Source organism: Benincasa hispida, chromosome 9 (assembly GCF_009727055.1).
Source record: "Benincasa hispida cultivar B227 chromosome 9, ASM972705v1, whole genome shotgun sequence".
Taxonomy (NCBI): Eukaryota; Viridiplantae; Streptophyta; class Magnoliopsida; order Cucurbitales; family Cucurbitaceae; genus Benincasa; species Benincasa hispida.
In genome coordinates, this window is record NC_052357.1 from 52,522,095 (window position 1) to 52,594,183 (window position 72,089).

The 72,089-nt window shown below is 38.0% G+C and overlaps 1 protein-coding gene across 5 annotated transcripts; it reads left to right on the forward strand.

Annotated features, from left to right (window-relative positions):
- Window positions 1-34,187: 34,187 nt before the first annotated feature.
- On the forward strand, window positions 34,188-40,680 carry LOC120086420 (heat shock 70 kDa protein 16). 5 transcript variants are annotated; one of them, XM_039043061.1, is made up of 11 exons: window positions 34,194-34,523; window positions 34,633-34,727; window positions 35,326-36,647; window positions 37,098-37,310; window positions 37,511-37,606; window positions 37,681-37,782; window positions 38,037-38,237; window positions 39,298-39,444; window positions 39,555-39,683; window positions 39,763-39,893; window positions 40,220-40,680. In XM_039043061.1, exons 3-11 carry the CDS (start codon window positions 35,478-35,480, stop codon window positions 40,317-40,319), a joined length of 2,289 nt encoding a protein of 762 aa, XP_038898989.1. In that variant the 5' UTR covers window positions 34,194-34,523; window positions 34,633-34,727; window positions 35,326-35,477; the 3' UTR covers window positions 40,320-40,680. The 5 variants fall into 5 exon arrangements, with proteins under 5 accessions (XP_038898991.1, XP_038898989.1, XP_038898990.1 ...); XM_039043062.1 differs by having other exon boundaries at window positions 34,194-34,497; XM_039043058.1 differs by lacking the exon at window positions 34,633-34,727.
- The last annotated feature ends 31,409 nt before the right edge of the window (window positions 40,681-72,089 follow it).

Here is a 72,089-nt window from a genome sequence, read left to right on the forward strand (position 1 = left end):
TGCCAAGTTTTTTAAGGACATTGTTTCGAAAAAGAGAAGCACAGGAAAATTCGCCACGGTGGCATTGACACAAGAATCAAATACTATAATCCCACCAAAGATGCGTGACCCAGGCAGTTTCACAATATCCTACTCAATAGGAGGGATCTACATTGGTCAAGCATTATGTGATCTTAGGGCGAACAAAACCCAGAGAGGTCCCCCTACTAGCTTCTAACAGACTAGCTCTAGAATAGCGTGATAAGTTAATTTGAAACGTTCAAATTAAAATTAAGAGATTTAGTAATTATATGAGATATAATTATATGTTTAATTTTAGAATTAAACGGAATAGGAGAATTTATATATTTAAATATGATTTAAATATATAAAGATGGATATGTGTTAAAATTAATTTAATATTTGATATTAAATTAATTAAGTTTTATTTAATATAATTATGAAATTAATTAAATTTTCATTTTTAAAATCAAAATAGATTTTATAAAATCAAAATTTGATTTTTAGATAAAATTGGAAAATTGAAAAACTAAAAACACACAAAATGGAAAAAAATAGTTTTTCCATTATCCATCACCTAAGTAGCTCACACATGAAGCAATATCTTGGTCTTGTCTTCTCCAAGCATGAGCTGCAACTCATGCAACTCTTCTCTTTTCATGTTGATCTACAATATAATGAAGAGATTGGAGTGAAAATCAAGCATACAATCTATAGAGATTTTGAGAGAAAAATTGGTTTGAAGAAAGAGTTCTTCAACTGTTTTTCTGCAGTGAGCTTTTCTCCTTCTACCTTTGATTCAAGCTTGTTTTAAGTCCCACAACTCAAGCTAGAGCACCAAGAGAATAGTCGGGAAGATCTTGAGGTGGTCTACAATAAGATTTGGAGAAGATAGCAACTGGTGAAGGAGCTTTGAAGAAGTTCTACAAGAGGTATGTCTTGAAATCCATTTTTCTTGCAAAAGAATGCTTTATATTTTGTCAAAATTAGTGAATTTGAGTGTTTAGATGATCCTTGAGCTTTCGCTATTGTTGATACAATCCTTCATTGACTATGAAGAAACTTTCTCTCGTATTACAATGATGAAATTAATAAAAATACTCTTATTTATTGCCGCATATGACTATAATATATGGCAAATGGATGTCAAGACAGCTTTTTTGAATGGTCATCTTGATGAAAGTATTTTTATGTCTCAACTAGAAGGGTTCATTAAACAGAGTCAAGAACAAAAGGTTTGTAAGCTTAAGAGATCCATTTATGGGTTGATGCAAGATTCTAGATCCTGGAATATAAGATTTGACACTGCGATCAAAACTTATTGCTTTGAACAGAATGTTGATGAACCTTATGTATAGAAGAAGATAGTCAACAAAATTGTAGCATTCTTGGTCCTTTATGTTGATGATACCTTGCTCATTGGGAATGAGACAAGTTAACTTGCTGGCGTAAAGAGATGGTTAGCATCACAATTCCAAATGAAAGATTTGGGAAATGCTCAATATATTCTTGGAATTCAGATTTTTTGAAATCAAAAGAACATAACCTTAATACTATCTCAAGCATCTTATATTGACATATTGTTGTCCATATATAACATGCAAAATTTCAAAAAGGGTATTTTACCTTTTAGACATAGAATTCATCTGTCAAAGGAACAATGTCCTAAGACACCTCAAGAAGTTGAGGAAATGAAAAGAATTCCATATGCATCGGCAGTGGGGAGTCTAATGTATGCTATGTTGTGTACACGTCCTGACATATGCTTTGTAGTTGGAATCGTCAGCAAGTTTCAATCTAACCTGGGTCTCAGTCATTGGACGGCTGTAAAAAACATCCTCAAGTATCTCAGGAGAACAAGGAACTATACAGTTGTGTATGGACCTAAGGATTTAATTTTTACAGGATACACTGATTCTGATTTTCAGACTGATGTAGATTTTGGGAAATTTACTTCAGGATCAGTTTTCACTCTTACGGAGGAGCTATAGTGTGGAGAAGCATTAAACAAAGTTGTATAGCTGACTCCACGATGGAAGCAGAATATGTAGCTGCATGGGAAACAGTTAAAGAAGTAATGTGGCTACGCAAGTTCCTGATAGATTTGGAAGTCGTTCCAAATATACGTGCCCATTACTCTATATTGTGACAATAGTGGTGTAGTTGCTAATTCCAAGAAACCTCGAAGTTACAAACGTGGAAAATATATCGAAAGAAAGTACCATCTCATCAGAAAGATCATACACCGAGGAGATGTAATAGTCATGCAGATAGCCTCAGAAGACAACCTTGCCGATCCTTTTATGAAGGCCCTCTCGGCTAAAGTGTTCGAGGGCCACCTAGTTGGACTAGGACTACAAGCAACATAATCTAGGGCAAGTTGGAGAATGTCAAAGGGTATTTTGGATGCCCTAGTTTATTGTATTTTTCTTTCTTTATTTCTCAACATTGTAAACATTGTAAACATTATATATTTATANAACCTCGAAGTTACAAACGTGGAAAATATATCGAAAGAAAGTACCATCTCATCAGAAAGATCATACACCGAGGAGATGTAATAGTCATGCAGATAACCTTAGAAGACAACCTTGTTGATCCTTTTACGAAGGCCCTCTCGGCTAAAGTGTTCGAGGGCCGCCTGGTTGGACTAGGACTACAAGCAACATAATCTAGGGCAAGTTGGAGAATGTCAAAGGGTATTTTGGATGCCTTAGTTTATTGTATTTTTCTTTCTTTATTTCTCAACATTGTAAACATTGTAAACATTATATATTTATATGTTTATCTCACTGGAGTGTTAGTCTAAGTGGGAGATCGTTGGGAACGTCCAAAACTCATAGTTCATAAATGTTGTTAACATATTCTATTTATCAATAAAAATGTTGTTGAGTTTTTTATTCAATAATTACTATTGATATTGCATCCTTCTATGAAAATCCAATAAACGAATCCATGGCTATAATATGAATACTTTAACTTTATGTAGTGACATAAAAATGGATCAAGTTTTAATATGTAGTCAAAATGGTCTATAAGTATACGGATGAGATTGGGTACCTCATTTTGGTGACACTATTGGATGCGATCCATTTTGTATACTGATACCAATGATGTGATAAAAAAATCTTTTATGTAAAGACATATGAGTGAGGGCATCATGTGCAATGAGTTTGCATAAGACCGATCCTCGAAATAGTCACTTTTCTTTATAACAACCCTTTACTGTTAAAACTGACTATCTTAAACTCTATGACCTAGGGTAACTCGATCTTAATCCTGAACTAACTATGAACTCCTATTTATTCAGAATTATCCTTTAATTTGCATAGGTGAGAGTAGTCTAACAACACTGCTCAATAAGCCTCCCATTTTGGGGATAAGATTGGATAGATAGTTGGGGACATGGCTTTGCAATATGGAATTCACTCCTACCCGATTTAGGGTTAGTAGATTTATTGTTCTCTTAAGCGCTGATGCCTTGTCTTGAACAATGGGGTCCCGCCCTCTCATGGAAGAGAGGGTTATGATTTATAAGTTGGACTATAAATCAATTGTTCAATGGAGGATTGGTGGGAGCTTAAGAAGCAAGATGTCTTTATAGGGGTAAAACGGTAACCTTTGACCCAATTGTAAACACGAACAACTTATGAAGGATTGACTTACTGATTATGGTTAAAATGGACAAAAATATATCTACAATAAGGAGAGTGCAACTATCGAGTTATAGTGGAAAGTCTTGGTAGTTAACGAATAGTGATTAATTCAGTTTAAAGAGTTTAACCAATTAATTTCAAGTCGTTGGAGCTATGATCTATAGGTCCATAAGGTCCCTCTACTAGTTTGTAATTTGGATTAGTAAATTGAGTAATCTTGATAAGATTTGAAATTAGGGTTTAGAATTTGAAATGCTCAAATTCAATTAGGGTTTCTATTTATTGTATTCCATATAATTGAAATATTTAATTTTATTGAAGTTAAACGAAATTGGAGAAACGATTAATGTTTAAAAGATGATTTAAATATTAATTGTATAATATTAATTTCATTATGATGGAATTATTTTTTTATTAATTTAATATTAGATATTAAATCAAAAAAATTAATTAAAAGGTTTATCTAATTAGTTTTATTTAAAAATTAATTAATTGAATATATATATATATATATAACTAATAATACAAATAAAATAGTTTTATTTGTAAATTAGTTTGAGAAAACAATTTTGAAAAAACAAATTTGATAAAATTCAAAGTGAAGATTTCCAAAAGTTGGAAATCTCCACTATGGTGCAAGGTACCTTATTCACTCAATTCCATTTTCTCCATGAAGTATAAGTTGGCCTTCAAGCGAGCTTTGAATTTGCATGATGAAAGCTCTATAAATTGAAGTGCTAAGCTGAATAATTCATTCATGCTTACAAGAACTCTGCAGAAATCAATAACCCACCAAACCCTCTTCACATCTTCTATATATCCAGCTTAGTTTAGTGTTTCCATCACACAATCATTGCAAGAGAATAATAGAGAAGATTTCGTGGTAGTCTACTTGTAGATTGAAGCATTTTCACGTGGAACTCAACTGGTATTGAAGAGGATTTTTCAAAGGTATTGTGTTCAGCAAACCCTCTTTTGTAGTAGTTACTCTGAAGCATGTTTTAAACTCAAATTAAGTATAATTAGAGTGTTTATTGATTCTGGTTTTCTCCGCTGCATGTTAATATACTCTAACATATTGATATCTTGTTTCACAAGAGGAGAATTGACAAAATACTCTTAATCAATATTACCTATGTGAGAGTAGAAATAGGGTCGCTTCCATGAGAACTTTTCATATAGCTTATCTTCTCTAAAGCTCTCATGAATTCAGGAGTTTGTCCAGGACCAAAATAGACACGAACGTATAGAACTCAAAGATACAAGATGAGTTGTATGTGATGTCTATTGTCTCAATTCACCAATGAGAAGGATAGTTCCAAAGCTTAGTCTCACTATTTCTTCGGTAAATTTGATGGATATTCACTATGGAAGGTTCAAGTCTAGAAGCCACATCTCATGATGCAAAGCTTGTCACACTCCATCCCAGACTACTCTCTGAGCCTAGGAAAGGACATGATTGCAGTAGTTATCAACCATTTTGTTGACACTTACTACCTAATAACTCTAGCAGAAATAACTCTGATACCAACATGCAACTCATACACAGCGGATGACTCTTAGGCCAAATACATTAAGTTTAAACACACAACATATTTAGAGAGATTACATTACTAATTTCACAAGACTTGACGCCTAACACCTTAGTCCCTATCTGAACAACTGTAACATGTGTACAATATTTACAATAACTACCTAATAGACGGGTTACAATATCTTTGTCCTTTAGTGGCAGAGAAAATGCAGAGCTACCTCTTGAGGATTTGACCACTACTGGGGGAAAGGAAAACATTTGAAAACAGGGTGAGCTGGCTAGCCTAGTGAGTGACTTAAGAAAGAAAAATGATTGTCATGCAAAAGTCTTAAAAAAGAGATTAAACTAAAATATAAATTTCTACAGTAACCTTGTATGTAACCTTGTACTACAATATAAATATTTTCCAAGCATAAATCATATAAAGTTGTTTTCATCATAAAACATTAAACTGTTCCTTAGATGCGAATAACCCTACTATGGTTAAGTCCCAACGTCAACTGCTTGTCAAGAGAGAACTCTTTTGTTCAATCTCTGACTTTAACTACCTACGTGCACATGGCCATAACTAAGTACCGTCATACCTTAGGTACTTTTTGTCACACCCCCTCCCAAGCCTTAAACCCCAAGACCTGGAAGGGAGCATGAGAGTGACTATATAACCTTTTAAGACAATACCTATGCTCAATATGTCCCCCATGTCTCTATAAAATTTTAATAGGTTTACAACATTCCCCCTATCTATCTATACATATAATTAAATTTTCTTTCTATTCCTGGTCTGAGCCATGCCCCGAGAGTTTACCAAATTCTTAGCTGGTGGTGGTGGGTGATGGACTCTTCCTTGAACGCTCCGCTTTCCTACCTGGGGGGGAATTAAGAAAACATTTGGAAGAGTGTGAGCTACTAAACCCAGTGAGTGGTTCTTTTAAGATGAAATTCACTTTGAAAATCATCATTTTTGGGAAATCAATCACATGCCAACACTCGCATTATAACTCATGCACAGTCAAAGATATAATCAGGCAACCAGTAATCTTTATCCCAAAAGCTACACGTAGCATGCATATCATATCATCAATCAATACAATCATCTATGGAAACCTTTCTATGACCCCAATTCCCGCCAATGTGTACATCGACCATTTTATTTATCCTGCTAATCATGCTTAGGTACTTGACCATATTTCCCACCGGTCGTCACCGACTATTATTTCCTCCCGACTGAAGTCGACCATTATTTCCCGCCGACCGAAGCCGACCAATTTTTCCCGCCAAGCACCTTTTGTTAAGCATGCTAACCACATCCCGGGCATAATCGCAGTTTCCATAGTTACTACACAAACAATATCATGGAAATCATCATATTACCAACAACATATATTTTGTATTTACTTATGCCTATATTTCTATATCAAAGTATAGAGTTAAATAAATATTCATAATATACCACACTGTATATATACTCAGAATCTTCTTTTTATATCAAGGCTATATAATATAATGTTCACAATATGCTTCACACATACCAAATTTATAAATATTAAAACTATATCACATAGGCAGTACCTGTTATGCATGTCTTTAATTAAACTTCACAGCACGTAGCAAAGTCACAATAACACCCTAATATGCATTCAATTACTAAGACCTCATAGTATGTCAAAGCCATAATAACGTTCCTATCATGCATTTATATATATAAACATTCATAGTATGCCAAAACTATAATAACAATCATGATACTTCAAAGCTGTAACATTCACGATATATCGAAACTATAAAGCTATAACACTCACTGTTTTGCCAGTTTCCCCTTTCGTATTTTGTTCCCTGCCATTATCGTTGTTTGCAAGGAAAATTCCCAATTAATATTACTTCTTAAATATAATTAAAAATACTTCCTAAAGAACTACCAGCTTATCCTACTCAGACCAAATTGGAATTTGAGCAGCACCTCCTTTGAATTTCCTTCCTTCTAGACCAACGGCAGCCTATTCACTAAAAACTCACTCTCTCTATAGGATTTTTACTACTGGAATTTGTTTTGGAATGAGTTTAACTTTCAGCTGGGGCCTCCTATTTATAGCTATTCCCAGTTCCTTTCTGTGCGACAACTCACCATACAAATGGCTTCTCCTTAAGCTACCCACACTAACTTGGGCTAACCGAGCTTTGAGTTGTCTAATTCTAAGTTTGCCAACCAAAATTACCTTAATTTACATGTAATCTTACCCGTACACTACTTCCTTAAGTCTTCTTGCATGAAATCTCCCTTTGCCACATCAACCTCGTAATTTTTGAATTAATTATCCAAATTATTAATGAACGCATCTAGCCCCTTTAAAATGTATCCGTCTGTTCAATCTCACTCTCTCCACTCTCGTGGCTCTCGCTCTCTTTGACTTTCTCGCTGGTTCTACTCTCGTGGCTCTCGCTCTCTCTTACTTTCTTGCTAGCAGATCTCGCTCTCTCCACTCTCGCTCTCTCCTACTTTCTCGCTCAAACTCTCGCTCTTCTCCAATCTCGCTCTCTCCCATTTTCTCGCTCAAACTAATCTCGCTCTCTCCCATTCTCTTGCTCAAACCAATCTCACTCTCTCTCATTCTCTTGCTCAAATCAATCTCGCTCTCTCCCATTCTCTCGCTGCCTCCACTCTGCTGGTGTCGCTCTCTCCAATCTCGCTGGTGTCGCTCTCTCCCATTTTCTCTTCACTCTCGCTTGGCATCACGCGTAGGACAATTGTTTGGTCCAACGTTTCCATCACCGCATGCCCTTTGCAGCATGTAGACAATACTTAAACCATTGCGTTATTTCATAATTCATTTATCTTGGTTTTCCCGCGTTTAAATTCCTCATAATTTAATTATATTTCTTATTTTTAATATCCTATTTCCTCATGCCTTCCAAATTAGGGTTAGGGTATTACATTTTTGCTCAGATACCTTCTCAAAACTTGTCCCTCAGTATCAAGCTACTCGGATACCTTCTCAAATGTCCCTCAGTATTGAGTTTCAAGTAAAACTAGTCATACAATGACTTTCTCTTTAAAGCATGTAAAGTATAACGCATAGAAAACATGTCTTTAAAGATACTAACGCACGCTTTGTGCAATTAAACAGACATAAATAGTTTTTCAATAAACTTCCATACATGGCATGCATTTAAAACATTACTCATGGTTTTTTTGATAATTACTTTGTAAAACTAGCTAGCATGAGAATAATCTTTCTTTAAAACATGGTTTCTTTAAAACATTGTAAATATTTAGTCACTCACAACTTTTAGAACTATTCCTCAAGGATCGATATGCTTCTATTATTGATGTCAATCCTGTGGACATAAAAGCATATATTAGCTACTAGCATAAGTCTCCTTTTTTAGACTAACTGATAACTTGTAGAAATACAAGTTATTTATACCGTTTTATTTAGATTATGTGGCAAAAAGAAGGAAAAGTTGCATCGATAATATAGAAATTGGCTTAGAAATACGAAAATTGTAAAGTGTCATGAGCACACCCGCTAACCCCATTGCGATGGAAAAATGGAATGTCCAAGTCTTTGTTTTACAGAAAATAGGTCACCGGATGCGACAATCGCTCAAGGAAAAAAAGAACAACGCATTATCACAGCATGCGACAATCATTCAAGAATTGAAAGAACAACACAATTGCAGCGCATGCGATGATCGATCATGGACTCAAACAATCAACGCATTTCCACTGCATGCGGCAATCGATAGAAGATCAAAACAATTACACCGCATCGGCGATCGATCAAAGATGTGAAGAGCAACGCATTCGCAAGGACTTCTGACAATTGTACAACTTTTCTATTGTACGATTCTGATAAATTGATTGTGGAGCTGAGCGGACATTTCCACTATGCCACGATAAGAATTATAAGATTCTCAGAGCGGGACCACTAATATAGAAGAAGCCAAGGTCTATAAATTGCTTCATCGAATTCAATGTTAAGGAGGCTGGTTTGAAGAGACAATCCAGAGAAAATCCGAGAGAAAGACGAGACAAGACCGAGAGGTAAGTCTCCGAGCAAGCCATTATTTCCATTCCTGAAGAAGAAGCTTTGTGCGAAAGGTCATTTCTACCTGGAATTCAAGCCTAAAAGGGAAGCTTTCCACTCCATTTCTACCACATGCCAACAAGCACATCGTCTCCGATCGAGATCTGTGTCAAGACATTGACACTCTTTCCGTATTTATTCTTATTTTCCATTCATCTACTGTGTTCTTCTATCTTTAATCTATCAATCACTATCTGTAACAAATGCTGATCTCTAGATTTAAATATCATTAGCGTATTCATCATCATCTCTCTGTTCTTTTCCATACATTCATCATTCATTTTCTTCATCATGTGTAACTAATCCCCTGGGTAAAGGGGAAGGATTAAGCGAGTGAGTTAATCCTTGTTAAGGAAATCGGCTGAGTTTAGCTAAAGCATGCTCGACAACATCTTCACCTGTGAGAGCAGAAGTGAAGATGTCATTCTGCCTGTCGAAAGAAGGTTGGAAGAATGCGTTAACCAAAGCGAGAAGTATTTCCAGAGATGAAAACAACCTTGCGATCATCACGTTCATCCATGGTTCACCATAGACATATGGGAATGCGGCTGATCACTGGAAGGTGTAAGCCAAGGGAAAGTGGAACCTTAGTTACGTCCTCAACAAGATTGACGAACTTGTGATGTCCTTTCCCTCAACTCACTCTCTTTCTAACTCATTTCACAAGACTTGCCACCGCATTCATCGGATTCTTTTGCACAACTTCACAGCCAATCCTCAACCTGTATATTAATAGTTTATTCATTTACTTTATCACCGCAATTTACTTTATCGCAATTTATTTACCATCACATTTTATTCTTTACCGCAATTTACTCTTTATCGCATTTTACATTTCTGTAAACTCAATTCATTATTCTTTATGTTAAACCGGTCGCATATACCACAATAATATCGTATTAATTACAACAATCCCCGTGTTTAACCTCAGATCACTCTGAGAAACTTGCGTTGGAATTATACTTGGTTCCAGCGTAAGAAAACTTGTGACACGCACTACACAAATGCATACTATGAAGCATTTAAACATCATCGCATACATTTAGAACGTAGTATCGCATGTTATCATAAATCACAACGCATAAGGAACTTGAGTCATAGCACATCATGAATTTTTATTATTACAAGTTTTTGAAAATTGATTAGGGTTTTTCTTTCGCGAAGAGATGCAAATGAGCTCCTCGGTTGAAAGAGGTGTGATTTATAGGTTAGGCCTTGATAGGCCCAACGCAATCGCTGCTAAGTCATAATTCCCTCAGAAGCTGAAGCGCTTTGACTAACCTCTCCGAGAAGATTTTATCATTTATTTTTCATTTCATTTAATCGGACGGGTGCAATGTTAAGTGATCAACACAATGCATCCATTACCGCAAATGTATATTTGCGGAGGACGGGCACAACGTATGCATTAGCGCAACACGACCACGCAACGCATTTCTAGAGGACGGGTGCACAGTATTTCTACCAACGCAACACAACCATCGATATAATGCATATTTGCGGAGGACAGGCACAGTGTACATACACGCGCAACTCATCCATCAACACGATGCATTTTTGGAAGACGAGCGCAAAGTGTATCTATCAGCGCAAGATACACCCTGTCTCTTATACACATCTAGATGTGTATAAGAGACAGTGTTAGCTCCACTGCGCCATGGGGAAAGATAGTCTTGATGCGGAATGGCCCAGACCAGCAGGACTTCAACTTTCCTGGAAACAATCGCAAACGTGCGTTAAATAAAAGTACCTATTGACCCACGAAGAATGTCCTCTTGATTATGCGGTCGTCATGCTGTCTCTTATACACATCTAGATGTGTATAAGAGACAGGACTTCAACTTTCCTGGAAACAATCGCAAACATGCGTTAAATAAAAGTACCTATTGACCCACGAAGAATGTCCTATTGTTTATGCGGGCGTCATGCCAATTCTTGGTTCGCTCTTTATAAAGCTTGGCATTTTCATAGGCATTAATTCACCACTCGACCAGCTTGTTCAACTGCAACTTCCAGACTTCCCCCGCACTTGACAGATCAAAATTCAACTTTTTAATTGTCCACATTGCCTTGTGTTCCAGCTCGAGAGGCAGATGGCAAGCTTTTTCGAAGACCAGGGCATATGGGGACATACCGATTAGAGTTTTGAAGGCAATTATGTATGCCCATAGTGCTTCATTAAGCTTGGGTGACCAACCTTTCCTGAAGGTATTGACTACCTTCTCCAAGATTGTCTTGATTTCTCTGTTGGAGATTTTTGCATGCCCATTGGTTTATGAGTGATATGCAGTTGCAACTCTATGGCTGACATTAAATTTGATCAACAAGTTGGTGATGATGCGATTGATGAATTATGTGCCTTCATCGCTATTTAAGGAATGGGGCATTCCATATCGCGTGAATATATTTTTCTTGAGAAATTTTGCCACCGTGGCCGCATCGTTTTTAGCGCATGCAATGGCCTCAACCCACTTTGAAACATAATCAACCGCAACCAAAATATATTGATGACCCTCTGAAGGCGAAAATAGGCCCATGAAGTCGATTCCCCATACATCAAATAGTTCAATTTCTAAGATCGAAGTCAAAGGCATTTCATCTCGTCTGGACATGTTTCTTGTTCTCTAGCATCTGTCACATTGCACAACATGGGTGTGTGATGCGTTATTTTATGAATGGAAATATGGAGGATATGCATTGATGGATTGCGTTGTGCACTCAAGTTTCCCCAACGGAATTCAAGTGTAAATTCCTCTGAGTTTCCTGGTAAGTCCAGGGTTGAACACAGGGACTTGTGAAAATAGTTGCGGTAATGTTTATGAAAACTTTGTGGTAACCAAGTAAATAAATAAAGTGTGGGTGTGTTGTTGCGTTGATGAAAAAGAAGTAAATAAAGGCGATAGATTTGAGAAAGATAGTTGTGTTGATAGATGCAATGTGTATGCGATGAATAGGTTGAGAAGATCTTTAGCTAGCGTTACTCGGGAATGCGTCAAACTTTGCAATGCACAATAAGTCATTTCTCAATGTAAATGCGATGCTTCTAAGTCTAGGACGCATGAGTTGAATGAAAAATGTCCATAGAGCTTATCCCTAAGTCTCTACTCTTGTTCTATGCGTTAATGCAAACTGCATGAAAGCAAGGTGACTGCATACAATCATATCTTATTGCTAAGATGCATACGATGCATTAATAACAAATAGTGCTCATTCCTAAGCGTCTATCTCCCGTTTATGCGTTCTAATCTAGTTCTTCTAACCTAGATTCTGACCTGACCTTCCCAAGTCTAGATCCTATCTTTAGACTACCCACCCGAGTATCTCTAATAGACGAATGAAGCATCCATAAACAAGATAATCATAAAGATGAAGATTCCCTCATTATGCTAGCTAACTACTTCTTAACCCATTCAACTAATTTAGCTACTCATGCATAAATAACAGAGAGTGAACAGATATAAAGAAAGACATTCCATTCTTATAACTGAATTAAGTACAAAATGACAATGGAAAGTAAAGGTAGAGAGCCTGGTAGCAATTCCTGGCTGACCGAGGCACTAAATCTCTATTCTAATCTACAAATGTTCCCGCTTCCGCAGGCATCGGCCCTCTCTCTGTCTTGAAGCTTCCGGTGCATTCCTAAGCTTACCGGAACGATCTATCGGCACACCTTCTTCCTCGCGTCTGCCTTAAAATGAAAGATAACTATGGACAGAGGCGTGAACTTGTAAAGTGATGAAGTAATCAACTGCTTAACCCCTTCTCTGAAGAATGCACTTGGTATTTATAGAGTTTCCATGGTGAAAGGCGTCTTCTCTCTCTCAATTGTACAGATGGAACAACTTTAATTCCTGACTGATGCGCTGGATAATTGTCACCGATAAAGCTGAATGTATTTCTGACCATTATCAGCTGTCAACTTAATTTGGATCCGACTGCCGTCAGCTTTCTATCCCATCGCTCTTAATTATCCTTTCACGCGGATGCACCCACCATGTTGCGCTGACCAAGTTGCGATGATTCTTCTTGGGCAAATGTTTGCAAGCACGATCAATGCAAAGTCTTGCGGTGAAGTTGTGCTCGATCAATGTATTTCTATGATCATAATCTCTGCATTGCGTTAACGCATATTCTACATAAAAATGTAAAGATCAACTGCTCTAATACGTTGGACGCATGCAACCGCAATATTATAGAATTTATGCTTAATGGACGCAATTTAACATATTTCATCAACGCAATCCAACATTATTTAAGAACTTAGTACTATGATAACGTGCATTTCTGCCCGTTATCACACCCCCAAATTTAAACAATGCTTGTCCTCAAGCATCAGCTAAAGATTCCTTTAGCAAGTTAACCGCAAAGTTCTTTCCCTAGATTCCAGGGATACTTCTTTCAAATCCTATATGCTAGAATTTCCTTAAGTCTTATTCAAGTCTCTTCCTAAAATATTTCTAAGACTTAGGGATTGCAAGCTTAACTTTCAAAAGGACTTTACTAAATTCCGGAACATCGCATGATTTATTTCAAAAAGAAAATTTTCCTCTGGGGTGTCAAATGATTTATCCTTGCATAAAAATTTTCTTTATTGTTATTTTTTTCTGACCTTGCGCGATCCGAGTGCCTTGCCTTCGTTTTGGCTTGCCCCCACGGGTGTCATGCGGACATTCAACTACGAGCAATGCACTCTTTCTCAGACTAAACTCATACCGATTTGGCATTGGAGTTGCGGCCATTGATTTATGCGTTGATCCTAGTGACTTACTTTCGTTTTGGCTTGCCTCCACATGTGTCATGTGGACATCCAACTACGGGTAAATGCCTTTCACAACTTAACTCTTATCAACATGGGTTTCCCATTCTAAAAAAAAATATATTTTTTTTATATAGCAAGGTCGAAAATAAATACCTCACCCCCAAATTTAAAATGCGGCAATGTCCTCATTGACAAAAGAAATTAAAATAGGTCATGCGATGGTCATAGAATGCGTTGTAAAGAAAGTTTGAAAGAAAGCTAGCAAACCCCTAACTTCGGGAAATATTTCATGAGGTGACTATCTTAAGATTAAGTTGACTCTGATATATATGAAAGACATAGAAGCATATTTTTCATCATTGAAATCATACTTGGCAAAGAAACTACATGCGATAAACTACTAAATTTATCTACTGGTTAAATGATTGCGGCAATCAAGGAGGATGCGGTGATAAAACCTTGAAAAGTGAAATGCAATGTGATAGCGCAAATTTTGAAATAAGGATAAGGAAGAGGATACCCCCAAATTTGTGTTGTCGCCCGCATTGTGTATTGATGCATCCATCCTTGCGGCGATCTTTGCTTCTGCGGATTGCGGTGATGGAATGAGATCATTTGCTTCTTTGCAATCCTATGCCTTAATCCTTGTAACCAGACAAAGAGAGGGTTAAATGATTTTAAAACAAAACAACAAGTTTTTTTTTCCTAGAGAAAAATAAGTGAAATACAGATAATAGTAAAGTGATGAAGAGTTAAATGTTCAAGGGTTGAGTAAGGGATAGTCCGGGTTTTTCAACTTTGCAGAGACTGTTTCTGGCTGGAAATCTTCTCCGCAATATGCCTTTATCCGTTGTCCATTAACTTTAAATGTTCGACTAGTATCCTCGGTGATTAGTTCCACCGCACCATGTGAAAATATTGCTTTGATGATGAAGAGACCGGACCAGCGCGATTTTAGTTTTTCTAGGAAGAGCCGCAATCTTGAATTGAAGAGTAAGACCTTTTGCCCGACTTGGAGGTTTCTAGCGCATATGCGTTCATCATGCCAGCGCTTGGTACGCTCTTTATAAATCTTCACATTCTCATATGTGTTGACCCTCCATTCTTCTAGCTCGACCAGCTGCAATTTTCGCACTTCCCCTGCTTTCTTCAAATCAAAATTCAATTTCTTGACCACCCACAATGCTTTATACTCTAGCTCCAAAGGCAAATGACATGCCTTGCCAAAATACCAATGCATAGGGGGACATACCTATAGGTGTTTTAAATGTGGTCCGGTATGCCCACAACACATCATCAAGCTTCATCGCCCAATCTTTCCGCGAAGATTTTACCACCTTCTCAAGTATCAACTTAATTTCTCTATTGGACACTTCAGCCTGACCATTCGTTTGCGGATGGTATGCGGTGGCCACCTTGTGGAGGATATTGTATTTGGGTAGCGACTCCTTTATATTTTGATTGACAAAGTGTATTCCTTCATCAATTATGATGGCACGGGGAGTGCTAAAACGAGTGAAAATATTTTTCTTGAGGAACTGGGAAACTACCGCCGCATCACTTGCGGTGCATGCAATTGCCTCTACCCACTTGGAAACGTAATCGATGGCCAATAAGATATAATGCTTGCCATGCGAAGGAGGGAATGGTCCTATGAAATCAATCCCTCAGACGTTAAATAATTCCAGCTCCAAGATAGTGTTCATTGGCATTGCGTTCTTCCATGAAATGTTGCCGGTTCGTTGACACCAATCACATTTCATTGCGTAGTCAGTAGCATCCTTAAATAATGAAGGCTAAAAGAATTCACTTTGCAAAACTTTAGTTGCAGTGCGTTGCCCTTCATATAGCGAATTGTGGCACTGTGACAATATGCGTTGTTGAGCAGCATTTGGTACACATAATCGAATGCCTTGGTCTGCACCTCTTCTATACAGATTCGGCTCATGCCAATAATAGTGTTTGCATTCATGCTTGAGCTTCCTCTGTTGATGATAGGTGTAATCTTCAGGAAATTGTTCACAAACCAAATAATTAACGACGTCCACATACCAGAGCACTTCTTCTATGTGGAACAGCTGCTCATCCAGGAACATAACACTCACCTCAGATTCATTGCAGTTAACCTCAGGATTTTCCAATCTGGACAAGTGATCTGCAACTTAGTTCTTTGTCCCCTTCTGATCAATTATTTTAATATCGAATTCTTGAAGAAGAAGAACCCATCTGATCAATCTCAGCTTTGCGTCTTTTTTTGTTATTAAATATTTGATTGTCGAGTGATCAGTGTGAATGAGTACCTTTGTTCCCAACAGATATGCCCTGAATTTCTCCAACGCAAAAATCACAGCCAGGAGTTATTTTTCGGTGGTTGTATAATTTATTTGAGCAGGGTTTAGAGTTTTACTCGCATATGCGATGGGGTGCAAAATGGTTTTTCTTCTTTTGCGCTAATGCAGCCCCCATCACGTACCCGTTTGCGTCGCACATGATTTCAAATGGCGTTGTCCAATCCGGCGCAATTAGTACAGGCGCGATAATCAGCACATCTTTTAATACTCTGAATGTGTTAAAGCAATTGTTGTCAAACTCAAATTTCCTGTCCGCCTCTAACAACGCACTCAGTTGTCATGCTATCTTAGAAAAGTCCTTAACAAATCGTCTATAGAATCCAGCAGCTTCACACAGCCTTCACGTTGGTTAGAGGTGGGAGTTTTTCAATTGCTTTAATCTTTGATTTGTTCACCTCCAACCCTTCTCGGGAGACCTTGTGTCCCAACACTATACCATATTTCACCATGAAGTGACATTTTTTCCAATTNGGGAGACCTTGTGTCCCAACACTATACCATATTTCACCATGAAGTGACATTTTTTCCAATTGAGCACCAGGTTCGTCTCTTCACATCTTTTCAGAATTTTCTCCAAATTGGCCAGGCAGACTTCATAAGTGTTCCCATAAACGGAGAATTCATCCATAAATATTTCCACTGAGTTCTCGAGAAAATATGAAAAGATCGCCATCATGCACCTCTGGAACATGCTCGGTGCATTGCAAAGGCCAAACGGCATACGGTGAAAAGCGAATGTCCCATATGAGCAGGTGAATGTGGTCTTGTCTTGGTCTTCGGAGCTTTCATGATTTGATTGTACCCAGCATATCCATCCAAGAAGCATTAAAAATCATTCCCTACTAGTCTATCTAGCATTCGATCAATAAATGGTAGAGAGAAGTGATCTTTCTTTGTGGCCGCATTCAATTTGCGGTAGTCCATACATATGCGCCATCCAGTGATTGTTCTTTGCGGTATTAATTCATTGTTCTCATTTGAGACTACCGTCATTCTGTCCTTCTTCGGCACACATTGCACGGGGCTGACCCACGTGCTATTTACAATGGGATAGATAATGCCTTGCATTCAGCCATTTGATAATCTCCTTCTTGACGACCTCCTTCATCGTAGGGTTAAGTCTGCGTTGATTTTCAATAGTTGCTTTATGGTCGTCCTCAAGATGAATGTGGTGCATGAAGTACGCGGGGCTAATTCCTCTTATGCCAGCGAGCGTCTAGTCAATTGTTCGCACATGTTTCTTGAGAATGTTCATGAACGCATTCTCTTGATCTGCGTTGAGCGTAGAGGAAACTATCACTGGCAGCTTCTCATTCTGCCCCAGAAATGCATACTTCAAATGTGTTGGTAAGGTCTTCAGTTCAAGTGTCGGTGGTTCCACTAGGGAAGGTTGCGTTGTTTTTCTTTCTTCTTTTGGCTCTTTTTCTTGTGTTGTGATCATTTCTTCTTCTTTGTTTGTTTTTGCTATGATCGTATTCCAGGCAGCTACGGATGCGTTGGCATCCTCTTCTTCACACTCTTCATTAGACTTTTCTTCTTCAATCAAATTCAGATCATCGTCAGAATCTTGTAGGTCTTCCTCATCCTGGAATTTCATGGGATGAATTATGTTAAATTTGGGCTTCTGCCTGTTTATGCTCAAAGTGATTTCTCCCTTGTGCACATCAATTTGAGCACGACCCGTTGATAGGAAAGGTCGCCCCAAAATGATGGGCACATCTTTGTCGGCCTCATAGTCTAGGATGATGAAGTCAGCTGCCAAAATAAATTTATCAATCGTGATCAACACATCCTTCACCTTACCTTCTGGATGAACCAGAGACCTGTCAGCCAATTGGAGAGTCACTGATGTGGGCACAAGTTGCCCCACGTTTAATTGTCTAAAGATTGACAGCGGCATCAAATGTATGTTGGCCCCTAAGTCACACAAGGCTTTCCCAATATAGAGTCCTTCTATGGAGCAAGGAATAGTGAAGCTCCCAGGATCGCTCATCTTTAGTGGGATAATGGATTTGGAACTTTGTATTAATGCCACCATGGAAAATTTTCCAGTGCCTCTCTTTTTAGTTACCATGTCCTTCAGAAACTTGGCATAGGTAAGCATTTCCTCAATCGCTTCACTGAAAGAAATGTTAACATGTAATTGCTTTAACATAGATACGAAGCATTGGTATTGTACCTCTTCATTTTTCTTCTTTCTTAGCCTCTGAAGGAAAGGTGGTAACTGGACTTTCACGGTTCCCATTTCCTTTGACTTTGAGATTGACGCAACCTCAGGTTCTACTGCTTCATTTTCTCTTACTTCTTCTTGTGTTACCACAATCTTAGGCTCGGTTGCGATGGAGGTTGTTTTACTCAGATCCTTCTTTTCTCCCTCCACAATCTTTCCACTATGCAATTTCAAAACCTAACATTGCTCCTTACCTGATCCCCCTGGGTTTCGTGGAAGCTCGGTAGAACATGGCAACGCCCCTTGCGGTCTACTTTTCAGCTCATTCGCAATCTGGCCCATTTGCAATTCGAGGTTGCGGATGAACGTAGCCTGACTTTGAAGCACTGTCTCGTTTTTTTTCTATATATTGCTTCAATAGGCTCTCGAGAGAAGAAGATTGCATTGGTTGTTGTGAGCTACTTTCTTAGTTGCTTTGTTGACCGTTGTTGCATTGAAAGAATCCTGGTGGCCCTTCTTTTTGCGCCACAAATTGAAAATTTTGTTGTTGATTCTTCCAAGCAAAATTGGGGTGGTTTCTCCACCCGGGATTGTAAGTGTTTGAAAAGGGATTATTCTTTACAAAATATATAGACTGTGGATTTTGCGAGCAATCTTCCATCGCATGCCCATCACTGCAAGTTACACATCTTGCAGTGTTTTGACTTATTGTGTTAATTTGCCCACCTTGCGGTGTTAGGCTGTTGATCGCCATTCCTTGAATCAAACTCATCATTGTGGTCATTTGATTTTGTAATGAAACAATGGCACCGTTATTTGCGTTAGAATCTTTGAGTCTTAATCTCTGGTCACTCTCCCTCCAGTCTTCATGGTTCTTGGAGATGCAGTCCAGGATATTCTTCGCCTCGTCATAAGTTTTGTCAAGCAGAACACCAGCAGCTACCGGATTGGTAGCAGCCTGTAAGGCAGGATTCAAACCGTGATAGAAAATTTCCATTTGAAGGCAGTCTGGTAGCCCATTATGCAGACAATCCTGAACCAACCTTTTAAACCTCGCCCAAGCATCGCTGAACGATTCGTCCATATCTTGTTCAAAATTAGTAATAAGCTTTCTTCGTCTTGCATTCTCAGTAGGTGGGAAATATTTTTTCATGAATTTATCCACTACCTGCTCCCAAGAAGTAATCTCTCTTGGTTCGAGCAAATAAGCCTATTTCTTAGCCTGATCACAGAGAGAAAATGGGAACAATGTTTGTAGAACTTCTTCAGGAGAGATGTTCGGGAACACAAAAGTATTGGAGATTTCAATAAAACTTCGGAGGTGGGCGTGCGGGTCCTCGCCATGCCTTCCTTTGAATTGACCTGCAGTCTGGATCATCAGCAGCATCACCAGTTTCATCTCGAATCTGCTTCAATCGAGGGCAGGCCTCATGATTCCCGGAGAGAAATCATAGAGGTTTGGCGATGCATAATCCCTAATGGGCCTATTGCGATCGTTTGCCAATATAATTGGATTCGCCATGACATTATTATCATTTGGTGCTCCACTTCCAGGCTGCTCCGCCATCTCTTCTTTATCGGATTGTGGTTGCTATTGGCGGTCTCATAGTCTCCTTCAAAATGTTCTCTCAATCTCTAGGTCATAATTCGCCAAAGATTGAGAGTTCTGCAAAGAAATCACAAAAATTACCGTTAATAACTATTTTGTCGAAGTCCCCGGCAACGACGCCAAAAACTTGATGCGTTATTTTATGGATAGAAATATGGAGGATATGCATTGATGGATTGCATTGTGCACTCAAGTTTCCCCATCAGAATTCAAGTGTAAATTCCTCTAAGTTTCCTGGTAAGTCCAGGGTCGAATACAGAAACTTGTGAAAATAGTTGCGTTGGTAATGTTTATAAAAACTTTGTGGTAACCAAGTAAATAAATAAAGTGTGGGTGTGTTGTTGCGTTGATGAAAAAGAAGTAAATAAAGGCGACAGATTTGAGAAAGATAGTTGCATTGATAGATGCAATGAGTATGCGATGAACGGGTTGAGAAGATCTTTAGCTAGCGTTACTCGAGAATGCGTCAAACATTGCAATCATGTTACAACCATGCACAGGAAGTCATTTCCCAATGTAAATGCGATGCTCCTAAGTCTAAGACGCATGAGTTGAATGCAAAATGTCCATAGAGCTTATCCCTACGTCTCTACTCTTGTCCTATGCGTTAATGCAAAATGCATGAAAGCAAGGTGACCGCATACAATCATATCTTATTGCTAAGATGCATGCAATGCATTAATAACAAATAGTGCTCATTCCTAAGCGCCTATCTTCCGTTTATGCGTTCTAATCTGGTTCTTCCAACCTAGATTTTGACCTGACCTTCCCAAGTCTAGATCCTGTTTTTAGACTACCCATCCGAGTATCTCTAATAGACGAATGAAGCATCTATAAACAAGATAATCGTAAAGATGAAGATTCCCTCGTTATGCTAGCTAACTACTTCTCAACCCATTCAATAATTTAGCTACTCATGCATAAATAATAGAGAGTGAACAGATATAGAGAAAGACATTCCATTCTTATAACTGAATTGAGTACAAAATGACAATGAAAAGTAAAGGTAGAGAGCCTGGTAGCAATTCCTTGCTGACTGAGGCTTTTTACACTGAATCTCTATTCTGATCTACAAATGTTCCCACTTCCGCAAGCGTTGGCCCTCTCTCTGTCTTGGAGCTTTCGGTGCTTTCCCAAGCTTACCGGAACGATCTACCGGCACACCTTCTTCCTCGCGTTCGCCTTAAAATGAAAGAAAACTATGGATAGAGGCGTGAACTTGTAAAGTGATGTAGTAATCGACTACTTAACCCCTTCTCTGAAGAATGCACTTGGTATTTATAGAGTTTCCATGGTGAAAGGCGACTTCTCTCTCCCCATTGTACAGATGGGACAGTTTTAATTCCTGACTGATGCGCCGGATAATTGTCACCGATAAAGCTGAATGTACTTCATGACCGTTATTGACTATCAACTTAATTTGGATCCAACTACTGTCAGCTTTCTGTCCCATCACTCTTAATTATCCTTTCACCCAGATGCACCCACCATGTTGCACTGACCAAGTTGCGGTGATTCTTCTTGGGCAAATGTTTGCGAGCACGATCAACGGAAAGTCTTGCAGTGAAGTTGCGCTCGACCAATGTATTCCTATGATCGCAATCTCTGCATTGCGTTAAAGCATATTCTGCACAAAAATGTAAAGATCAACTGCTCTAATGCATTGGACGCATGCGACTGTAATATTATAGAATTTATGCTTAATGGTTGCAATTTAACATATTTCATCAACACAATCCAACATTGTTTAAGAACTTAGTTCTATGATAACGTGCATTTCTGCTCGTTATCAGAGTGGGCATCCTTGAATAGCATTGGCCAAAATAGCCGCTCTGTAGAACTTTTGTGGTGGTCCTCTGCCCCCAAAATGTACTCTATAAGGGGACTCATGACAAAGTTCCAAAATGTGCTTGGTTTCGTGCTCAGGAATGCATCGACAAAGATTATGATCGGGTCCGAGTCGATACAAGAATGGATCATCCCAAAAATAAAACTTGACTTTGTGTCTCAACTTCTTCTTTTGCCGGTATGAATAGTCTTGGGGTACTTGGCCGCAAACTATAAAGTTTACAATATCCTCATACCATGGGACATTAACGCATACCGTCATAAGTTGCTCATCAGGGAATCTCTCTTCAATCTCTTTCTCTTTCTTCTGAACCTCGCAATTTTCTTATTGTGATAAATGATCTGAGACTTGGTTCTCAGTACCCTTCCGGTCTTTGATTTCTAGGTTAAATTGTTGCAGAAGTAATACCCACCTAATCTGTCTTGGTTTTGCGTCCTTTTTCGTCATGAGGTACTTGATCGCAGAATGATTAGTATACACCACTACATTTGATCCAATTAGGTACTGCCAAAATTTCTCCAGGGCAAACACCACTGCGAGCATTTCTTTTTCTGTGGTTGTATAATTTTCTTGTGAATCATTCAACGTCTTACTGGCATAATAGATAGGATGCAAAATCTTGTCCTTTCGTTGGCTCAAGACTATGCCTACTGCATATCCACTTGCGTCACACATCAACGCAAACGGTTGCGTCCAATCGGGCGCAACCAGAATAGGTGCGGTGATGATCGCATTTTTTAGTGTGTGGAATGCTTCGATGCATGCATCATTAAAATCATATTCACGGTCAATCTCGAGGAGCGCACTTAGAGGTCTTGCGATCTGAGAAAAGTTGTGGATGAATCTTCGATAGAACCCCGCATGTCCCAGAAAACTCCTAAGTGTTTTCACATTGATTGGTGGTGGTAACTTGGATATTGCATCAATTTTGCTTGATCAACTTCCAAACCTGCCTTTGATATCTTGTGACCTAGCACTATTCCTTCTTCTACCATAAAATGGCATTTCTCCCAGTTCAGAACCAAATTTGTTTCAACACATCTCTTCAAAAGATTTGATAAACAAGTCATAGGTGTTGCCAAAAACCGAAAGTCATCCATGAACACCTGGACTGACTCCTCCAGGAAATCTAAGAAATTGGCCATCATACACCTTTGGAAGGTGCCTGGTGCGTTACAGATCCAAATGACATGCGACGGAATGCAAATGTGTCGAATGGGCACATGAAAGTTGTTTTGTCTTGGTCTTCTGGCGTAATCCCGATCTGGTTATACCCTGAATAGCCGTTAGAAAAGAAAAAGAATTCATTCCCTGCAAGCCGATACAACATTTGATCAATAAATGAGAGTGGAAAAATGATCTTCTTTGTGGCCAAATTAGCTTGAGAATAATCCATGCATATTCTCCACCCCGTAGTTGTTTTGGTAGGAATTAATTCATTTTTGCTGTTAGTGACGACTGTCATGCCCCCTTTATTTGGAACATACTGCACTGGGCTTATCCAACTGCTATCAGATATAGGGTAAATGACGCCTGCATAAAGCCACTTCACAATCTCTTTTTGACAACCTCCCTCATGGCAGGGTTCAGACGGCGCTACCTCTCTACAGATTCTGTTTTTCCCTCTTCAAGACGAATCTTGTGCATGCAATACGAGGAACTTTGATCCCTCGAATGTCCGCTAAGGTCCATCCCAAGGCTTTTGCGTATTTCTTGAGGATCTGAATAGGTGCTTCCTCCTTTTCTTTGCTAAGTGAGGCAGATATTATAATTGGTAGAGTGTTGTTGCCTCCTAAATAAACATATTTGAGGTGCACTGGTAGTGCCTTCAACTCCAACATGGGTGGTTCTTCCAAAGATGGCTTAGTTCACTGTATTGATCGTTCATATAACTTTATTGTTTCAAAATTTGGGTCAGTCTGTATTGTGGCACAATTCTCCTCCAACATTGCGCCAACCTCAAAGTCTTCTGCCTCCGATCCTTCTTGAAACACATTATTCTTCCTGTAGTTCTCCAATATACTGGCAGTTTTTTCATATCATCTGGGTATTTCAACGCATTGAGAACATTGAACTTTGCTTGCTGATTGTCGACTCTTATGGTGAGTTCTCCTTTTTGTACGTTGATCAGCGCTCGTCTTGTTGCGAGAAACGGGCGACCCAAGATGATTGGCACCTCAGTATCAGCTTTATAATCCAATATAATAAAGTCAACAGGAAAAATGAATTTATCCACTTGCACAAGTATGTCTTCTATCTTTCCCTCTGGATGCGTTATTGATCTATCAACTGATAACTTGTAGAAATACAAGTTATTTATACTGCTTTATTTAGATATTGCAGTTAAAAGAGAGGAAAGTTGCGTCAATTGTATGAAAATTGGCTAAGAAATGCAAGAATTATAAATGGTCGTCAATACACCCACTGACACCATCGCAATGGTAGAAAAGAATATTTCAAGTCTGTTTTGCAGGAAATCAAGTCACCGTATGCGTTCATGGCTCAAGAGAAAAAGATCAACACATCTACGTCGCATTGCGCCCATCATTCAGGACTGAATAGATGATCAATGCAATGACGGCGCATGCGACAATCGATCAAGAGCTTTGCGATCAACACCGCATGCGGGCAAATGATCGAAGATGCAAAAGAGCAACGGAATTGCAAAGGTTTCAAACACCTGTACAGCTGACCATTGTGCATTTCTGACGGGATTGATTGCATAACAGAAGGAATATTCATTCCACCATTTTCGGAGCTGTCATAACAATAAAGTGGGGTCCACACTGCAGAGAGTCAAAGCTGAGCCTATAAATAGCCTCTGAAATTCTATTGGAAAAGATACTTGATACGAGCATATTTTGATATTTGTATATTGAGAGAGAGACCGGTCTAAGTGTTGATCGGAGAAGATCTAGGAAGATTTAAGAGATAAGGCCGAGAGGTGAGTCTCAGGGCAAATCCTTTCAATCCCCGCCGTGAAGCTCTGTACCAAGGTCACTCCTATGCAAGCCTGAGAGGGAAGCTCTTCCTTCCATTCACTCCATTCGCCCGTAAGTAAATCCACCATCCAGATCTGTGTCAAGACGTTGGCACTCTTCTGTATTTGTTTCTATATCTTATCATCAATTGTATTCATCTTCTTAATTTCTATCATTCGCACCATGTATCATACGCTAAATATTAGTATTGAATGTCATGATCATTTTCATCTCCATCCTTCTGTCTATTTTCGTTCTTCCATAAATCGCTTTCTCCATGATGTTTTCTTAATCCCTTGATAATTAGTATGAATATAACAATTAAATTAATCTGTGCTAAAGAAATAAAGATGTTTAGCTAAAGCATGCTAGACGACATCTTCACTTGTGAGAGCAGAAGTGAAGATGCCATTCTGCCTGTCGAGAGAAGGTTAGAAGAATGTGTTAACTAAAGCGAGAAGTACTTTCAGAGATGGAAGCAACCTTGTGTTCATTATGTTCATCCCTGTTTCACCACAGAGATATGGGAACGCGGCCGATCACCGAGAGGTATACGTCAAGGGAAAGCGGAACCGTAGTTATATCTTTAACGCAATTAATGAACTTGCAATGTTTATATTAATTACCCTTTCTATTTCTATTTCTATTTCATACATAAATACTTGCCACCGCATAACATGACATTTTGTATAATCTTCACAGTCAGTCTCAAACTCAGTATCATGTATCAGTATCCTATATCTTGTATCATAATAGCTTAGGTTTACTTTTACCGCACTTTATTTTATTATTGCAAGTTTACTTTACCGCAATATTTTACTTTACCACAACTTTAAATACCAGTATAAACACAATTTTTATTAATTAAAAAACCCCCGGTCGCATATATCACGAACGTAACGTATTAACTACGCAATCCTTGTGTTCAACCTCGGATCACTCTAAGAAACTTGCAATGGAATTATACTTGGTTTCAACGCAAGGAAACTTGTGACAACGCATAGCATACTACAAGCATTTCATTAATAACGCATACATCTAGAAGTAGTATCGCATATCATCGCATCCCATTACAATATGCTCGTTACAAGTTTATGGCGCCGTTGCCAAGGATTGGTAACGGTTATTGTTGAGTATGCTTGTGATATTTTGCATGACAGATCTCTTTGTACTGGCTGTTCATCCCAAAGAGCAATGTGACAGTTTATGAGTACTAAGACCGAACTAGAATTCGAAGCTGACCCAGAGATCGAGCGTACATTTCGCGCACAGGCACATCAGAAGCGAGCGAGGCGAAAGAAGGCCAACATGGCAGATAATAATAATGACAATGTGGCTCCCGCAGGAAATCAAGGGATGGGACGGCCAGTGCAAGATCCAATTTTCCTTACCGCTGACCGCAAAATTCTGATGAGGAACTATGCGACGCCCAATATGTATGATTTTTTGCCTAGAATTTGAAGGTCGTTCATTGATGAGAACGCAAGATTCGAGATCAAATCGGTCATACTTCAAATGATCCAGAATGTGGGGCAGTTTTGGGGTTTGCAAGGTGAGGACCCACATGCCCACTTGACCAGTTCATCGAGATGTGCGACAACTTCTCAATACCTAGTGTTACCCCTGAAGGTATTAGATTATATCTCTTCCCTTACACCATGAGGGATAAGGCCAAGAGGTAGGCTCATTCACTAAAGCCGAATGAGATTACTTCATGGGATCAGCTGGTTGAGCGATTTATGAAGAAGTTCTTCCCTCCAGTTGTGAACGCAAGGCGATGGAAGGACATGTTGAACTTTGAACAAATGGATAACAAGACCCTGAGCACCGCCTGGGTGCGATTCAGAAGACTTGTGAAAAATTGTTCGCATATCGAGATACCCAATTGTATCCTGATGGAGACCTTTTATAATGGCCTGAACAGATCAACACAGGCTGTTGCTGATGCCTCTGTAGTAGGAGGTTTTATGAATAAGACATATACTGAGGCCAAGGTCATCCTTGACCGCATCTCACGGAATATGGATGACTGGGTAGACGATGGATATGGAGGAAGAAGCTCTGAAAGAAGAAGAAATGAAACTGCCATTGTCCCTGCATAGACAGTGACTACTTTGGCCATCCAGATGGCTGTAGTGACTTCTATCCTCCAATCGATGGTGCTTAATCAAGGTGCCCTCTCTCAAACAACAGCATAACCCAATGCGCCGGCACAAGTGGCCGCAATTAGTTGCGTTAATTGTAGAGGAAGCCATGCAGTGGAAATGTGCCCATCGAACATGTAGCAAGTATGTGCAATCCAGAACAACCCCTTCAGCAACACGTATAATCTTGTTTAGAGGAGTCACCCTAACTTTGGTTGGGGAGGGAATCAGAACCAAGGTGGGCTAAGTAATGATCAGAATGGCAATTCAGGGAATCGAGGAAACCCTCCACCTTTTCACCACAATCAGAATCAGGGTCAATAGAGACAATCGCACAATCAATAACCCTCAATTCATTGGAGGCTCTTCTTAAGCAATACATGGATAAAAATGATGTAGGTGTAAGCGTCTTCAATAAGAAATTTGGAGATTCAAGTGGGGTAGCTGGCATTCGAACTTCGAAATAGAACACCTGGAACGTTTCCCAGCATTTCTGAAGCCCCTGGATCTCATGGAAAGGAGCAATGTCCCTGAAGACATTGGGCAGGCAAGCTAGATCATTTGCAGAGGTGTGGATTGTGTCCATCAAAAGAAACTATCTTCCGGTCCATATCCCAATTCTATGTTTACATGCTTTCTTTTAAATTCCTATCTTTATTGATTTATGAACTTTGTCATTTACTACTTTATTCAATTTGTCTTTCAATGCTTTATGAATTTAAGATTCATTTAATTCTCTTGCATTTATTTCTGTACTCTCTTTAATTTCTTTAACTTTTCTGTCATAAATGCGTTATTCTTAAACTTGGTGAATGATTGTTGAATAAGAAAAAAATTATTACCGCAAGGTCTTTATGGGTTGCGTTGATGAAAATAAATAATAATAATTATAAAACAATCAACATCCGGTATGCTTTGCGATAATAGGTGCATCTTGTATCGCAAGATACACTTTGCGTTCATCCAACTCAAATGCATTGCATTGAGGAGTGTGTTGCGCTCGTATGGGTTCTTTGCCTGTCCTTAGCAAAAATGCACAATGTTGAGGTAGTGTTGCATTGGTAGAAATACCATGCGCCCGTCCTCCAGAAATGCGTTTAGTTAAGGGGTGTGTTGCGGGGATACATGCGTTGTTGCCCGTCCTCTATAAAGATGCATTTGCATGGATGAATTCATTGCGTTAATTCTTTACCTTGCGCCCATTCAAATAAAACTCCAAACAAAATTCTTTTTGCAAACTGAGAAGTCTAATCACTTCAGTTCCCAAGGACATGATGAATTTGCAGCTGAAAGGACGTACGACTCTGCAACTTCATAAATGTGAGGAGTGCAAACGGCAGGCTTTTTGAGTAGCTCGAGGCCTGCATCCGCAGACTTTGCATTGGGCCCATCAAGGCCCAACCTATAAAAATGGCTCTCTTCATCTCAGATCGTCTATTTACTTCATTTTTCAAATAAAAACCCTAAAATCGCCTCTGCATACCAAACCTTTCTTCCTTCCCAAAACTAACCCAGCTTACCATGAGAGAGGCTGCATTCCTTTATTTATACTGCTTTATTTAGATATTGCGGTTAAAAGAGATGAAAGTTGCGTCAATTGTATGGAAATTGACTAAGAAATGCAAGAATTATAAATTGTCGTCAATACACCCACTAACACCATCGCAATGGTAGAAAAGAATATTTCAAGTCTGTTTTGCAGGAAATCAAATCACCGTATGCGTTCTTGGCTCAAGAGAAAAAGATCAACACATCTACGTCGCATTGTGCCCATCATTCAGGAATGAATAGACAATCAACGCAATGACGGTGCATGCGACAATCGATCAAGAGCTTTACGATCAACGCAACTTCAATTGCATGCGGTAATAAAAAGCAAAACCGCATGCGGGCAAACGATCGAAGATGCAAAAGAGCAATGCAATTGCGGAGGTTTCAAACACGTGTACAGTTGACCGTTGTGCATTTCTGGCGGGATTGATTGCATAATAGAAGGAATATTCATTCCACCATTTCTGGAGCTGCCATAACAATAAAGTGGGGTCCACACTGCAGAGAGTCAAAGCTGAGCCTATAAATAGCCTCTAAAATTCTATTGGAAAAGATACTTGATACGAGCATATTTTGATATTTGTATATTGAGAGAGAGACTAGTCTGAGTGTTGATCGGAAAAGATTTGGAAAGATTTAAGAGACATGGCCGAGAGGTGAGTCTCAGGGCAAATCCTTTCAATCCCCGCCATGAAGCTCTGTACCAAGGTCACTCCTACTGGACGAGCAAGCCTGAGAGGGAAGCTCTTCCTTCCATTCACTCCATTTGCCCGTAAGTAAATCCACCGTCCAGATCTGTGTCAAGACATTGGCACTCTTCTGTATTTGTTTCTATATCTTATCATCAATTGTATTCCTGTCTCTTATACACATCTAGATGTGTATAAGAGACAGCATTCGCACCATGTATCAGACGCTAAATATTAGTATTGAATGTCATGATCATTTTCATCTCCATCTTTCTGTCTATTTTCGTTCTTCCATAAATCGCTTTCTCCATGATGTTTTCTTAATCCCTTGATAATTAGTATGAATATAACAATTAAATTAATCTGTGCTAAAGAAATAAAGATGTTTAGCTAAAGCATGCTAGACGACATCTTCACCTGTGAGAGCAGAAGTGAAGATGCCATTCTGCCTGTCGAGAGAAGGTTAGAAGAATGCGTTAACTAAAGCGAGAAGTACTTTCAGAGATGGAAGCAACCTTGCGTTCATTATGTTCATCCCTGTTTCACCACAGAGATATGGGAATGCGGCCGATCACCAAGAGGTATACGTCAAGGGAAAGCGGAACCGTAGTTATATCTTTAACGCAATTAATGAACTTGCGATGTTTATATTAATTACCCTTTCTATTTCTATTTCATACATAAAGACTTGCCACCGCATAACATGACCCTTTGTATAATTTTCACAGTCAGTCTCAAACTCAATATCATGTATCAGTATCCTGTATCTTGTATCATAATAGCTTAGGTTTACTTTTACTGCACTTTATTTTATTACTGCAACTTTACTTTACCATAATATTTTACTTTACCGCAACTTTAAATACCAGTATAAACACAATTTTTATTAATTGAAAAACCCCCGGTCGCATATATCACGAACGTAACGCATTAACTATGCAATCCTTGTGTTCAACCTCGGATCACTCTGAGAAACTTGCAGTGGAATTATACTTGGTTTCAATGCAAGAAAACTTGTGACAATGCATAGCATACTACAAGCATTTCATTAATAACGCATATATCTAAAAGTAGTATCGCATATCATCGCATTACACATTACATTACGAGCTTACATCAGCCTACTGCAATGTAACTGTGGTGGGTTTTGCGTTACCGATGTTTAACTTCTTGAAGATAGATAAGGACATCAGGTTTATACTTGCCCCTAAGTCACAGAGTGCATTTTCGACTTCTTTACCCCCTATTGAGCATGGAAATATGAAGCTCACTGGATCTTTCATTTTCTTGGGGATGTTGTTCTGGAAGAGCGCACTACACTCATACGTTAGTGCGACCGTTTCATTTTCCCCGATCTTCCTCTTGCTGGCGAGTATGTCCTTGAGGAACTTTACATAGCTAGGTATCTATTCTAGTGCTTTTACTAAGGGAATGTTGATATGTAGTAGTCGAAGAACATCCAGGAACCTCTTGAATTGTTTACTATCATCTTTCTTTTTCAGCCTAGACAGGAAAGGTGAAGGATCCCAACGTACTTCTTGATTGTTTGACTATTCATTGAGGTCCCTTGCTTGCTGTGTTTTTAGGGCTGGAGTTTGCGATGACTTTGATTCTTGGTTTTGTTGGGATTCATTCTTTGTAGAGGTAGTTGCTTCTAAACTGGTAGATCTGTTGTTTGTGATTGAGTGGTCATTGTTGGTGCTTGAGTCTTCTGACCGTTCTACTAATTTCGGTACTAGTGGCACAGGGACCGCCTTCCTACCGCTTCTCAATGTCACTGCTTGACATTGTTCCTTGTCGCTTGGTCCCGGTGCTTCTGAGTTGCTAGGCAGTGTACCAAGTGCTTTATTCTTAAGCTCGTTCACAAGCTATCCAACCTGCACCTCCAAATTTCTAATGTAGGAAGCTTGCGACTGCATGATTGCCTCGTTCTTTTTGATATACTGTTTCAGTAGTGCTTCCAAAGAGGAGGTACTAAATGAGGTGTTAGAAGAGGACAGTTGGTTATGTGGCTGTCTACTCTAAAAATTACCCTGGCTTTGATTCTAATGATGGAAAACCAGAGTATTACCTCAATTTCTGGAATGACTGTTCTGTTGATTCCTTTGGCCCCCCCTGGTCGTGATTCCCTCCCTAACTGAAGTTGGGGTGATTCCGCCAACCAGGGTTATAGGTGTTGTTAAACGAGTTATTGTGAATAGAGTATACGGATTGTGGATTTGACGGGCAGACTTCCACCGAGTGCCCCTTTCCGCATTGGATGTAGCTTACTGTTGCCACTTGTGTCAATGCATTGGCTTGTGCTGCACTTTGAGAGAGATGTCCTTAATTAATAGCCATAGTCTGGAGGAGTGAGGTAACTGCGGCCATCTGGGCAGCCAAGGTGGTCATTGTACTAACCCTTAAGTAAGCTTTGTGTTTAGCCTTCCTCTTGAAGACTTTCACAACAATGCACCTTGCTGTAGGTTTAGACACTCAAGAATTTCTTTGAGATTTGGCTTATGTAAAGCTTCCAACCGCTCTTCACAAATGCAATACCACTTATGCAACCAACACTTTTCTCTCTAAGTGTTCTTACAGCTGCATATGGTCGTCCTCAAGACTACTTATGCATCCAAGACTCCACTGCAAGCTCTCCTCGGCCTACACAACAGGTCCAATGCACGGAAAAACTCAGCCCTTAGTCTGTCCAAGTGTTTCCTTCGAGCTGCCAGCTTATTCAACTCAAGCAGTTGCCTACTTGTTCATGAAATTCCAGATTCATCTTACGAAATTAATAACTCGAATTCTAGAGCTTATCTCAAGAAATTTCCTTCTACAAACTTGTTAAGAATCAACTTCAGACTCTTTATGGTCTGTCCTAGAGACTCAATTCTTTTAATGATGGTCTGGATTCACCCGAGAATAGAACCTCTGGTCCTTTTTCTCTTTCTCCAACCTCAATCCGATGAGGAATTTTTCTGGTAGTGTCACCTCTGAAAGTAGACTCTCAGAGCTTTCCAACGACACCAAGAACTCTAAATTTTCACAGAGGAATTGATCATACTGATCGTTTGAATTTCAACCTCTCCTATTCATACTATTTTCCACCGCTTCTCATTAAATGTTAGCCCGACACCTTAAACTTTCATACAGTCAAATCTGGTGCTAAGGACATATGGTATTTTAATCGGTGATTAATGCCGATCAATACAAGTCCAATCGTTTAGCTCACCGCCCCATCGTTTAGATCATCATTTAGTGACTTCACGCTGATACTTGTCACCTGACGATCTCGCCCAACGCATAGCACACTGATGCCCATCGTGTAGCGCTGACGCACATCGTGTAGCGCTGATGCCCATCGTCTAGCGCCCACGCCCATTGCGTAGCGCCATCGTTTAGTGCTGATGCTGATCATGTAATTCCAATGACCCATCGCTTAACGTGCGCTATCGTTTAACGCGATCCTTCGCATCGTCTAGCGTCGCACATTGACGCACGATCACCTACCGCATCGCTTAGCTCCGTGCATTTGCTACACGATCGTCTAGTGCTCGCTTACCTGATCGCCTGCCTCATCGTGTAGCGCTGCTCATTTACTAGACGATCATCTACCTCATCGTGTAGCACTGCTCATTTGCTACACGGTCGTCCAGCGCCCCCTTATTGCTACACGATCGCCCAGCGCTCATGTCCATGCACACTTGGAGTTGCCGCATGCTTTGCTAACCTTTCAAGACATTGGCTGGCGCATGCTTTCCCACGCATAGCTTTTCTCTTGGCCACACTTTGGCTTCCTTCAATGCCCAAATAACCTCTAAAATGAGCAAGGCCCACGCATGGCACAAGACTTAGCCAATTTTCTAGCCTCCAATGCATGGGTTACACTTAGCCAATTTTTCAAGCTTTACCCAAGAGTCAAGCTTTCAAATTCAAACTTTTGTTCTAATTTTCAGCCTTTTCTCTACAATTACACATTAATTTCCATATCAACCTACTCACCAGAACACACTTCAGTAGAGAAATTAGGGCTGGTTCACAAAGCTTATCTATTTGCTCTCAACGGTTTTGTTTGATTTTTCTCACTTTCTTTCATGTGGGGGATTGTTGGATTTTTATAGTGAAAGAAAGTGAAGTATTTGAATCTTGTAACATAAACAAATGAATTTAATTATGTAGATTAAATTCAGTTAGAAACTTTCAAATTGGATTGAAACATCAAATTAAGGTGAAGTTTCATGTACAAATTTAACATGTATGAAAGTTAAATTTTTAGTATCTTCAATTTGAATGAGTTATGGTTGATTTTTTTTAATCAAGTAACAACTCAATTTAGTTAAATTTAATAAATGTTTTAACTTTTGTAATTATTTATTTTATTTTGTATTTTGAAGAGTTACTATATAAATAACAACTAGTTTCTTCATTTGTAGCAACTCATTCCAAATTGAATATCTCTCATTTCTTTCTCTTTTTTTTTTTTGTTCTTGAGTTGAGTTGAGAGTAAACATCAAAGAGTTCTGTTAGATCAAAGTAGTTCAAGATTGCAATTCTACCAGAGTTAGTTGTTGTATCCTACTGAGATGATCGTTGTAGGTTGCTTGCAGCTCGTGCAAAGCGAATAATTGCTTTAGGGCAACACTTAACAGAAGCGTGTCTTGACTATGTTTCGAGTCTCCAACGATTTTGAAGTTTTTTCAAGTCTTTTGGTTATTTACATGAAGTATATTGTCTCTAGTAATTGAAGTATAATGGGTTTGTTAGTGTATTTGGTTCATATATAACAGTGATGGACTCATTATGATTGCAACCCAAGAAAGGTGGTATTGGGTTGGGAGAGGCACTCTGAAAACGTAAGATGGGAAGAAAGTCATAGTCAAAGTTAAAGGGAAAAAAAGCCTGCTCTGCTGCGAAAGGCAATCTCGAAGCCTCGCTTTTGTACCGATATATAATTTCCCCAAAATTGTCGCCCAGCCGATGGAATTTGTAACAGAAGCCTCTCTTCCCTCCCTAGATTTTCCCCCTCCCCCTCTCTCTCCCGCTAACTTCTCTCTCTCTTTTTCTCTTTGATACCTTTGTCCATCTCGTTTCCGGTGCTGTTTCCGGCCGCCTTTAGCTTCTGAGAGGCTGTCCTCAGGTGGGTCTCCATGGGTTTCATCTTATGTGAGTTCTTCTTATCGTCATTTAGCAATTCTGATTCTCTTGGCACTCAATGCAATGCAACTTCATTTGCTGCATTTATTAGGAATTTAATGAATCCCCTATTTTGTAGAATTTTGTCGTGCTTCGCTAGGGCTGTGTAGAACAATAGCGCATTCGATGGCATTCGTAATTAATGACCAGGAATCTGATTGTTTTATCAAGGACGTAAGCATGCTAGTTACATTTTAATTGTTAGTTTCACCGTTATATTACAATTGTTCGTTAATTCCAAATTACTTGAAATTACCAATTTGGAGATTATTGGATGGTAGCACTACCTTGGATCTTTAAGATTGTTCAATTGTGTGATTTGATCCTAGAGTCCAGTGTGTTTTTTCCCTGACTTGGTGTTTCTTTTATTCTGAATATTCTGGTTAATCTCTGCCTCCATCTTTGACTCTTCCGTCTCTGTAAATGGAAAGGCCTTAAGAGGTGAAGACAGGGGATTCCAACTGCCCTGTCCTGCTCCATTGTCCATCCTATTTATGAAGTATAATTTATATTTAAAAAGAAATGGCGAGTGAAAGATATATTCGTTTACTAGAGAAGAGTACAGAAAGGTTAGAGCAAGCCTACCATCTAGCCCTAATTACTAAAAGCTATCTAACTGACTTTTGTATCACATAGTGCAGGGTCAAATAATTGCAGTTATAGGCCTTTTATCATTTCTTGTCATCTTTTCGTATTTTCTTAACATATCGCTTGTTTGGGTTCAAGTTGAATCGAGATCTGTTGCTGATTGGTTGATCTCATATTTATGCAGTTATATTAGGTGGCCATTGGTTTCTGAAGCATTATTTTGAAGAACTTTTAGTGGAGGAATAGCTCATGAATTTTTCTGTCTCATGATTGGGTTGAGAGTTAATTCTTTCAGTTTTTTATTTCTCTGAAAGCTAGTTAACCCAGCAAACAGAGATGAGCGTAGTAGGTTTTGATATTGGAAATGAAAATTGTGTTATTGCTGTGTCGAGGCAACGTGGTATCGATGTTGTGCTGAATGAGGAATCACAACGAGAAACCCCTGCAGTGATATGCTTTGGGGAAAAGCAGCGGTTTTTGGGTTCTGCAGGTGCTGCTTCTGCAACAATGAACCCAAGATCCACAATATCTCAGGTAAAGAGATTGATTGGACGTAACTTCAGTGAGCCAGATGTTCAAAAGGATCTCAAAATATTTCCTTTTAAAACATCTGAAGCCCTTGATGGCAGCATTTTGGTTCACGTGAAATACTTGGGGGAGACTCATACATTTACTCCAGTTCAGATCATGGCAATGCTCCTTGCACATTTGAAAGATGTAGCTGAGAAAAATTTGGGAGCACCATTTTCAGATTGTGTTATTGGTATTCCATCATATTTTACTGATTTGCAGAGACGTTTATATTGGAATGCTGCTGCTATTGCTGGTTTAAAGCCTCTGAGACTCATGCATGACTGTACTGCAACAGCACTTAGCTATGGAATTTATAAAACAGATTTCTCAAATACGGGTCCAATATATGTTGCATTTGTTGATATTGGTCATTGTGATACCCAGGTCTCTATTGTATCATTTGAGCCTGGACATATGAGGATCATGTCACATACCTATGATAGAGATTTAGGAGGTAGAGACTTTGATGATGTTCTATTCAGCCACTTTGTTGCAGAATTTAAGAAGAATTATGATATAGATGTAAATTCAAATGTCAAGGCTTCTATCAGATTGCGGGCAGCTTGTGAGAAGCTAAAGAAAGTTTTGAGTGCAAATTTGGAGGCACCTCTTAATATTGAATGCCTGATGGACGAGAAAGACGTTAAGGGATTTATCAAAAGAGAAGAATTTGAAAAGCTTGCTTCTAGTCTATTGGAGAGGATTTGCATTCCCTGTACCAGAGCATTAGCTGATGCAGGATTAGGTGTAGAAAAAATCCACTCTGTTGAGCTTGTTGGATCAGGGTCAAGGATCCCTGCGATAACTAGGTTATTGACTTCTGTATTTAAAAAAGAACCCAGTCGCAAACTTAATGCTAGTGAATGTGTAGCTCGTGGTTGTGCTCTACAGTGCGCCATGCTTAGTCCAGTTTTCCGGGTCAGAGAATATGAGGTGTGTACTTTCCCTGAGGTTTTATTACTTGCATTAGCTAGGCATTTATGGAGAGTTGAGAAAAGATTATATTTCTAGCATGAACTTGAAGCTTTCCTCGCACAATGACTGGACAAAACACAAAACTTCCGTGGTTCTGCTTTTTTCCCCTTTTTTCAAGCTTCCTTTTAAGGGTATCTGGATGTAACGTACTTAAACAAAGAAGGCTTCTTGAATCCTACTCTTTTTACCAGCATTAACCCATCCATGAGTTAGTTGACCTGAAGAGTAACTGTCCAATTATTTTCCTGTAAAAAGGTTGAAATATGATATTTCATGTTCTTGTGTATCATGATTTAGGTGATTTTTCAATATGTAATTATGTGTTTTCCTGATCTACTTTCTTGACATGTTTCTTTTTTTGGGGTTATTAGTTGCATGATTGCTAAATGGTATATTGACGTAATGTAGGTTCAGGATTCATCCCCCTTCTCCATTGGCTTCTCATCAGATGCAGGCCCAATTAGCTTAGGCTTAAATAATGTACTATTTCCCAAAGGCCAGCACATTCCAAGTACTAAAGTTCTATCATTCCAGCGCAACAGTTTATTCCACTTAGAAGCAGTCTATACTAATCTTGACGAACTACCTCCTGGCATGTCTTCAAAAATTGGTTGCTTTACAGTATGTTCAGTTTAATCTTTTTTAATTATTGTTTTTATTGTTATTGAAGTATTTGTTCTTCCGGTGCTGGAAGGCTTTTAAACTGCCCCAGTGTTCAGAAACTACTCTAGAGAGTGTTGACCTGTTTCTGCTTCTTTTTCTAATTTCTATTTATGATGGATTGGAATTGATTCTTAAATGTTGAGTCATTTGAGATGCAGATTGGTCCTGTCCAAGGTTCAAGCAACTCTAATTCAAGGGTTAAAGTCAGAGTTCAATTAAATATGAACGGCATTGTTAATGTTGAATCAACTACAGTAAGTAATATTTCCGTCAGACTTTCCACTATTTAAGGGTAATTTCTCTGTATTTATATGAATTGTGAATTTAGTTTGTAGAGGATAATGTAGATGAACAAATACCAAGGAGAGATGCTGCTCACTCAAACACAGAAAAAATGGAGACCGAGTTTGTTGATTCTTCCCATTCTGAGGTATTGAAGATAATCCCTTTCAGCACTCAAGAATCATATATATATATTTTTAAAATATATCTTCCGCTTTTGGAAATGCCTATATATATATATATTCTTTTGATAGGAGAAATGCCTATACTATCTAGAAAACCTCATCCTATGTTTCTTATCTCCCAACTTTTTCGCTTCCTGGAAAATTGTCTCTATCTTTTTGTTTGTACGTCACAGAGATTTGGTGTCTTTAAAGATATTGAATTATTGCATTTCTTCAGTCTGATGTTTCAAGAAAAGCTAGGAGCACAAGGAGGATTGACATACCAGTTAGTGAACATATATATGGTGGAATGACCAAGGCTGAGCTCTCAGAAGCCCAAGAAAGAGAACTCCAACTGGCCCAACAGGATAAAAATATGGAACAGGCCAAAAATAAGAAGAATGCTTTGGAGTCATATGTCTATGAGATGAGGAATAAGGTAAATATTATATTTTCCTGAGGCTTAAAGGATTTTCAATCTCCATTTTCTGATACGAATAGTGCATTTTGATTTGAGTGATGCGAAAAAGTTACTTAAAGCAAACTTTACATCTATATGCTTGGTTTAGTTTCGACCGATGTGTGAACCAAACATATAACTCAATCATGTAATGCTACTGCTAAATTCTTTTGACTACTTAGGGGGCGGTTATATGAATTTCAGTAGCTACCACACCACTTTTTAGATCAAATTATTGATTTTCATCACGCGAGCATGAGGCATTAGTTTCAATGGAAGTTTAAGTTGTGTGATTTCAGATCCATAAACTTTTCCCCTTAGATAAGGCTGACTTTTTAAGGAGGCGTTTGGTGTGTAAGTTTTGAATCCTAAGCTTAGGAATGTTAAGCTTAAACTGAGGAGTTTAGGTAGCTTGGGTTTAACAAATTGTGTTTTGGAATGCATGTTTAGAAAGCTTGGGAACAGACTGTTGATTTAGAAATCTTAAGTTTATGAAATATTCATTATATTTAATCAGTGGTTTGATCTTAGGTTAGCTTAAATTTGTCATCTTAATTATCTCGTAATAGTTAAGTTTAAAATAAAATATTTTTCATATTTTTCAAATATAACTAAATTCAAATTTAAAATTGTGTTTCTTATTATTGCTATTTTTTTAAAGAATTGACTAACTTAAATATGTAAAAACTGACAAATTTAAACAAAGTTCATTGGTTAGCTTTTTTAGAATGACTAATCGAAATTTAAATATTATTTTTATTACTAATTTTAGTTTATTATTTTGTAGTTCAAAATCAACTCAATTTCCACTACTTTTTCAAATAATTTAAAGAAAGATTTGTTTTTGTCAATTTTAAAATCGAGATTTGACTAAAATTAGATATTTATATTACTAAATGTTCATGATATCTTGAGGTAGACTTCTATTCTCATGCATACTGATCACTAACCTGAATCTTTACAGAAATCTAATGTTGCAGTTTGAATATTATTTATTATCATAAAAATAATGATGATTCTAGAAGTGGTTTTTTAATAGCTTTTCAACACATATCGGAGTTTCGCTAGTGATCAAGAGCGAGAAGGCATTTCTTCAAGCCTCCAGCAAACAGAGGAGTGGCTTTATGAGGATGGAGACGATGAGACAGAGAGTGCTTATTCTTCTAAGTTAGACGACCTTAAGAAGGTTGTTGCTATTTCTGTTGTATGATACAAAGTTGTATAACATTCTCTGAACCAGAGGTTTGCCAATTCAAGTTCTCTTCTCTTTCCTTACTAGTCTTCCACTGTTCTCAGTTGGTGGATCCTATAATTAACCGATACGAAGATGAAGAAGCTAGAGCACAAGCTAAAGCGCATCTGTTAAAGCGTATTTCTGATTATAGGAACTCTGGGGATTCACTTTCACCTCAAGCTCGAGCATTGGTAAATGGCTAATAACCTCTACTATTATGAGTCATAGTTGGGTTTGTTTGAATTCTCTCAAACTCTTCACTTTCTCCAGATCCTTGAGGAGTGCGACAGAGCAGAGCAGTGGCTAACAGAGAAAAACCAACAACAAGAGTTGTTACCAAAAAACACTGACCCTCTACTATGGTCAAGTGAGATCAGAACTCGGGAAGAGGATTTCGACAAGTATGATGCTTCTCTGTTTGATTTGTTGGAAATTTAAGAAGTTTCTGTAAGATTAGACACTTACTGTAGAGAAGTTCTCCTGACCTTGTTTTCATAGTAGTAGACTATTAACCTGGTGAACTAATCTTAATGGTCATTTAGGACACTAAGTTTAAGCTACGTTCTTTCTGGTTATGCCAACGTGTTATAAATAGATTAGAACCAGAAAAACCGTGACTTAACTCAGTTCTATATTTATTTTCAAAAAGCATGCTTGGTATCTGCACCCTTTTATTTATGATCCAGTGGCTTACTACCATTTGCTTAAACATTGAACTTCATTCCAGGACATGCCAGAGGATCTTGGGACCTGTGTCTTCCCATACACATTCAGGAGATTCCAAGGAAACAAACCATCACAATTCTTCCGATAACCACCATTCTTAAAATTCAGCATTGGTTCTTCTCAAGATTAATCAAAGATTTTGATTATTATTCTTCTGACAAAAGTGGATGATATCTCTTGCCACTGTTTCAAGTGTCCAGAATGAAGAGTAGTACAACTGCAGGTGATGACAGATAACCAATCAGCTCATGTTTTTTCTTTTTTGTTTTGGTCTCACATTCACTTCAAACCTTCATGAGTGTTGTATCATTCTAATGAGGGCTATCTCTCAGTTTTGCAACAATTTGAAGGCAACCCTTATTGAATTATTGCCTTTCCATTCTTTGTCTGTTTTCAGATGTTGATTTTGTAAAACTCATCATATCTGACACATATATATATACAGTCCATGGTTATCATGAATCACACAGGAAAAAGGATGATTTTAGCTTCATCAAGCCATTAACGTTTGATCCATTGCTTAAGACTTACATTTCCCTCGGATTCAAATGTGTTTTGGTATGTGGGCAAGTCCTGCATTAGTTTCTAAACATGTGAGCATTTTTTGTAGGACACCGAACACGAAACCTAAGTTGTAATCTAGATTTTCTACTTGCATGTATGTTTTTCTATCGATGTCAATTCGAGTGTAGTTTAGTGGATAAAATACTTATGGTTATTTAAGGGTAGGTAGTTCAATTTTTCGACTTTCTAATTGTTGAATTCAATGAAAAAAAGGGAGCATAGTTCAACAATAGTTGCTGATTATGATCTTAAAGTTTGATGGTAAAAAATATGTGACCAGAATAAGCTCTGAATACGGATAGAAAAAAAAAAAAAAAAGAACAAGTGGTGATCGTGTTGTTACACATGAGAAAAGTATAAGAGAACTTGATATAAACCATCAAGGACATTGAATTATTTGTCGTACTAGAAAAAAGAGATCAAATTATTGTTCATATTTTATTTACATTTTCTTGTTTTCAAAAATTTTATCTTTTTTTTTTCTATGATATATTTGTTGGGTTTTGTATCCCAAACTCGTGGTTTGTAATTTTGTAAATAATTTATTTATCAATAAAATAATTGTTATTTATCTTTTAGAATAATGTAACTTGAATTCAACAAACGAAAATAGAAGGTTATTCAATGAAACATGAATAGTATGTGCTTGACATATAAGTGGATCATATTGAAGTAATAATATAAAATGGATCATATTTAAGTAATAATCTAAAGAGTATAGTATATAGATAAGGTTGAGTGTTTTATTCTGATAATACTATGGATACAATCTACTTTGTAAAGGTTATAAGTGATGTAATCCAAATCGTTCATGTGGAGATATGCAAGTGAGATATCCTATACAAAGAGTTTGTAATTAATCTTTCTTTTTAACACTGTTGACTGAAAAAAAAAAAAAAAAGCAATATTTCACCATTGACTGAAAAGCTCTCAAATCTAAAGTTTTATCGAGAAGATTTTCTCTGCAAAATGAACCCTCTCTTCTTTCAACAAGGTTCTCCCAACCAATTTTTGCCAAAGATATAATGGGGAAGATCAAGTGGAGGTGTTCAACTTGTAGAGAAGGAGATTTCAATTCATTGTGAAGACTTGGAGAATACTGAAGTTCTTCAAAGGTAATATTTTTTTTACCCAAGTCTATACCTAGCTTAGTTTAATTTTATAGCATGTTGATGTACGTACACTTTTTTGCAAAGTTAATTTTAAAGTAAAATTGAAGAAAAAGCAATCACTCACTTCCACTGCGAGATTTGATCCCCTCGATATTAAAAAATATTTTTCTAATTTTCATATGACTGATGATGTGACATTAGGGTTTCTATACTATCTAATTTTGGCATTAGGTCATTTTTGTGAGTTTTTTATGATGACCAAAATTTGACCTTTGTACTTCTCCCATGTTTAGCCAAGAGCATGAGTTTTGCAATTTAGAGTCTTGCATGCTAGGAATATTCAAGTATGATTTGTCATCCTATCTTGTGAAGTACAAATCTTAGATTAAAGAATTTGTTCTTTAATTTCAAAACAATTCTCGCCTAACCTGATCCTTAGAGTTAAAATAAAAAAGATTTGAAGGTTTTAATAATCGATAATTATATGTTCTTATAGTCCCAACATAATAATTTCAATTTTCTATGGTTTTCATATAATTTGGTCTTGTAGCATTCTTTTATCATCACTTCTAACTTTTATTTTATTTTATTTTATTTTATTTTTTGTTAATAATGAATGCTTGTAAGAACTTTGATCCGTGAGACTATGATAAAATTTTAAATTTTAAGTAAAGAGTAATTATGTTTACTAAGGACATATTTAGTAGGCAATTTATATTATATTTTATGTATGCAGATTCACTAAGTTTAGGAATATTTAAATTTAGTTTTTAAATTTGTTTTCAAATTCTATGATCTACACAATGCAAATTTTAAAAACTATCGACTTTGAAACATGATCCATATTTTGAATTTGAAATATGTATTATATAATATACTAATATAATAATTATACAAAATTTTGACATAAACCAAGTTCATAAATGAATTAATAATATAATTAAAGGAATAACTTAATAATAGTTTATATTCAACTTATTGAGTGAGTAACTATAATTAGTTTTATGGTTTATAAATACGTTATCAACATACATTTTGAACAATTATTTGAAATAAAAATTTATTTTTGAATCTGCAATAAAACACACATCTAAAAATATGAAATACAACTCTATTTTCATTGAATCACTTGTTTTTCAAATTAATATTTTCAGATTGCCTACCAAAACCTACGTAGGTCAAGTTCTATGCAGTAACAACAATTAAATTCATATCACATTATTTAATATTAGGTTAAATTTCGATGGGCCTATATTGTTTTAAAAGTTCAAAATTAGTAGATAGATGGAGCTTAGTGACTTGGTTTAATTTCATAAATGGTCTCTACACAATCTTTTGTATCAATCAAAAGCCAACTTATTTGTTATTATTATTATTATTTGCAAAGATAATGGATTACTAAAAAGAGAGGGACTTTAGTTGAGGCCAAGATAAAAACAAAACACTACGGAAAAAAACAGGATAACGAATAAAGACAAAAACACACGCACACACACAAAACTCAAGGAAAAAGGTTCCTAGGAGAAAACTCTCATTGCTTCCCCCCGACTAGAGAAGTTCACGGTCACTAAAATAACATATAAAAATCTCAGATTGAGCATCTAAATTAATTGCCTAGGGATTATTGAAAGTGGCACCATGAGCACACATATTACACTCGCGCAAAACATGGTAAAGAATAGAACACTAAGCAACTCTCAAAACCTTACGCCTTAACCTATTCCTTTTATTAAATTGGAATCCAGTGAGCTCTATATCCCAATGCGATATCGTATGGAAACACCTTCCCAAAAAAAAAGCATATCTCCCTAGATAGCCTTACTAAAAGCACATTAAAAGAACAAATGATCCCTAAACTAATTCCACTAGTACAAATAACACAGTCACTAGAGATATCAAAACATCACCATCTAACATGATCACATATCTCTAAATGACTCCAAATAACGAGTCATTAAATGAAAGAATTTCTAGGTATATTCCCTCTAAAACAAAGGAGGCTAGCCCATGGTATCTTAATATGCCTAGGATAAAATGACTTTGATGCATTAGTAACTAAAAACATACCAAAACAACAAGGGAGCCAAGTTACACAATCCTCCCAACCAACCTTAACTATAATCAATTGTACCTGAATGGGAAGGTCAACTAGCTCCCTAGAGTTAGAAAGATAGTTCCAAGTCCCATTAGAGCACAAAAAATCACCCACATTTGCACGAAGGGAACTATTTGCATTGATAACTGCAGTACTAAGCTATTGAAGGATGGAGACCTTTTTTGACCCAGGATCACACTAAACCTTTTCTAAGCCACAATAACTTTTTGATAATAGTAACATTCCAATAAGGAATATGACGTATGGTAAGACCACCCTGACAACACAGAAGGCAAACATCCAATCAAGCAACCTTAACCCCCTCCTTTCCTCCCCCACCACTTTTTCCACATTCCTTTTCCAAAGAAAGGAGCTAAGCAAATGATCAAATTTATGAGTAACTTGAGTAGGAAAAACGAACACACTAGTCCAATAGACTTGAAAACTTTGCAAAATTGACTGAATAAGCTACAACCAACCAATATAACATAGATCCCTAGTAGACTAGCTCTTCACATGAGTAGTAAGTCTTTCCAATAGAGGAAAACAACCTGCATAGAATAGTCATTCATAAATAAAAGGAAAGCTAAGATAACAAATAGGGAGAGAAGCCAATCAGAATCTTAGGAATGTTGAAATCCCTGCCTCACCAAGAGACATACCAACACAAAACATTGAACGCTTAGCACCATTGGCAACAAGACTAGACAACACTTAGAACCTTCTTAAAATAGTCTTCACAAAAGCAAAACAACTGCAGTCCCCAACTAGATCATCAAATCATCAACAAAATTGTAAACCCTCGAAATTTCAATTTGAGTAAATTAGGTTAGAACTTGGATAATAAACATGTTTGAAGCGGGATAAAAGAGGAGGAAAATCCCTTAAGTGTTGAAACTAGATTTTAAGGGCTAAAACATAAATTGTAGGTAAGTGGAATAAAGAGGACAAAAATCTTGCAAGTGTGGGAACCATGCGTTGATGCCATGTGTTGGGTGAGGACTTGGAAAACAATGACTTGTTCATTGTGCGGTTAGGCGTTGACCTTGTCATTAGGGGAGTTAAGTTGTTGGTTAAGGGTGGAACAGGAAGGCGTGGAGGTTAGTGGATGCATGAGGTATACGACCAAGGTTCTTTGAGGTTATGTGGCCGAGCCCTTGCCAAGAACTAGAAATGGTAGGATGTGTGGGAGTCAAGTGATTTAAGGTTAGTTGAATGCATGGGTGGGCCTAGGCAAGTTCCTTGCGTTGAAGTCATGTGATGGCTAAGACATCTTGAGGTTGGGAAAGCCTCATGGACGCATGCAACAAGGATGACCTAGGCGAGAATACATGGCATTGGTTTGGGCTGGCATGCGATGGCCTAAGTGTGGACAATGAGCGCATGAGGGGGATGCGTTAGCCAAAGAGGGTATATGATAACTTGCAGAAATACAAGTTATTTATGCTGCCTTATCTAGATATTGCGGCCAAAAGAGAAGGAATATGCATCGATTGTATGAAAAGTAGCTCAAAATTACAATAATTATGAATTATCGAAATTACACCCACTAACATGTCAAGATGGTAGAAGATATTTTTACTCTGTTTTGGAGGAAACCAAGTCACCGCTTGCGATCAAGGTTCAACGAGAAATGAACAACGCATCTCTGTCACATTGCGCCCGTCAATCAACAATGAGGAGACGATTAACACAATGATGGCACAATGCGACAGTTGATCCCGAGCTGAATTTCAACCGCATGCGGTAATAAAAACAAACCGCATGCGAGCAACCGATCGAAAGATGTAGCTGAGCAACGTAAACACGGAGGATTGCGACACGTGTACAACTAATCTTTGTGAAGATTTGACGGTCTGATTGCATAACAGAAGGAATATTTATTCCTCCATCTTCGGAATTTCCATAACAAGAAGTGGGGTCCACAAGCCAAGAGTCAAAGCTTTTTCACCTATAAATACCCCTATAGAATTTAGAGAAGATATATTGGATACGGGTATATTTGATACGAGGGCTAATTAATGCTGAATTATTGAGAGAAAAGGCTGAGCTGAGTACTGATCGGAAGAAATCCAGGAAGAGAAGAGACAAGGCCGAGAGGTGAGTCTCAGTACAAATCTGCCAGATCCCCGCCGTGAAGCTCTGTGCTTAGATCCCTACTACCGGTTGAGCAAGCCTGAGAGGGAAGCTCATCCATTCGTTCACTTCATCCACGCTGGCAAGCAAATCTCCATCCAGATCAACGATAAGACGTTGGTGCTTATTTGTATTTGTTTCTAACTCTATTTCATCAAGTGTATTTCATCTTCTTAATCTCTTCATTCATAAATCATGTATCAGACGCTTAATAGTTTTATTGAATGTCTCAATCACTTTCATTACCACTTCTCTGTCTACTTCCGTTCCTCCATTAATCGATTTCTCCATGAAGTTTTCTTAATACCTTGGTAATTAATATGGATTAAACGAGTAACTTAATCTGTGCTAAAGAGATAAATGCGTTTAGCTAAGGCAAGCTAGACGACATCTTCACCTGTGAGAGCAGAAGTGAAGATGTCATTCTAATCTGTCGAGAGAAGGTTAGAAGAATGCGTTAACTGAAGCGAGTAGTATTTCCAGAGATGGAAGCAACCTTGTGTTCATTACGTTCATCCCTGTTTCACCACAGAGATGTGGGAACGTGGCCGATCACCGAGAGGTGTACAACAAGGGAAAAGCGGAACAGTACTTATAACTTTAACGCAATTAAGGAACTTGCACTATTTATATTAGTTATCTTTTTTGTTTCTGCTTCGTACATAAGACTTGTCACCGTATTACATGATCTTTGCATAATCTTCACAGTCAGCCTTGACCTCAGTATCTTGTATCATGAAACTCGTATCTTGTATCATCTTAGCTTAGATTTACTTTATCGCAATTTACTTTAACGCAATTTATGTATTATCGCATTTTTACCGCTTTCTTTACTTCATCGCATGTTTAATTACTTGTACACAAAATCTTTATTAATTTGAAAAACCCCTGGTCGCATATATCACAAGCACTCTCGCAATCTCTGCTCACCAGCTTGGGCCAAGTTCATATCTCAATCGGTAGGTGGCACGCCTTGCCATAGACAAGCTTAAAAAGGCATTGTTCCAATAGGTGTTTTGAATGTGGTCCTGTACACCCAAAGAGCATCTTTAAGGTGCGTGCTCCAATCTTTCCTAGTTGGGTTCATCATCTTTTCTAGGATATTTTTGACCTCTCGATTTGATATTTTAGCTTGTTTGTTCATCTGAGGGTGATACAAAGTGGCAACACAATGATGTACTCCACCTCATGAGTGCCTCGATGGTCCGGTTGCAAAAATGAGTACCCTTGTCACTGATTATAGCACAAGGTATACCAAATCTAGAAAAAAAAAAAATTAGCTCTTAAGAAACCTGTAACCACAACAACATTGTTAGTCCTGGTGGGGATTTCTTCGACCCACTTCGAAACATAGTCAACTGCTAAAAGAATGTATAAGTAGCCAAATGAAGAAGGAAAAGAGCCCATGGAATCCATACCCCATACATAAAAAATCTTACATACAAGAATAGAATTTAATGGAATCTCATTCCTCCTAGACAAAGATCCTGATCTCTAATACCTCTTACGAGATTTATAAAATTCAAAGCAGTCGGTGAACAAAGAATTCCAAATCAACCCACTATCGAATTTCATCCTAGCAATTCTTCTAGGACTAAAATGCCCTCCACAAGCCATCTCATGACAAAAGGTGAACACTGATTCAAACTCTTCATTTGGGACACACCTCCTAATGATTTGGATAGAAAAAATCTTCCAAAGGTATGGTGGTTCCCAAACAAAGCATTTTGAATCACTTTTCAATTTGGCCCTTCTAGAACTAGGCATATCGTAAGGGAACTTACCTGTTACTAGGAAATTAACCATGTCTGCGTACCATGGAGTGGGTGTGTCGATATGGAATAGGAACTCATCTAGAAAGTCCTAACGTAGGGGTATAGGTCTTCTTCTTGTACCATCTTGCTCAAATCGTCAACTACCAAGTTTTTTGCTCCCTTTCTATCTTTGATGGTCAAATTGAACTCTTGGAGAAGGAGCTTCCAACAAACCAATTAGGGTTTTGACTCCTTCTTGGTCATTAGGAACTTGAGAGCAGCGTGGTCAATAAAGATAGTGACAATAAATCCAAAGGATGTAAGAACGAAATTTATCTAAAGCAAAAACAATGGCCAAAAATTCTTTTTTAGTTGTGGTGTAATTAATTTGGTTGGGGTTTAGGGTCCTTAATGCATAGCATATGACGTGGCTCTTCTTGTCGACCCTTTATCCTAGCACCGCTCCAACAGTTCGATTGCTAGAATCGCACATGATCTCGAAGGGCACATCCCACCTTGGAGGTTGAAAAATTGGGGTAGTGGTCAGCTTCTCCTTGAAAGTGTCGAAAGCCTTTTGACATTTTTTGTCAAACTCAAAGGGAACATCCTTCTGCAATTTTGTGTTTAACTTCGTCCACCCTGGCACAAAACTCCTATCTAGGGTTCATAAGTATCTTTTGATTCAAACTTCTTCCAAATATGGATTTGGAGCACATTTCGACAAGTAGAAACCCAAAGTTCGTCCTTTTTAGTCTCGTTCTTTACCTTTTCTGCCCAAGTTCATCCACATAGGTAAAAAATTCCTTTCTAGGGTTCATAAGTACCTTTTGAACAATACTTCGTTCAAATTTTGAATTCGAGCACATTTCGACAAGTAGAAACCCAAAGTTCCTAATTTTTGAACTCTTTCTTGACCTTTTGGTCCAAAGTTCAACAATACAAATACAAAACTCATGTCCAGGGTTCATAAGTAACTTACCAAACTTCAACCAAATTTGGATTAAGAGCACATTTCGGAATGTAGAAACCCAAAGTTCGTCCTTTTCAGACTATTTCTTGACCTTTTGTGTCAATGTTCGTCCACACAGGTACAAAACTCCTCTACAGGGTTCATAAGTATCTTTTAAACCAAATTACTTCCAAATTTGGACTTGGAGAAATTTTGACAAGGAGAAACCTAAATTTCGGACTTTTCGGACTCTTTCTTGACATTTTGTGGCATGGTTCATCCACACAGGTACAAAACTTCTTTCCAGGCTTCATAAGTACCTTTTGAACCAAAGTTCATCAAAATTGGGAATTATAGCAAACTTCTTTTTTTATTTTCTTTTCTTTTTTCTTTCTTTCTTTCTTTCTCTTTTTTTTTTTTTTNTTTTACCGCTTTCTTTACTTCATCGCATGTTTAATTACTTGTACACAAAATCTTTATTAATTTGAAAAACCCCTGGTCGCATATATCACAAGCACTCTCGCAATCTCTGCTCACCAGCTTGGGCCAAGTTCATATCTCAATCGGTAGGTGGCACGCCTTGCCATAGACAAGCTTAAAAAGGCATTGTTCCAATAGGTGTTTTGAATGTGGTCCTGTACACCCAAAGAGCATCTTTAAGGTGCGTGCTCCAATCTTTCCTAGTTGGGTTCATCATCTTTTCTAGGATATTTTTGACCTCTCGATTTGATATTTTAGCTTGTTTGTTCATCTGAGGGTGATACAAAGTGGCAACACAATGATGTACTCCACCTCATGAGTGCCTCGATGGTCCGGTTGCAAAAATGAGTACCCTTGTCACTGATTATAGCACAAGGTATACCAAATCTAGAAAAAAAAAAAATTAGCTCTTAAGAAACCTGTAACCACAACAACATTGTTAGTCCTGGTGGGGATTTCTTCGACCCACTTCGAAACATAGTCAACTGCTAAAAGAATGTATAAGTAGCCAAATGAAGAAGGAAAAGAGCCCATGGAATCCATACCCCATACATAAAAAATCTTACATACAAGAATAGAATTTAATGGAATCTCATTCCTCCTAGACAAAGATCCTGATCTCTAATACCTCTTACGAGATTTATAAAATTCAAAGCAGTCGGTGAACAAAGAATTCCAAATCAACCCACTATCGAATTTCATCCTAGCAATTCTTCTAGGACTAAAATGCCCTCCACAAGCCATCTCATGACAAAAGGTGAACACTGATTCAAACTCTTCATTTGGGACACACCTCCTAATGATTTGGATAGAAAAAATCTTCCAAAGGTATGGTGGTTCCCAAACAAAGCATTTTGAATCACTTTTCAATTTGGCCCTTCTAGAACTAGGCATATCGTAAGGGAACTTACCTGTTACTAGGAAATTAACCATGTCTGCGTACCATGGAGTGGGTGTGTCGATATGGAATAGGAACTCATCTAGAAAGTCCTAACGTAGGGGTATAGGTCTTCTTCTTGTACCATCTTGCTCAAATCGTCAACTACCAAGTTTTTTGCTCCCTTTCTATCTTTGATGGTCAAATTGAACTCTTGGAGAAGGAGCTTCCAACAAACCAATTAGGGTTTTGACTCCTTCTTGGTCATTAGGAACTTGAGAGCAGCGTGGTCAATAAAGATAGTGACAATAAATCCAAAGGATGTAAGAACGAAATTTATCTAAAGCAAAAACAATGGCCAAAAATTCTTTTTTAGTTGTGGTGTAATTAATTTGGTTGGGGTTTAGGGTCCTTAATGCATAGCATATGACGTGGCTCTTCTTGTCGACCCTTTATCCTAGCACCGCTCCAACAGTTCGATTGCTAGAATCGCACATGATCTCGAAGGGCACATCCCACCTTGGAGGTTGAAAAATTGGGGTAGTGGTCAGCTTCTCCTTGAAAGTGTCGAAAGCCTTTTGACATTTTTTGTCAAACTCAAAGGGAACATCCTTCTGCAATTTTGTGTTTAACTTCGTCCACCCTGGCACAAAACTCCTATCTAGGGTTCATAAGTATCTTTTGATTCAAACTTCTTCCAAATATGGATTTGGAGCACATTTCGACAAGTAGAAACCCAAAGTTCGTCCTTTTTAGTCTCGTTCTTTACCTTTTCTGCCCAAGTTCATCCACATAGGTAAAAAATTCCTTTCTAGGGTTCATAAGTACCTTTTGAACAATACTTCGTTCAAATTTTGAATTCGAGCACATTTCGACAAGTAGAAACCCAAAGTTCCTAATTTTTGAACTCTTTCTTGACCTTTTGGTCCAAAGTTCAACAATACAAATACAAAACTCATGTCCAGGGTTCATAAGTAACTTACCAAACTTCAACCAAATTTGGATTAAGAGCACATTTCGGAATGTAGAAACCCAAAGTTCGTCCTTTTCAGACTATTTCTTGACCTTTTGTGTCAATGTTCGTCCACACAGGTACAAAACTCCTCTACAGGGTTCATAAGTATCTTTTAAACCAAATTACTTCCAAATTTGGACTTGGAGAAATTTTGACAAGGAGAAACCTAAATTTCGGACTTTTCGGACTCTTTCTTGACATTTTGTGGCAAGGTTCTATTTGAAATTACTTCCGCAGAAATAATAAGAGATTGTGATAGCCAATAATTTTTTTTTTTTTTTTTGCAAAGGTATTGTAATTAAGGTGTGGGTTGGGGGAATTATAGCAAACTTCTACATGTAGAAACCCAAAGTTCATTCTCTTCGGACTCTTTTTTGACCATTTTTATCAAAATTCGTCCACACAGGTACAAAACTCCTCTCCAAGGTTCATATCCTTTCGACTAAACTTCGACTAAATTTGGATTGAGAGCACATTTCGACATGTAGAAACCCAAAGTTCGTCCTTTTCGGCCCCTTTCTTAACCTCAGTCTAAATTTGGTCGAAGTATGGTTTAAAAATACTCATGAACCCTGGACAGAAGTTTTGTACCTGTATGGGTGAACTTTGGACCCAAAGGTCAAGAAAGAGTCCAAAAATGACGAACTTTGGTTTTCTACTTCTCAAAATGTGCTCCAAGCCAAAACTTAGACGAAGTTTGGTTCAAAAGATACTTATGAACCCTAAAAAGGAATTTTGTACCTATGTGGACGAACTTTGACACAAAGGGTAAAGAAAGAGACTAAAAAGGACAAACTTTTTGTCGGAATGTGCTCCAAGTCCAAATTTAGAAGAAGTTTGGTTCAAAAAATACTTATGAACCCTGGAGAGGAGTTTTGTACCAGTGTCAAAGAACTGAAACACATAAGGTCAAGAAAGAGTCCAAAAAGGACGAACTTTGGGTTTCTACATGTCGAAGTCTGCTATAATTCTAAATTTGGACAAACTTTGGTTTGAAAGGTTTTTATGAACCCTGGAAAGAAGTTTTGTACCTATGTGGATGAACCTTGAAACAAAATGTCTAGAAAGAGTCCAAAAAGGATGAACTTTGGGTTTCTATTTGTCGAAATATGCTCCAAGTCCAAATTTGGACGAAGTTTGATTCAAAAGATACTTATGAACTCTGGAGAGCAGTTTTGTACCTCTGTTCACGAACTTTGATACAAAAGGTCAAGAAAGAGTCCGAAAAGGATGAACTTTGGGTTTCTACTTGTCGAAATGTGCTCTCAGTCCAAATTTTGTCAATGGTTTAAAAGTTGCTTATGAACCATGGATAGGAGTTTTGTACCTGTATGCATGAACTTTGGACCAAAAGGTCAAGAAAGAGTCCAAAAATAACGAACTTTGGGTTTCAACTTGTCGAAATGTGCTCCAAGTCAAAATTTGGACGATTTTTGGTTCAAAAGGTACTTATGAACCCTAGAAAGGAAATTTGTACCTATGTGGATGAACTTTGGTACAAATGGTAAAGAAGACACTACAAAGGACAAACTTTGGGTTTCTACTTGTCGAAATGTGCTCCATTTCCAAATTTGGAAGATGTTTGGTTCAAAAGATACTTATGAACCCTGGAAAAAAGTTTTGTACCATTATGGACGAACTTTGACACAAAAGGTCAAGAAAGAGTCGGGAAAGGACGAACTTTGGGTTTCTACATGTCAAAATGTGCTTTCAACCCAAATTTGGCCGAGGTTCGGTTTAAAAGTTACTTATGAACCCTGGACATGATTTTAGTACCTTCATTGATGAACTTTGTTCCATAAGAAAGAGTCCAAAAATGATAAACTTTAGGTTTGTACTTGTCGAAATGTGCTTCAAGTCAAAATTTGGACGATGTTTGATCCAAAAGGTACTTATGAACCCTAGAAAGGAATTTTTTACGTATGTGGACAAACATGGGTAGAAAGGGTAAAGAACGAGACTAAAAAGGACAAACTTTGTGTTTCTACTTGTTGAAATATGCTCCAAGTCCAAATTTGGAAGATCTTTGAATCAAAAGATACTTATATGGAGAGGACTTTTGTACCAGGGTGAATGAAGTTAAACAAAAATGGTCAAGAAAGAGTCTGAAAAGGCTGAACTTTTTGTTTCTACATGTCGAAGTCTGCTATAATTCAAAATTTGGATGAACTTTTGTTCAAAAGGTACTTATGAACATTGGAAAGAAGTTTTATATCTATGTGGATGAACCATGTCACAAAATGTAAAAAAAGAATTTGAAATGGACGAACTTTGGTTTTTTCGAAATGTGCTCCATGTCCAAATTTGGAAGAAGTTTGGTTCAAAAGATACTTCTGAACCCTTGAGATGAGTTTTGTACCAATGTGGACGAACTTAGAGACAAAAGGTCAAGAAAGAGTCTAAAAAAGACGAACTTTAGGTTTGTACTTGTCGAAGGCTCCTATAGTTCTAAATTTTGACGAACTTTGGTACAAAAGGTACTTATTAACCATTGAAAGGAGTTTTGTACCTATGTGGATGAACCTTGGAACTAAATGTCAAGAAAGAGTCCAAAAAGGACGAACTTTGGGTTTCTACTTGTCGAAATGTATCCAAGTTTAAATTTGGACGAAGTTTGGTTCAAAAGATACTTATAACCCTGGAGAGGATTTTTGTACCTGTGTGGACGAACTTTGATACAAAAGGTCTAGAAAGAGTCCGAAAAGAACGAACTATGGGTTTCTACGTGCCAAAATGTGCTCCTAGTCCAAATTTAGTTGAAATTTGGTCTAAAAGTTACTTATGAACCCATGACGGGAGTTTTGTACCCGTATGGTTGAACTTTGGACCAAATGGTCAGGAAAGTGTCCAAAAATGACGAACTTTGGGTTTCTACTAGTCGAAATGTTCTCCAATTCAAAATTTCGACGAAGTTTGGTTCAAAAGGTACTTATGAACCGTAGAAAGGAATTTTGTACCTACGTGGACAAACTTTGGAACAAAGGGTAAAGAATGAGACAAAAAAGGACGAACTTTGGGTTTCTCCTTGTCAAAATGTGCTCCAAGTCCAAATTGGGATGGAGTTTTGTTCAAAAGATACTTATCAACCCTAGAGAGGAGTTTTGTACGTGTGTTGACGAACATTGACACAAAAGGTCAAGAAAGAATCGTGAAAGGATGAACTCTGGTTTTCTATGTGATGAAATGTGCTTTTAGTCCAAATTTCATCGAAGTTTGGTTTAAATGTTACTTATGAACCCTGGACAATAGTTTAGTACCTTTATGGATGAACTTTGAACCAAAAGGTTAAGAAAGAGTCCAAAAAATGACGAACTTTGGGTTTCTACTTATCGAAATGTGCTCCAAGTCTAAATTTGGACGAAGTTTGCTTTAAAAGGTACTTATGAACCCTTGAAAGGGATTTTGCACCTATATGGATGAACTTTGGCACAAAGGGTAAAGAACGAGATTAAAATTGATGAACTTTAGATTTCTACTTGTTGAAAAGTGCTCCAAGTTCAAATTTGGAAAAAGTTTGGTTCAAAAGATACTTATGAACCCTTTAGAGGGGTTTTGTACCAGTGTGGTCAAACTTAGAACCAAAAGGTAGAGAAAGAGTCTGAAAAGGACGAACTTTGGGTTTGTACATGTCGAAGTCTGCTATAATTCCAAATTTGGACGAACTTTGGTTCAAAAGGTACTTATGAACCCTGGAAAGGAGTTTTGTACCTATGTGGATGAAGCATGACACAAAATGTCAAGAAAGAGTCCAAAAAGGACGAATTTCAGTTTCTCCTTGTTGAAATATGCTCCAAGTCCAAATTTGGGAAGTTTAGTTCAAAAGATTTTTATGTACCCTAGAAGGGAGTTTTTTACCTATGTGGATGAAGTATGACACAAAATGTAAAAAAAAAGTCTGAAAAAGGACGAACTTTGGGTTTCTAATTGTCGAATTGTGCTCTATGTCCAAATTTGGACGAAGTTAGGTACAAAAGATACTTATGAACCCTGCCAGAGGAGTTTTGTACCTTTATGGACAAACTTTGATTCAACAGGTCAAGAAAGAGTCCGAAAAGGATGAACTCTGGGTTTCTACGTGTCGAAATGTGCTCTTGATAATGGGAAAAAATGCACATTATTACAGCACATAGATAGAAAACAATGAAGGATTACGATGGTAAAAATATATAAAATTGCGTCCAAAAGCATTAAGTTTATAACATTGCGATCGAAGGAACATATGTAACTTTTGTAGAAAATGAGTTGGCGCAAGGCAGAATTTCGATCCAAGGAAATTAACGTCTGAGCGCATTAAGAGATTGGGGTCCCAAGGCTATATGATCATTTGCATTCGTGAAACTCTACTAAAAAAGGTGGCCGCATAGAGCCGGCGCATCAAGGTGAAAACTTAATAAATCACGATGGGAAAAAAAGCTGATAATGGTCGATTTCGAATTAAGTTGAGAAGCCATTATCGACATACTGTAGCAAGTACACTCAACTTTTTGGTGTCAAATATTCGGTGCATCAGACTGAGAATTAATGACATCCCATCAGTGCATTCATTCGAGAGAAAAAGCTCTTCACCTTGAAGCTCTATAAATACCGAAGGCCACCTTCGTTAAAGGAGTTTGGAGAATTCATCATATAGACGATAGTTAGCCTTTGTTCGTAGTTTTCATATATTGAGAAGGAAAAAGTAAGTGAAGGGAGAATACACTGAGAGATCGTCCTGGTTAACTCGGAAGAGTGCCGAAAAGCGTAAAAAATAGAGAGAGGGGCAACTCTTGTGGAAGCAAGAGCATCTTTTGTGCAGAGTAGAGAAAACTTAGTGTAAAAGCCTTGGGAAGCAAGACATTGCTACCAGGCTTTCTATTCTTATTTTCCATTGTCATTTTGTAGTTATTTATAAAATGGAAATTGCTTCTCTATATCTGTCCACCCTCTTTACTTTACGCATGAGTAGCTAAAACTATCGAATGGGTTGAGAAGCACTTAGCTAGCAAAACCTATGATCTTCACTTTATGCGATCATCTTGTATTATGTATGCATCATTCGTCTTTTAGAGATACTTGGGAGGGTAGTCTAAGGATAGAATCTAGGCTTGGAAAAGTCAGATTAGAATCTAGACTCGGGAGAGTCAAATTAGAACCGCATAATCAAGAGATAGAAGCTTAGGAATAAGTTCTATTTACTATTAATGCATCGCATGCACCCTAGAGATAGGATAGGATTGTATACAATCACCTTGTATCTGTGTGCATCATTCATCATCGCATAGGCAAGAAGTAAAGACTTAGGAATAAGCTCTATAGACATCATCGCATACATCGCATGCATCCTAAAACTAGAAGCTATCGCATTTTCATTGGAAAATGAATTGTTGTCGCATGTGTGTAGCATGATCGCATAGCTTGAACGCAATCTCAGGAAATTCTAGCTAAAGACCTTCTCAACTCGTTCCTCCGCACACTCATTGTATCTTTTGCATTATTAGCTCTTTCCTCAATTCCGCCGCATAAACTGTATACCTTAAAACAACAAACCAACCAACACATTGATTTATTTATTACCGCAAAGTAATCGAAAAGTACCACCGCATACTGTTTCCTTAGTCCCTGTGTTCGACCCTGGGCTTACCAGGCAACTTAGTAGGGTTTATACTTGGATCTTGCTAAGAAAACTTGCATGCACAACACATATTCCGCGGTCGCATTCTACACCATTATTTAATCGCATTAAACATCAGCTCTCAGTCAAAATTTGGTCGAAGTTTGGTTTAAATGTTAGTTATGAACCTTAGAGGGGAGTTTAGTACCTTTATGGATGAACTTTGGACCGAAAGGTCAAGAAAGAGTCCAAAAATGACGAACTTTCTATTTCTACTTATCAAAATGTGCTCCAAGTAAAAATTTGGATGAAGTTTGGTTCAAAAGGTACTTATGAACCATAGAAAGGAATTTTGTACCTATGTGGACAAATTTTGGCACAAAGGATAAAGAATGAGACTAAAAAGGATGAACTTTGGGTTTCTCCTTGTCGAAATATGCTCCAAGTCCAAATGGATGGAGTTTGGTTCAAAAAATACTTATGAACCCTAGAGAGGATTTTTGTACTTGTGTTGACGAACATTGACACAAAAGGTCAAGAAAGAGTCGTGAAAGGTTGAACTCATGGTTTCTACGCATCGAAATGTGCTCTCAGTCCAAATTTTGTCGAAGTTTGGTTTAAATGTTACTTATGAACCCTAGATAGTAGTTTAGTACCCTTATGGATGAACTTTGGATCAAAAGGTCAAGAAAGAGTCCAAAAATGATGAACTTTGGCTTTCCACTTGTCGAAATGTGCTCCAAGTAAAAAATTGGACTAGTCCATAGAGGTAATGCCAACTTCGAAAAATCCTTGATGAACTGCCTGTAAAAACCTGCACTTCCAAGGAAAGAACGAATTTCCCTAACACATGTCGGATAGGGGAGGTTAGCAATAACATCCAACTTAGCTTTATCTACCTCAATTCCTTTTGAAGAAACTAATTGCCTTAGCACAATACCATGGGAAGCCATAAAGTGACGTTGTTCATAATTTAAAACAAGATTAGTCTCAATGCATCGTTTTAAAACTAGACCAAGGTTATGCAAGCAATCCTCAAAATACTCTTCGTACACTATAAAATCATCCATAAACACTTCTATGCACTTTTTTATAAAATCTGAAAAGATGCTCATCATACACCTTTGGAACGTACCTGGGGCATTGCAAAGCCCAAATAGCATACGTCTAAAGGCATATGTACCATAAGTGCACATGAATGTGGTCTTTTCTTGGTCCTCTTGGGTGATGGGGATTTGGTAGAATCCAGAAAAGCCATCAAGAAAACAGAAAAATGGTTTTCCGACAAGCCGTTCCACCATTTGATCCAGAAAAGGGATAGGAAAGTGGTCTTTTTTGGTTACCTCGTTTAGTTTTCGAAAATCAATGCACATCCTCCATCCGTTTTGCACATGCATTGGCACCATCCCCCCTTTACCATTCTTTGTAATGGTCATGCCGGTCTTCTTTGGAACAACGTGAATGGGGCTTACCCACTTGCTATCAGGAATGGGGTAAATGATCCCATCCTCTTTAAGCTTGATTATTTCCTTGAGAACAACGTCTTTTAAGTTGGGATTGAGCCTCCTGAGGGGTTGGACTATGGGCTTGGCTCTTTCCTCTAGAGTGATTCTATGCATGCAAAGGGAAGGGCTTACTCCCTTGAGATCATCAAAGGTCCACCCAATGGCCTCTTTATGAATTTTCAAGATGTCAATCAAGAATTCCTCTTGGGCCGGTGTCAGTTCTCTTGAAATTATGACTGGGATTGTATTTCTTTCTTCCAGGTACACATTTCAAATGACTAGGGAGAGCCAGCTCGGTCCCTTGTACCTGCAAATCAAACATATCAAAGTTAAAAGAAGGTTCATCTATTTTGGTAGCATCAGCAAAAGAAAGAGACAAGTCATGTGAGTCTATTGTAAGAGTGTATCAACATGCAACGAAAGCAATAAGAATCAATAAGCATTCAAATTCACTAATTTTGGCAGAAACTAAAGCACGCCTATCTAATAAAAGAGGGTTTGTAGTCATATCTTTGTACAACTCTTCAAGATCTTGATCAACAGCAGTTGTCTTCTCCAAAACACACCGTGAACCACCTCAAGATCTTCACCACTATCCTCTTGAAGCTTTAGAATGACTTGTGGGACTCAAGAACAACTTGAAGCGACGAAAAAAACCAGAGAGAAGCTCACTACACCAGCTTGTTTGAAGAACCTTTCTTCAACCCGAAATTTTCTATAAAATCTCTTTGAATGCATATCTCAAATTCACTCCAATCTTCTTTATTTATTGTAGGTGAACATTCAAAGAAGATCACTGCATAAGTTGCAGCTCATGCTTGGAGTAAATGTGAAGAAGGGAAGTGGTGTTTGTGTGAGCATGTAGAAGATGATAATGAAAAGAACTATTTTCTCATTTTGTGCATGTTTTTTAACTTTTCAACTTTCCAAAAATCAAATAAGATTACAAAATCAATTTTGATTTTAAAACTGAAAACATTATTAATTTTCTAATAAAATTAATATATAATTATTTAAATAAAAATTTAGATAATTCTCATTAATTTAATATCAAATATTAAATTAATTTTTACACAAATCCGTCTTCATATATTGAAATCATATTTAAATATAAATTCTCCTAATCCATTTTAATTCTAATTTGAATGTTTTAAATTAACTTATCAAGCTACTTAAAGCTTATCCATTTACGAGCTAGTAGGGGGACCTTGCGGACCTACAGATCATGGGCTCCAACGATCCGAGATTAATCGGCTAAACTCATTAGACCAAATTAACCCCCATTCTTTAACTAATGGGTCACCCCACTATAGCCCATAGTTGAACTCCCCTCATTGTAGATATATTATGTCCACTTGATATAACCATAATCAGTAAGTCGATCCTTCATAGGTTGTTCGTAATCACAGTTGGATCAAGATAACCGTTTTACCCCTGTGACTACATCTTGTTCCTTAAGTTCCCACTGATCCTCTAATGAACAATTTTGATTCATAATCTCTATCAGTCAAATCCTTTCTCTATCATGAGAAGGTGGGGCCTCAATTGTTCAAGACTTGGAATCAATACTTAAGAGAACAACCTATCTGCTAACCCTAAATCGTGTAGGAGTGAATTCCATCTTGTAGGGCTATGTCCCTAGCTATTCATCCTGTCTTATCCCCAAAATGGGAGGCTTATTGAGCAACGTTGTTGGACTACTCTCACCGTTTGCAGATCAAAGGATGATCTCGAACAAATAGGAGTTCATGGCTAGCTCAGGATTAAGATCGAGTTAACATAGGTTACTTAATAAATGAAATATTTAACACGAATGCGAGTTCTAGGATATTTCTAACATCTATATCAATACATGGAACAATTAACATGTTCGCATTGTCATCTTCATCATGCAATATATCATTTATAAAATCATGTGGCTCAATAAAAGATAAGGACAAATATTCCTCAGGAAATTTCATGGCATCATACATGTTAAAAGAAATAACTTCCCCATCAGATTCTACAGACAGTAAACCCCTATCGACATCAATTTTGTTTTATCAGTTTTCATAAAAGGTCTATTGTAGCATAATTGTAGAAGATGAGGGAGAACAAATTTCATCCATCTTTAATATGTAAAAATCAAATGGGAAAATTAAGTCCTTCACTTGCAAAAGTACATCTTCAAATATCCTTAATGGTTGGATATAAGATCTACCAGCCAGTTGGATGCACACAGTAGTTTTTTGTAAATTATTTAATTTTAAATCCTCATAAAGATGATAGGGCATGACATTATAGAAGTTCCTAGATCTAACATGGCGTGACGGATAACTCTATTACCAATTATACAGGGCATAGTCAAAATACCTAGATCTCGGCATTTTTTCAGGCATATTATGTTTTAGAAGAGTTGATACATTCTTACTTACCACTACCCTTTCCTTGTCCTTACCTTTTCCTTTATTGGTACACAGATCCTTGAGGAATTTAGCATACCTGGGTATTTGCCGAATCGCATTCAAGAGCAGGATGCCAATCTGAACCCTTTCTAACATCTCGATCAGCTCTTCGTCCCTTTGTTCCTCTTTTAGCTTCGCTAGCCTACTAGGAAATGGAGCTTTAGGAATGCAAGGTTCAAGAGAAGGTGTAGAAGGGGTAGTTACCTTAGAGGTAGGTGGTTGTGTCTCAGAATCACCATCATTCTTTTCAGTTTCTTTGTTTGTCTTACCAATTGAAGAAGGATCGTCAGAGGAGGTCTTAGGTGATGGAAGCTCCTTACCACTTCTTAGTGTTATAGCACTGACGTTGGCGTGGTCTAGTTGGGCAGGAAGCTTTCCAAAACTTTTGTTCTCAATTCGATTTATTGCAGCAACTATTTGTGTAACTTGAGTCCCTAGATTGGCCATGCTTGCTCTGGTCTCTTTTTTATAGGATTTAGTGTCTTGGGACAATTGGAGTGAGTCCTTCTGTAGCTATTGGAGTTTCTTTTTAAATTTAAGAGAATTTCAGCCAAAGACTTAACAATTTCTTCTAAAGACATACCTGAGAAAGACGACAATGGTTGATTGGATCGATTAGGATTGTCATGCCCTTGTCCTTGGCCTCGACCTCCCCACTTAAGGTGAGGGTGATCATGCCAACTTGGGTTGTAAACTGGGCCATGAAGGTCGTACTTCCTCTGGTATCCCCCAACTGCATTTACTTGTGCTTAAGGACATGCTTCAGATGTGTGCTCAACTACTCCACAGGCTCCACAAGCCTTGACTTGAGCGACTCCTTCCTGGGCCAATTATGTCACAAGAGAAGTCAAATTAGAAATTTGAGTTTTTAATTCTTTAACTTCCAAATTACCAGATACATCAAATTCAATGGCCTTTGTGCCAAAATTTTGGTTATTCTCAGTCGTGCGAGATATCAATTCATAGGCCTCCCTGGGGGTCTTGTCAACAAGAGCACCCCCAGCTACTGAGTCGATTGAATTCCTTCATTGGTAAGCAAACCACTATAGAAATATTGAATTAATAATTGGTCAGAAATTTGGTGATGGGAAAAACTAGCACATAAACATTTATGGCGTTCCCAATATTCAGATAGAGATTCTCCCACAAACTGTTTTATACCATAAATGTCTTTCCTTATGGAATGGGCCCTAGAGGCTAGGAAAATTTTTTCAAGAAATTTCTTTTTTTGTTCATTCCAAGTAGTAATTGATCAAGGAGCCAAGTAGTACAACCAATCCTTTGCGTCATCCTGTAGTGAAAAAGGAAACACCCTTAGATTTAGTTTCTCTTCTGTGACTCCATGGGGTCTCATACTTACACACACCATATGGAAGTCTTTGATAAATTTGTAGGGGTTCTCTCCTGAAATCCCCCTAAAAGTTGGTAATAAATTGACCAGTCTTAGTTTTAGTTCGAAAGGCACCGTGGTTGGTGGAAATACGATGCACCAAGGCTGCTGGTCCATATCAAGCTTTGCCAGCTCCCTTAATGTATTTTCATGAACTTCCTCTCCCATTGTTGTGCTTTCAGCAGTTTCTTGATTTTCTTCTTCTTGGACTTCTTGTCTACATCTCCTTCGGATCCTCCTCTCCTCTTGGTCTATATTTGCAAGAAAAATAAAATCCAGTCTCCTAGATGAGGGTCATAAAACCAAAGGGCAAACTATTTTTTTTTATATATAAAAGGGATTAAAAAACATTCCTCGGCCGATTTGTGAAGTCTCCCCGGCAACGGTGCCAATTTTTTTGGGATTCTGGATCGATGTCATTACTCAACCCCAGAATCAAACACAAATAATTTATTTTCACCGATCTAAAACTTATACCACAAATGTAGTAAAGCGATAAGACCAGGGTCAAATCCACAGGGAGACTGTTGAATCAATTTAGGAAAATTTATGAATTCCAAAAAGGGGTTTTAATGCTTTTGGCTTTGATGAGGGAAATTAAACAAATAGAGAAAAGAAACAAGAGCAAGTGCAGAAAAGGGTTTTAAATCAAATTAAGGAAAAATTTTGGGATTAGTTTGAATGCTTTTTTATATTCTATCCTTAGGTACTAGTTAATTTTCTTTTTCCAATAATGTAAATGAGCTACAAGTAAGTTTAAAAACTTTTCCTTCTTAGCGACACCTAGCAAATCTAAAAGCATATGTTGTTAATAAGCCTCGAGTCTGGTCAAAAGAAAATTTATAATATCAACGAACTACTCCTATTACTACTAAAACGTAGCAACAATGGTAAGTGCGGGGTCGAACCATAGAAGCGAGGAATTAATTTCTTTTTGTATCAGATATGACTACGGGAAAAATAGTAAAAACGGGGGTTTTGTTTCGATTTAGAAAGATGCAAGAAAAGTAAATTGCAAGGGATATATGGAACGGAAAAGGACTCATTTAGTTCTCAGATCGAGTGCTCATTCAATGTAAATTAAGTCATTGTTATATGCCAAATAACTAATATTTGAATTATGCATGCATAGCTACTTAATTTGATAAGAACTAATCAATCTCTACAAAGGCCGAAAATCGGTTAATCCAAACCAAATCAAGCATCCTAATCCATAGTTGAAGCTGGAAAGACCTTCCCTAACTAGCCTACATGCTCCTAGATGCAATTGGGTCCTTAGCGGCCATAAAAATCTAGAAACACATGCATGAAAATCAAGGTTCAACTATGTTGATTAAGTTTCAGGAAAGCCATGTTCAAATAATCAAAGTATTTCTTTATTTCTAGATTAAATGTATGATGCAAAGATTCAAGGTTAGCCTATACACCTAACCATGCTCATCTAATCTGTGGTACAGGGTAAATTCAAAGCATGGACGATTATAAGGATACGTGCAAGCCTGAACTTAACTAGCAAAGACATGTAATCGTGATAGGGTCATCAGTGCAACACACAGAAGCAAGTCTAAGTCATGCGAGATTAAAGAAAAACATAATTCTTAATTGGAATACAAAATTGAACATATAACTCATTAAATTACAAATAACACTTAGTCCAAGATCTGTCAAAAATTACCTCATTGATTCATAGACAAAGCAATGGGATACAATCTAATACAAAACCATAATCCGAAAAAATAAATCTAACCTATGATACTAAATACATAGATGAAAAAGGGAAAATCAAGGCATCTCCTAGGCCTCCATGAAGAGTTTCAGCGTTTAGGGCCTTTATCAATACAATTCAGCACACTTTTGACCTAGCAAAAGGAGACATTTATAGAAAAATTCAGGGCAGCGTTGCAATGCTATGGTCAAGCATTGCAACGCTCACTCGCACGTGTGCTTCTCCTCCGTCCATCAAATGTTGTAGCGTCGCGACACTCTAAAGGAGCATTGCAACACTACGCTATTACCTTACAGCGTTGGGTTTGAGTGTTGCGCGATGTTGTGACACTGATGCTGGGGATATTTTGGTGCTACTCGAAATCGCTATTACCTTCAAATCTACTCGAAATCGCTTCAAATTAGCCCCAATTAGCTTCAAATGCTTGATTCTACCTCTTGGTTTCTCGTTACCTAGAAAAATAAGGAAATGAACACATAAAATCCATTAACGATTTCGAATTAAGCTAGGAATAATAGCTTTTTTCGAGAGCTATCAAACACCCAAACTTAATTCTTGCTCGTCCCGAGCAAGTTATAGACAAACAGTCAAACATTGTATAAAACACTCAAAGACATGCTAGCTTATTTCGAAAAGTTGTTACTCCAGTCTCAACAGTCAGATCAAATGAAAGTTGTAATCAAGAACGAAATTCAATTATGATCAATCAAGGAAGCACAAGTTTAAGAATGTTCTTTATCTAAATATGCATAAGTGAGTCAGTAGTTTTGCTAGCTAAGCTTGCACAGCCCGAAAAAGCTTTAAAAGTTCCTCATCCCATTTTCCCCCTAATCTGATTCGATTATCGACCTCGGACATACCATACTTGCAAAAAAAGGGCAACACTAAGACAAGGGTGCCTAAACTCACACAAAAAACATAAAGGGTATTTCTTTTACCTAGAGGGTTAGCTTTCACAGTCCACCATCGAGAACCTATCACTCTTTTCTCGCAAGCCCTAACATAACACAGCGGAGGTAGCTCTTTTCACCTTTATCCATGCACACACACACTATTTTTTTGCAGGCACACCGGTTATGCCTCTTTTTTTTTTTTTTTTTAGAATTGCAACTAATTTGCTTTCCTTTGTTTTTTTCTCTCTACCTTTTTTTCTACGCACATAGACCAATTTTTTTTATCCACTTTGTCTAGTTTTGCTCTAAAACAAGGACAGTTACTCCTAATTCAAAGGTGGATCTTTTGGGTGACAACAGAAATACAGACCAGATAACCCAATTTTAAGCATGCAAGGTTTTAATTTCGCAAAACAATGACTTAAAGATGCATGTGACAAGAAGATGTTTAAAAATCGGCTAAAAATCATGATCATGAAATCCTAATGTCCCTTCATGCAAGTTTCATTACAGAAAGAGTACATCGTAGACTCTCATGATGACAACAGAGCAAATAGGCTAGCAAGGCAATGAAAGCACACATCATATTTCGAGTACAACGCTCAAGGACTCCAGGATAATATAAAGAAAAACTACCCAACGAGCACCCCACCCCGAACTTAAAAACATACATTTTATCCAATGTATTCTAAGTAAAGCTCAAGAAGAATGAAAACAAAGGAACATAAAACCTCCCCTGATAACAATGTTGCGCATCGGGCGGTGGTGGCATTGGGCTCTCCTCTTTGCTAAAAAATAGATATCGCTCTAGAGAAGCCTCCAAAAAGGGAACACGGTAAAAAAAAACTACAAAACAAAACTGACAAAACAAATAAATTAGCAAAACTAAAATGATAAAAGGGAAAAGGAAAGAAAAGAAAAGAAATAGCCGAGGGCACACAAAAAGAAATAAACTAGAGTAGGAAGAAAGAAGCAAGCCTCAATCAGAATTGGGAGAGTTTGGATCCCTTTGAAGGCCACTCTGGAAACCGATGCTGGCATAATAGAGACGGTTCTCTTTAGGAATGAAGTTCACCGTTCTCTCCGTATGCCTCGCTCGACGGACAGTCTACTGAATCACTCGCAGTGACTTGGTCGCTACCTGGAGTGCCTCAGCTAACATCCGGTATGCCTTCTCTGCATAGAACTCCCCTTCTAGTGGAATTTCGGTCTGATCCTGGGGACCAGCACAGGGCGTTGTCTCTATCGCTGGAGCCTGTTCATCCTGTCCATCCTCCTCGTCATCATCATTAGGCTGGCCATTCCTCTCCCTCGAAAGGTCGAGACCATTGGCCTACTGATGGGAGCATGATCCCCCATCTTCTCCTCGTCATCAGAGATCTCCACCCCAGACCTTTGGCACAACTCGGTAATCAGGCTCGGGTGACTTATGTTGGGTTTTATGTCCTAAAACTCGTGGTATATAAACAATGGAACTTATTCTGAAAATTCAATAAAGGTGTTATTGAATAGATCTATTGCATGATAGAAATCCAATAAACCTAAAAGTCCCTTGACTATTAGATGAGTACTTGAACTTTATGTGGAGACATAAAGGTGGATCAGGTTCGAGTAAATAGTCAAAATGATCTATAGTATATGAATGAGGTTGGGTACCTTATTCTTGTAACACTATTGGATGCGGCCTACTCTGTAGTTATTACAAGAAGTTGTAAAGTGCTAGAAACGACATGAGAAGTGGGGGTTTCCTTTTGCAAAAAGGTTTGTATAAGATCGGACCACGAAATTAGTCATTCTTACTTTATAACGTTGTTTACTGTTTAAGACTGACTATTTCAAAGCGATGATCCTGAGCTAACTATGAACTTCTCTTTATTCGAGATTACCCTTAGATTTTCATGGGTGAGGGTTGGATCAATAGCGCTGGCTCAATAAGACTCGCATTTTAGGGGTCAGACTGGATAGATAGCTGGGGACATAGGGTGCAAGATGGAATTCACTCCTACCCGCTTTCTGGATAGTAGAGAGTTTGTTCCCTTAAGTGCTAATTCTGGGTCTTGAACAAGGGGCCCCGCCCTCTCATTGGCCCGAGAGGGACACAAGGATCACAAAACAATTATTCATTAGGGGATCAGTGGGGACTTAAGGAACAAGAAGTAATTTTGGGGGTAAAACAGAGATTTGAAGGGTTGACTTACTAATCATGGTTATATCGAGTGGACATAATATATCTATAGTGAGGGAAGTTCAACTATGAGCTTTAGAGAAGTGACCCATTAGTTAATGAATGGGGGTTAGATCGGTCTAATGAGTTTAGTCGATTAATCTCAGATCGTTGGAGCCCATGATCTGTAGGTCCACGAGGTCCCCCTACTAGCTCGAAAATGGATTAGCTCTAGAGTAGCATGATAAGTTAATTTGAAACGTTCAAATTAGAATCTAACAGAACTGGAGAATATATATTTAAATATGATTTAAATATATGAAGATGAATTTGTGTAAAAATTAATTTAATTTTGGATATTAAATTAATTAGAATTGTTTAAATTGTTTAAATAGTTATTGATTAATTTTATTAGAAAATTAATTTATTAAATTAATTTGTAAAAATTAATAAATTTTGATATTAGAAATTAAATTGTATTTTAAAATAATTTTTGGATTTTGGAAATAGAAATTACACAAAAAGGAAAAATGGTTTTTCAACTTCATCTTCAAGTTGCTCAATATGAAACACACTTTTTCAACCTTCATTTACTCCAAGGATGAACTGCATCTCTTTGCATGATAGTCTACAATATATTGAAGAGATCTGAGTGAAGTTGAAGGGTTGCAACTGATTTAATTTTTCAGAAAAATTCGAATGAAGAAGGTGTTCTTCATTTGGGTTGTTGTAGTGAGCTTTCTCCAAATTCCCTTTGATTTCAGCTTATTTTGAGTCCCACAACTCAATCTAGAGCATCAAGAGAATAGTAAGCAAGATCTTGTGGTGGTCTGCATAAAGATATGGAGAATTTTGCAGCTGGAAATCAAGATTTCAACGGTTCTTCAAAGGTATGTTCTTGAAACACATTAAATTTTTTTTAAGCACGTTTTCTTTTTAGCCAAAATTAATGAATTACAGTGCTTATGGATCTTGATATCTTCCGCTACGTGCTGGTTGATGACGGGCAGAAATGTACATTATTATAGGACTTTTATTTAGAATTATGAGGGCTGATAAGTGGAATATGCGGCGATTATACTAAGAATTCATGGGAAAGTGAGCTTGCATCGATCAACAATGAAAATTTTGGCTAACCCACTATTATGCGTTATTTTGCATCCAAATGTTTATTTTTGTAGCTATCGTAGGAATCGATCACATGCGATGAATCTCACCATCGTAGAGGCGATCGCATATGTTTGATGTATGGATATTGCGACCATTAACCGCATGCATCCATCGCATAGAGGTTGCGGCTACAGAATAATAACTATAATAGTGGGATGAACGTAAGGGTGGTGGAATGCGATGATACTTCAGAAACCAAGCATGAATGCATACCTTGGGAGTATCAAAAGATGATGTTGACATTTCACCTACCACGTCGTTACTAGCAGAGATTTAGAGTAGGTCCATCACGTCGTTAGCAATAGAAATTCAGAGAAGGACCATTAAAGTTTTCGGTGATCAAGCTCTAAAAATAAAAGCCTTAGAGCCCAACTTGAAATCATCTGAGCTTCTACCTTAGGGCAGACCCTTGTGATCTAGATGAACGCGTGAGAAGATATTCTCTGAGAGTTATTCATTCCTTAAACCATTCCGAGTGATGACCGGAGCTTCGTTAGAGATAGATCTCGAGAGAGACTACTTTACCACCCATCCATGACACCACTAGCAACCTTAACACACATCTGATGGAAGCAAGACATTTCCCATCTGACCCTCCATCTCTCTTCTATCTCTGTATTGTATTACAATGTGGCTTAGGACATTAATACATTTTGTGATCAATAAATTTCGTTATCTCCTTCGATTCTATCCTCATTTACCTCTGTTTTATTATCTTTACTTTCATTGTAACGACTGAGTAAGATTGCTAGTGTCACACCCTACCCCGAGCTTGCACTCCTGAGCCCAAAGAGAGGTGAGAAGGACTGCAGATACCACCTTTTCGTGATACCTACTGTCCAACTGAACCTCTTTACTACACTCAATAAATTTTAAGTCAAGGAGATGACAACAACTAATTAAGTAGGCCCATTCTATATTACAACAATGTAATGTTCATACAACTCCAAGACTTAATTACAAAGTTTACAACAACTATTCTTAAAATCCTCCAAAAGTGTAATTGTGGCTTGTGGCAGACCTTGACCTTAGCAGCACCCTGGAGCTCCTCACTTTCCGCTACCTAGGGGGAAAAACATGAAAGAAAAGAACGAGCTTCACAAATATCAGTGAGTGGTAAGCAACTCTTAGAGTCTATTTCAACTCATAAAAACAAGCATATCACAAATACGAGATTACATTCAAACTTCAGCCTTGAATGAGTCTGTTCTCAACTCTATCTACATGCTCGATAAATAGCTAAACTGATAATTACTTAGAATGAGAATATTCTCTACATACACACACGGTAGATAGTTAACTAATACTAATCATGAACGCTTACTCTTTTGCATTCCCTTTATTCCCTGTGTCTTCTATGTGCACATAGCTCACCGCTCATGGGCTTAGAAGCTAGGTTCATCGACCCTCTGACCATCCCATACGAGGATCCTCCCACAGGCTCAGGAACTGACCTCTCGGTCCCTTGACAATCCCATCAGGCTTTGCTTTTGGGCTTAGAAACTAGGTCTATTGACCCCCTGACCATTCTGATCACATAATCTCATTCTCATGCTAGGTACTCATTCATAACATAATAATATACAATTTACTATAAAATATATGCTTAAAGACTTAAAGGAAAGTACCGCTCACCTTGGTAAGGATAGGAATCTCTCTCTTAGAAGTTCCTTGATCTTCCCAGGGACCTCTTTTGAACCCTAAATTCCAGATTCAAATTAAAGCTCAGATTACTTATAGTTCCAGAACTTATTGTAAGATATTTCCTTCTGAAAACATGTTCTAAAATGTTTCAGGAAGCTTACCCTAAAATCTTAGCTTAGTACTCCTAGTGGTTTGGCAGGAATCATTAAAACATCAAGGCTACCTCAAGCTTACCCGATAGTTCGACCCTTCTGTCTTCTCCTCATTCTCCAGCCCAATTCCTTGGATCTTCTTCTTCGGCAGCCCTACTTAAAAACTAGACTCTCATAGCTTTCAGTGGCTGGAATCACTCCAAACTCATGAGTATTCTGGAGAAACTCTTCGTCCCTAAGTTGGTGCTACTCCTGATCTTCCTGTTCGACAACTCTCCTTCTCTTGGAACTTCATGACGACGCAGGTTTTTGTTACCAACGCATGCGTTCTTCCATCAACACATAGTCTCCTCCCAATTAGTCCTCATAACTATTCCTAAATGGCTTTGAAGATAATTGAGTCTTCATCTGAAGTCCTTGGTTCTATTTATAGGTGTCCAAATTATCTCAGAAGGCGACACCTCTACTTGGCCGCATGTCCACATGTCTGCATGTCCTTTTCTTATACATTAATGCAATCTTATGTCATCGCAACCCAAGGTGTCCTCTTCCCCCTTTACCAATGCATAAGCCCTCACATTTGCATGTCTCCTTGTGCGTCCACCTCATTTGCTTAAGGCCTAAGATTCATCCCAACAAGCCACATGTCCAGATGACGACCTTGAATGCGTCCATCCAACTTCATATGCGCTCATCCTCATATGCATCTTCTTAACTTCATATGCGTTCATCCAACCTTACTTGTGCATCCCATTGATGCAACTTGGTCGCATATGCTAGATGCTCGCAAGGGCTCATCCTGGCCGCCATGCCCTCTACCACATGGCTACCTTTGCCCTATTCGCCTCAACTAGATTATGACCAACCCTCTTCCACCGCATACTATTTCTCAAGCCTTGTCCTGATGCCTCGGGATTGTCCTCGGCACATAGCAGATCACAAACACATAGTAACCTTTGGGTCGACTTGGTTATCAACTAACACCTCATAGTATAGCTCACCATCACCTAGGCTCTACTACACGCATCCCTAGACCAACGATTACCTTGTTGTGTCTTCAACATCCTTTAGTCTTCTACTTCAAGACCAATGCAACTAACCTCACAAGCCTTATACCGCAAGCCATCGTCTAGACCATCGCGTTAGCAACTTCATATGCGCTCATCCCTCATATGCATCCTTCTACTTTAAGACCATCGCGTACATCGCCGCATCCCATCGCTAGCATTGTCGTTATACCATCGTCTAGCATCGCCCATACCATCGTCTAGCATCACCGATACACGATCAACCCGCGCACGATCTCTGGCACTAGTGCCGTATGTCGCACAACTTGAGGCTACCGCATGCTCTACTAACCTCCCAAGACATTGGTTGCCGCATGCTTGTCCCCGCATAGCCTTTCCTCTCGGCCATACTATAGCCTCTTTCAACGCCCAAATAACCTCTCAAATGTTCATTGCCAATGCATGGCACCATACCAATGCTTAGCACAAGGCCAATGCATTGTCAAATACTTTTCCCTAGCCTTCAACGCATAGTTCTTTTTGGATTCATACTTAACCAAACTTTCACTAGTTAAGGCTTATCTCAAAGCTACTAAACAATTTTATTTAAACACTTAGAATTTTCCTACTCTTTAACATAGAATTTAACTTATACTTAGTTAATCCCTTTTATTTCCTGCTTAAGAAGGGAAATGGAAATCCAGGTTTCACAGCTAGAGTATCGCATACTTAATCATGCGACATAGACATATGAAGCATATAGCAAACCACTGAGAGGTGTGCGTTGTGCGGGTATTGTGAGAAAATTCTATTTTCTTAGTGTGAGGCTAAAGCAACGCTTGTCTATGAGTGGATGCAATGCTTGTCTATGAGCTGATCAGCGGCGACTAACTGCCCGAGAGGGTAAGTAGTGGAACTCACTAAGCAAAGTAAGCAGTATTCCTAGGGATAGGAATAATCTTATGTCAACCATGCCTTATGTGATTACCTTTTCTTATGAGCCCATCATTCATCATTTGGGCATAATTGAGAGAGTAGTCTAAAAACCAAATCTAGGCTTGAGAGAGTCAGATTGGATCACATAAGCAAGAATAGAAGCTTAGGAATAAGTTCTGTTTGCTATTACACAGCGCATACACCCTATTGATCCATCGGGTCTCAATAGGATGGATCTTTGGGTTGGGTTATGAACTTTCCTCAAAGA

Bases quoted from the DNA above. Each gene is read 5' to 3' on its own strand.
- LOC120086420 (XM_039043061.1), top strand. From the start codon at position 35,478: ATGAGCGTAGTAGGTTTTGATATTGGAAATGAAAATTGTGTTATTGCT. The intron at 37,311-37,510 runs GTATGTTCAGTT...TTTGAGATGCAG, and splicing joins CAAAAATTGGTTGCTTTACA to ATTGGTCCTGTCCAAGGTTC. The intron at 39,684-39,762 runs GTAAATGGCTAA...CACTTTCTCCAG, and splicing joins CACCTCAAGCTCGAGCATTG to ATCCTTGAGGAGTGCGACAG.